Genomic DNA, 53,012 nt, shown 5'->3' on the forward strand with positions numbered 1-53,012 from the left:
TTACATAGGCTCATTAAATATCTCTCTGTCCCTCTCTCTCTCTCTCTCTCTCTCTCTCTCTCTCTCTCTCTATATATATATATATATATATATATATATATATATATATATATATATATATGTGTGTGTGTGTGTGTGTGTGTGTGTGTGTGTGTGAAAGATTGCCAGTAGATTCCCGTCAGACGGCGTTTCTTAACAGGGTTTTTCCTGGGTTCTTCCTCTCCTCTACCGGTTTTAATGACTGCCATTTATAGCCTAAAGAAAATGTTGTTGAACCAACAATAACAACAAATAACACGTACTCTTGACTGCTCCAATGATGACACGAGATGGTAAATGAAAGGAATAAGTTGTAGAAAACCTATGAAGGAGGGACAACTACTTTGTAGTGTAGTAAATTTAGAGTATGTGCACTTGGTTAGAGCGCCCCGTTTTAAGCAATTCTTAGATTTGTGTGATTGCTTGTTTGATTATTGGAATTCGGCACCATGGAAATATTCCTGGCCCGAACTAATGAGCTAATTATTAGGAGCAAACGTCACGGAGTGAAGTGTTAGTGTGTTTCCATGATGTCCTGGTTCACTAGTAGTGAATTCCGACCAAAACCGAATGAATGTCCCTGTCGTAAAATAGTCCATATTAAAATCTAGTGGTATACATTGGTAGCTTGACTGCAAGGACAGTACTTACGGTATTAAACCGGCAAATTACACAAGGGCATAAATAAAAAGGGACTTGGCAGACATCGTTTATATCGCCATGTGGGCGAATATGGTGCAATTATATCGGCGAAATGTGCATGGAAAGCATAGAATGACTAGCCCAAGGTGGCAGAGTTAAAATAGTTCCCATTGTTGGTGGTACGGAAACATAATGAAGCCAAAACACGCAGATGTACGGTTGATAGATAGTTGGCAGTTTGGTTTATCTGTGGTCTTGCATTAATTAGAGGAAAATTTAGTTTTAGAATGGACACGTCGGGCTTTCTAATTTACAACTGAGGTTGTATGGAAGTCTTTGGAAAGTCGGGGTAAACTTATGACTTCTAGCGAGAATCGCGCCAGGGTTTGACAACTGCTCGGTCAAGTAAATACCCGTGTGCGTGTAACAGTATATTTATGATGTAGTACTTATAGATATTGGAGTTAAGAGTTCAAATTATGAAAAGGCAATTATGCAAACAAAGTGTATTAATTCTGTGCTTAATAATTGTTTCAAATTACATTAATTCAGTAATTTTGCAAACCATTACAAATGGATTGTTTTATTTTAATTGTTCAAGAATCTCTCAACAAGCTACACATTTGCTTAACGTTTAGTACGTGCACCTTTGATTTACCAAGACTTCATTTTGCCCTACCTTTTTGTGCATTAGGTATCGTTACATTTATTTTCTGATACATTTTAAAATTAATACTTGTCGTATAACGTGTTGTTATAATGTTTTGTTTTATTGTTTTTCTCTGTGCTAGTCTTCAATAATGTCATTGAAATCAATTGCTTTAACCATGATTGATTCTTAATGTATTACACAGAAAAAAACTATATTTGTATATCATTTCAGAGCTTGCAAAGCATAAAGTAAGAGTAAATTCTGTCAAGTAAGTATTATTAAACGATTAATTCATTAAGAACATAATGCATAGACTTTAAATGCAAGGTGTCTCAGTGAGTCAATTTGGCAACCGTATACTTGTATGTGCATCATTCCGTACTTCCTTACATCCTCTGGTGTGTGTGTGTGTGTGTGTGTGTGTGTGTGTGTGTGTGTGTTTTAGATTTTTAACGTAACTTTAACAATTTTTCAGCCATATCGCTACGATGTCTGTAGTGTTACAGTTTATAGTGATGTCTAGCACTGGGGCATCATGCCGCGGACATGTAGCATGATGTCCCACCCAGTCACATTATCCTGACAACAGGCCGACCAGTCCTAACACTAACCTCTTAATGTTGAGTGTCAAGCGAGGCAGCTGTTAGTACCATTTTTGTAAGTCTTTGGTATGACTCGGCCGGGGTTCATACCTGCCCTCTGGATTCTTAATATAGATTACATGCGGCTGCAGTATGCAGGACACGTACAACTTATTGTCTGCGCGTGTGTGTGTTTGTGTCTGTGTGTATATGTGTGTGTGTGTTTGTGTCTGTGTGTATATATGTGTGTGTATATGTGTGTGTGTTTGTGTATGTGTGTTTGTGTCTGTATGTATGTAATGTTTTTCACGAGTTATACTTTATATTTTAAATTATACCCATAAAAAATGAATCGATTTAAATTTCGTTGATCTTTTCATTTAACTTTGTAACAATGGACAAAACTTGGTCGGTCGTGCCAATTATTTTTTATCAATCCCTAATATTTGTACGGTATTCAGTTTGCAAAATAGCTATATATAAAGCTAGAAATGTGCATACTTTGTAATTCGTTCTGAGGGTGTGGTTAAGGATATCACCATCGTTACCCTTCAATCTCAATGTAGTATGGGAAAAGTACTGTTGAAACTTCACAAATATATAGCACTGGACAACAAATTTTTACAAAAGTCATGTTACTGAAATAAAATTAGTCAATTCTTATCAATTTTTATGTGCTGAACACGAATATGACAGTCAAATTGCAAAATTGGCTCTAGTTTTTTTGTAATCTGCAAGAAATTAATGTTTACATAACGAAATGCATTCCAATAGTAAAAGGTCAACTGTAATAGCCTACCTATAAAAAATCAAGTCATTGACTACATCTTAGATTTCTTCGCCTGTCTCTTGTACAGCTGTTCGGGAGCATCTCTGAGGAGTGTCCAGCAGTAGTCAGCCAGCATTGTAGTGGACCATTTTCCCTGGTATCTTTGTTCCATTGTTGCGATATCTTGATGAAAACGTTCGCCGTGTTCATCACTAACAATACCACAGTTGCTAGGAAAGAAATCCAAATGGGAATGAAGGAAGTGAATCTTTAGAGACATATTGCAGCCAAGTTTCTTATACTTCATCAACATGTCTTCTACTAGTTCCTTATAGTTTTCTGCCCTAACATTTCCGAGGAAGTTTGTAGAAACTAGGCGAAAAGCATTCCATGCTTGTTTCGCGTCACCTTCCAGCAAGTTGTTGAACCGGTCATCTTTGAAAAGCTCTCGAATCTGAGGACCCACAAAAACTCCCTCTTTAATCTTTGCTTCGCTGAGTCGAGGGAATTTTTCATGCAGGTATCGGAATGCTGGCAAAGTCCGGTCAATGGCTTTCACGAAGTTCTTCATCAAAACTAGTTTGATGTGAAGGGGTGGTAGCAAGATTTTCTGAGCCTCAACCAGAGCTGGGTGTTGGATATTCTTCTCTCCAATGGCTACATTCTGCCTGTGAGTCCATTCCTTCCTCATGTAGTGCATTTCCCTTGCTCGGCTATCCCACTCGCATAAGAAACACATGTATTTTGTATATCCTTGCTGCAGTCCCATTAAAAGGGCAACTACCTTCAAATCACCACAGAGGTGCCAGCTGTACTTGTTATACTCAATGGAATTCAGTAGCTGCCTTAAGTTATCGTATGTCTCTTTCATGTGGACAGCATACGCTACTGGAATAGATGGAAGAATGTTTCCATTGTGCAAAGGCACAGCCTTGAGACTCAGTTTCGAAGAGTCCACAAATAGTCTCCATTCTTGTGGGTCATGAGTGATTTTTAAAGCATTCATGAGGCCCTCAATATCGGAACAGAATATCAGATTACTTTCCTTTCTGAAGAAAGGCTCCAATTGCTGGTGGCGCTTTCGATATGCAGTAATTGTGACATCTTCTTCTAGAAGATTCCATTGTTGGAGTCTTGATCCTAGCAATTCTGCCTTGTTCTTTGATAAGTCCAAATCACAAATCAGGTCATTTAGTTCTTCCTGTGTTATTCTGTGTGGGGTTGATGATGCACCACAGTGAAAATCTGGATCACTGCATGCTGATGGACCAGGAGAAGAACAGGTCGACTCACCTTTGTCTTCGTCAGATGAATCAAGAGAATATTCTGCTGGAGGTTCTGGAATAGGAAGTCCCTCACCATGTGGAACTGGTCTCAATGCAGACGGAATGTTTGGGTAGACTATTCTCGACTTCTTTCGCTTCGTTATTCCGCCGGAAAGAGGAGGAACCAAGCAGAAGTAACAGTCATTTAGGTGGTTGCTTGGCTCTCTCCACACCATTGGGACTGCAAACGGCATTGATGACCTTTTGCAATTCAAACACTGTGAAAGCTGTGTTGTACATGTAGCACAGCATATATGCGGAGCCCAAGGCTTGTCTTGGTCACCAACCTTGCATCCGAAGTAAAGATGATATGCCTTCTTCACTTGAGAATTGATACTTTTCTTCTGGTTGGCAAATGTCACTTCCCCACAAATATAGCAAAAATTGTCCGCGGTATTAACACACTTTCGAGGCATTACTGTTCTTTATTGTACGTAAATGGATAAAATAATAAGTTTTATGTAACAGTAGCTTGAACTGTCTCGCACAACGTCTAAAATATTTTAAATGCTGAACCTATCTGATTGGGCTTTATATAGTACACTGCTTACGTCAGCTTCAGCAGCCGCCTGGCATTAGTATAATAGGCCTACACATGTATAGTACACTGCTGACGTCAACTTACTTCAGCAGCCGCATGGCATTAGTATTGCATTGCATCAGAAAATGATGCAATCAACTGTGGATGATGTGAGCATGATGGTATTATGCAATGTTACATCATTATTCCGGATGTTGCTGCAGTCCTACTGGAGAAATTTACACAGTGAAACATAGAAAATGAGGTATATGAATATCTTCAAAACGAGAGCCAATACAAATTTTTCACGGTTATATTCGTGTTCGGCACACCAAAATACTACAGATTAGGGCCTTTTCAAGTCAGTAATGATTTCACTGTTGACCAGTGTAGTAGGCAACATACAATGGGTGACACATGTCTATTGTATACCTACACGTACAGCACAATAATACAACAATATTTACAATATAATTCAATACAATACATTGTTCTGCAGTGCAGCACAGAGAAATATATTATAAACATGCATTCGTTAAGCTGAAAAAGTATATTTCCATAATTTTATCTTACTTTTATTTACAGTCCGGGAGTTATTGTAACACCATTCCAAATGAGAGCCGGAATGACCCCGGACACGTATAAGCAGGTATGTTTGCTATAATAAATCGCTGATTCTAGTCTTCTGGCATTTAAAATTTTTTTTTTCAACGATAATCTAAATTTCCTTATTCGTGATTGCCTACATTACAATAGCATACACTTGTGAATTCATAAATATTTGTTTGAATTTATAATATTCGTCTGCGAAAATGGAGTAGCTGTTAGGATTTGGGATACATAGTAAACTTGACTTTGGAGAAAATAATGGTGAAAGTTATGAAGGTATTGTAACTTTATCATATGAAAAGTATATTTTTTATTTTTAGTTTTTGCTACAAAAATGAAAAGAAAGAATTTGTGTTTACGTAGGCGCTTGTAACCTTTTTGGCAATAGTTTTAATTGATTATTTATTGTTTTCAAAATACATTCTTTTATTCCAACGCCTTATTTCGAAAGAATGTATGGATATTATGTCTTTGTAAATTAATATGTATTGAAACATTACACTTGAACTTTTCGTTCTCATCAAAGTACCTAGAGGCGCAAGCTGAAAAGCAACCGTTAGGTGGTGCTGGCGATCCTGTAGAGGTTGCCAAAGCAATTAAGTTCCTTGCTTCAGACGAATCTTCCTTCATCACAGGAGAGCTTCTATTTGTTGACGGAGGGAGACACACCAAGCCTGTCTGAGGAAAGGATGTGCAAGCCAGACTTGGCTTAGGATACCTGTACAACGGCATTTAGATTTACAGCTATATGTAGAAATTGAAAGAGCATGATGTAAGGCTAAACGATGAACAGCTCAGTGATATATATATATATATATATATATATATATATATATATATATATATATATATATATATATATATATATATATATATAATGTATGCGCAGGCAATCGGATATTTTCCATGTCTTATGTACGTTCATTTTGGCATTAGAATAAAATATATTGACTGCATTACACTAGTCCATTTTATATTTTGTAATGTCAAAACGTTTCTATTTAAAAAAAACAAAAACGAAACGGGTTTTTATCTATGCTGCATATTTATATCTCTTAGCGACAACAGTTCGTAGAAGGCGTACACAAAATTACCATCTATATCGTTTGCAAGTTTGTGATCTGGACATAAACTAATAGGCATGTCCTCAAAGTCATCAAGATATTTAATGTCAACAAGACAAGCTGAAAATTCGTACGATTTCCGAGGAGGTATTTTTCGCTTTGAAAACGTAATGGAACGCAAGATTATTTATTGTTGTTTCTTCTTAAGCGCCATAGCGACCTCACGCGAGATAATAATCTCCACCTACCGAACTACGTCACATGATGACATATTAACTTCTGACAAATTTTAGTGACATGTTTATTAAAAGTGATTCTTTTATTCTTGAAAATGTAAAAGTACAGCGATGCATAAATTATACTCCGGTAGATAATATTTATAGTTGTATGTCAAGTTCGTATAATAATAACCTTAGTGTTTAATTTAAGTAAATAATACAAATCAATTTTAAAGTGGTTTGAGAACATGTTCATATAAAAGAAAAATCACTTTGAAGGATTTTAACGTATTTAGTACATAGCCTTCTCTTTATTAACTTAAAATGACTTTTATGTTGCTTTAGAGGTAAATAAATTAAAAATATATAAGAAAATCGTAGATAATTACTGTTTAGAATTCTACTGTCGTACAAAATAGTTATAAAGTTCTCTGCTCGCGAGATGGACTTTTGATTAGTGATGCATGTTGATTTAACCATGTAATTACATGCATAATACATTAGAAGACGAATATATAAAACCATTGTTTTTGTATTTTATTTTTAAATTATGAATTTAAATTTTCATTCTCTATCCCTCATTCAGCTCAGTCACTGAAAGTAAAGATTCAATCAAGTGTTTGAAAGATCAAGATTATAAAGCAATAATTTTGGGAAAAACCAAATATAAATTGTAAATTTGCGAACTTTGAAATATGCAATATCGGACTCAACGTTTCCTATAGAAGACAAACAGATATACATGAATGACCAAAAATTAGGTTTTCCAACTGTTACGCGTTTAGGCTCGAGAAAACAATAACACAAGAAAGAGTTAAAAAAAACTTTGAAAAATGTAACAAATAATTTATTTCCTTGTAAAAATATTGTAAAAACGAAGAAAGATAAAAATAACTTACGGTTTTAAGAATCAAATCCAAAAATAATCCAAGAACAATCCACGATTAAAATTTTCGAAGTCCTAATAATGAAATTTTCTAATGAATCCAAGTTCGATTCCTGACGGAAGAATCCAAGATGGAAGACGATGACGTACGCTGTATCATGTACAGTGTTGTTGTCTACAGTTCCTTGTAGAAACACAAAAATAACACTCCGGTAATGGAAATCCGAATACAATTTTTAAGAAATGTTTTCTTCAAGAATTCTGTATGAGCACACAAATATTTCCAGAGAAACGAATTAATCTTCTAGAATCCAAATAATCTGAAGAATAATTAACATATAACTCGAAAACTTGATACAACAGAAGAAAACGACTTCACATCAAGTGTTTTAAGCCTAGACTGACTAAATTCTCTATAAACATCGGTATAAAACCTGAATACACCGCAAAACATGCCCGGATGAGAGTCACGTGATCATATTTACATCACGTACTCTCAATCGGCCCTGATAATATCCAATCATTTTGCTCTAAGAATAAAATAGAAAAAGTTGTTTACTTCACTAAAAACTATTTACAAGTCGAAGGTCATGTATCCAATACAGCTTAGATCTCACCTTTATTATTCCCACAATAAAAATAAATATAAAAAAGAACTTGTTCACGTGGCTGTTAGTAATTTTGAATTACGGTCGGGAGCTAGGTCAGCTTTAAGTGTTTACAAATGAACAGTCAAGGTAAAAATATTTTCTGAAGAGAATTCCAAAACACGTAAACAAGATAATATTATAATAGAATGTAATAGAATATAAAAAAAATTATAACTGACAACAGACAATAAAATTAAAATACAAAAAAACCCCAACTAAATCAGAATTATGTAACACCAACCATATTCTAGAAACGTTCATTTTTTACAATTCTGTCTCAGTTTATATTTATTTTGTTTCCTTCAATAAAGTTTAAACATATTTTATTTCATACATTTATTGTTGTAGATTATGAACGGTACAGTATAGGAGGCAAGGGATTAGAACGAAACCGAATGGCTTATAATGTTCTCCTTTTACAATACAAGTGTTGTAATTATATATGAATATATGGCAGATGAAATTAAAATTTAATGACAAAATAACTATTTTTAATAACCAAAGTGAGGAGTTTATTGGTTAAATATTACATTACAGAATGTACGGGCGACTACAAGTATTTATGCATTCAAGTTTCGTCTAAGTTTCGGATATCGACTGTTAAATGTGCAAAGTCCGATGTGATTGCTCTTCACCATTATTGATCGAAAAGTCGAGGAACCATTGCAAAGTTTGCAAATATTTATCACATCCATTTCATTATTCCGTCATTCAGCTTGTCGGAGGGAAATGGCGAACATAAGCGTTGCCTGGAGGTGTGTCTAATTTCCGCATTCTGATTGGTTAATCGAACATCATGACTGACAAGCGGCGATAGGTGAATTATATGTGTACATTAGAGATTTCGATTAGTTTGCTTTCGTGATTGGAAAATGTATTCTGCCAAGAACGTAGTTAGATGTTGACTGTGCTCTTTGCATTACTGTTTCTCCAGTAAGCTATTTCAAAATCAATATTAATAATTTATTGGACTCCACTATATGTAAAAGAATAAACAATGGATACATAATTTTTAAAATTGACCTTACCACTTCAAAAATGGAGTTGCAGTGACCTGCTTTTGACTCTTAGATTTTTTTTTTTTTATTTTTTTTTTGTACCACATCGTTGACACTGTTGTACCTGCCGCTTGATGATGAACTATTCAACACCTGGCTTTCAGCATAATTTTTATTTATTGGAGTAGCTGTATTCAGCTCTGGACTTTTCGTCATTCAAACCTTTGATATCGTTCATTACGTAGAAGAGCATGGCAGTGAACAAAATAAGACCTGTACATTTGTCCATTTTGTATAACACGCTAAGGTGTTTTATCTCAGTGCCAGTCATTACACTCCAAACATGAGAAGACATTAATTGACATGACTGAGTTGTCCTCTTTGGAAGTCCCTTCGTAAGAATCGGTAAAGATATTGAATAGATGGTGAAATATAAAGCTTGATAATTATAGAGCTTTGTCAATGCCAGAATTATCGACGTCATCATTATCAGTAACATATCATCATCATCATCATCATCATCATCAATTCCACGGAAATTATATATGAATTTTTCGTTTAATTTATTAAACCTTTTCAATGCCATTGCAAGTACGATAATTGATTCATTTGAATTGATTCATTTGTTATTATTATTATTATTATTACGCAATTTCATCAATATGTCAGCCAGAAAGGAACTTAAACTGGGCCCATACATATTTGTAAACAGTGCATAACATTTTACAAGATTGTGATGATAAAAAAATATATACTAATATTGGGAGATGTTCATGATGGCGATAAGGATGATATACTCAATTTCTCCTCGTCAGCCCGGTCCTCCTCCTCCTCACTATTATCACTCTCTGCACGAAAATTTTGATTTTGACGTTGCATAGCCTCAGAGAATGATGATATAATTATTTCTCCTTCCAAAGCAATGGTTTCCAAGCGCATGAGATCAACATTGATAAACGTTTGACGTGCATCAGTTATACATAGCCTATGCCTTGCTGTTGGTCCGGAACATGTTGCACCGGAAATAACTTAATCTTTATTTATTTTTTATACAGGTACTTGATGTAAGCTTGATACTAAAATGAGTGAATATAAAGAAGACACTATGTACAGCTGCACACTGATCCCTCGAGTACTTAATGGTGTTAGCTTTTACAAATGCCCTTTTTATTATAATTTGCGCCATTGTTATGTGGTGAAGAAATCCCATTGAATAAGCAAGCTATCAAGCATCTTTGTGAGTCAGATCTCTAAAACATTATGAGGCAAAAATTGCAAAAATTTGTGTCAATTTTTCCTTTGATAAGGTAATATTACAGTTGCCCCTTGTCAACGGTGTTTTCAGGACTGAATCTTTATTAATACATTGTCAATTTAAAAGGAAGGTGGAAGCAGACATCTCTATAAGCATACAACTGGTTTTGTACAAGAAAAACGCTGCAAGCGTACATTCCAAATCTGTCTCGGCCGATTCTTACCAACTTTCACACAATTCCCTGTGTTATTATCCATTTATAAAGCATATAATATTGAGACAATATCCGATTATTCGAAATCTAGTTAAGGTAACGACTCAGAACTGTGCTAGTTCTTTTGGTCCATTGACAATTGTCCTTTTATAGCGCCTGTATGTAGTTCTCAAAAATGAAAGTTTGACGAAAAAATGGACCATTTGGTAAAAATGTTGGTGGAGACCGTTGGATTTCTTCTTTCAAATGCAAGGTACCGACATTTTTCTTGTGAAAAGTTATTACATGTTTATATATTTCGTCGTCTTTATCTTGGCGTGAGAATGTATTAATAAAGTGGCACAGGCCTGAAAATACGGATGATCCGAGGAAAGCGTAATAATGTCTGAACAGAAGAAAATCATAAAATGTTGACATTTTCTCATAATTTCTGTCCTATCCAATTCACAAAGACACGCGATACTCATTGAAAAGGAACAAAATCTCTCAGCTGATTGTCAGGCTGCACAAATGAGAGGAAGTTTAAGGTGACATTGTTCAAAATAGCTATTGATAATTACAGAAGTGTTATACAATCAGTCTAAAATATTTGGCTTGAGAAGATCTATTTTATACACCATTTTGAAAGTGAATCCAACTACTTATCTATCTATCTATCTATCTATCTATCTGTCTGTCTGTCTGTCTGTCCTTCCGTTCGTCCGTCCATCCATCCATCCATCCATCCATCCGACAGCTCCGGTGGCTTAAGTGGTTAAAGCGTCCGCCTTGGATGCGGGAGTTCGCGGGTTCGAACCCCGGCCGAGGCATGCCAAAGATATATAACAATAGTATTAGCAGCTGCCTCGCTTGACGTTCAGCAATAATCAGTTAGTGTTAGGACTGGTCGGCCTGTTGTCAGGATAATGATTGAACAGAGGTAAATAACACAATGTTGAAATTCTCTCTGTCTCATAATTTCTGCCATATCCAACTCATGCCGACATTGAAAAGTAACATAATGACATCTAGGCGCATTTCTAGTAAAGGAGTATTTAACTCACCCACACCATCACATCCATTAGAAAAAAAAGTTAAAGGTAGAGTGATATCATGATTGAGAACATTCACTATGCTTTAAAGAGTTACCTCCCTTACACTATTATGTACGCGCAAACGAGAAGACTAAGTGTTACTCTATACATGCATGTCGAAAACGGGGTGGTGCATACGTGCCAGCTCTTTGATAGATAACAAGACATGGCGTCACTAAAAGAAAAGGTCATTATTATAACAGGTGGGTAATATATTTGACATATTATATTTAGTGATGCACATGAACTGAAGGCAACGTTTTAACTGTTTGTGTATTCTGTGCATTCGACCCCTTTCCGTCGAAGGGTTATTTGTATGGTTTTGATAAGGGTCATTATCTGGAACAGGCTACCCCGTCTATCACCTTGGTGTATTAAATGTAATAGAGATTAAAATTATATTGCGTCGCTAATACACGATTACATGCTTAGTCCGTCATTACAAACAATGCTGCTGTTTTATATTTCAGAGCTACAAAGGTCTTTCGGGGTAATACATTATCAGTTTAGAAGAAATTTCGAGAATTACACGCATATATATGTGGATCTTATGTATGTTAATTAAATATTTATATCTTCTGTAAACAGAGACTAAACTTATGCTTCATTTTGTGCTTGAATATCTTCATAGACAAATTTGAATGCTAACTTTAGAACTGAGTATGACGTATATATAACCCAAATGACCCCTGACTGTGCAAAGGGGTGTCACTCTTACCTTGACTAGAGAGAGTTGCAGTTGATGTATACTATTAAGTGTATATATTGTTGTCTAAACTTAAGTAAAATAGTAATGCAGTTTCTCGATTTTTGGAGTTATGCAAATTGTACATATCATGCAAGCTCTGTCAGACGTGGGACAAAGGTAGTTCAACGAAACGAACCTCACTATCCTTTATAGCTATGTAACAGAAAGAAACGAATCAAACAAGTTTGAGTAAAATTTAAAAGAATGTTTGTTTCTCTATAATACAACGCGAAAAATAAAAAACACTTACAGTGTTGTGAATTAAATCACAAATAATCCAAAATGTCCTATCACAAGTCAACAAATATAGAATGACCCAAATGAATACCATACCAATAACCTTGAATGTCTTGATGTGACACAATGATGTAATCCATAATATCTTTGAATAAATTCTCAATATTCCCAAAGTAGTGTTTCAGTCCAAAATGTAAATGAGCACATTTTAATTCAGATTAATAATTTATAATGATTCTTCCAACGCTATATCTGAGCAAAATTAAATATGATGATACAGGTTGGTCTTGAAACATGATTGTTGTTGTTGTTGTCGTTGTTGTTGATGTAGGGTTTAACGCCATTTTAACAGGATAGGCTATACATGGCGGCCAATATTAATGGTAGAGGAAGAACCCGGAAAGAACCACCGACCCACGAGAAGCTACTGGCAAGCTTTCTCACATACCCACATTGGCTGAATCCGCGACTCGAACCCACGCAGACAGAGGTGAGATAATGAGATAATAATAATGATAATAATAATAATAATAATGAGGACTTTGTATAGCGCCTAATCTTTAGAAGCTCTAAGCGCTTTACAACATTAGACAACACCTATAAGATAAAAAACATATAATAATATTATTACAAAAACAAACACCCTGAAATTAAAAAAACATTAAAAAATAAAAAACATTCTGAGAATATTTCAGGTAGGAAACATTATTACGTCTTTAAGTTTGTTCTTGCAGTCGAAATAAGTGAGTTTTGAGAGCACTTTTGAATGGGATCACTGTGTCTTTGTGTCTAAGTTCAGTGGGCAATTCATTCCACGTTGCTGGGCCTTGGTATGCAAAAGAACGCTGTCCATATGACTTTGTTTTCATAGTGGGAATAATGAGTATACGATTGTCAGAAGAGGAGCGTAAGTATCTTGCTGGTGTGTACACATGGGTGAGATCGGATAGGTATGTTGGACTAGAGTCCGACAGTGAAACGTAGCACAGAGAACAAATTTTGTGTTTGATTCTGGATTGAATAGATAGCCATTATAGGGTACAGAGCATCGGGGAGGTGTGCTCTGATCGTGGTACTCTAAATATGATCCGAGCAGCTGTGTTTTGAACTTTTTGAAGTTTCTGGAGTAGATATTGAGATGAACCAGCATAATTGAGTTACAATAGTCCAGTCTTGAAAGTACTAATGAACACACAAGTGGTTTGTGAATTTAATGTTGGCGTTGCTGATATTTATTGTTGGAGATAAAGGATGTGAATGAGAAAGTATTTGTGTTGTGATCAGAATGGCCTCAGTTTTATCATCATTCATCTGCAGCTTGTTACATGTCATCCATGATTTCACATCAGAAATGCACCACTCTACACCTTGGATGGTAGCATCAACTTCAGTTGGGTGGCTAGATTTGTATATTTGGGTGTCATCAGCGTACAGTTGGTGAGACACTGGATGATGATCTATGACACTTGAGAGCGGCTGAGTGTACAGAATGAAGAGAACAGGTCCAAGAACAGACCCCTGTGGAACACCACAACATAGATCAACTGGGCTGGAGTGTGGTGTATTCCATTTGCAGATACAATGTGTGTCCTGTTGACCAAGTAGGATTTGAACCACAGTAAGGCTGTATCATGAATGCCAAATACATGCTGGAGACGGTGAAATAATATATCATGGTCTACTGTGTCAAACGCTGCAGACAAATCAAGGAGGGTGAATACTGTAATCTTTCCGCTATCCAACGCAGACAGAATGTCATTAACTACTTTTAGAAGAGTAGTTTCAGTACTGTGGCAAGGGCGATATGCAGATTGTACATTGCTTAAAAGACTGTTTGAATTTAGATGAGATACAAGCTGGGATAGAACAACATTTTCTAAGATTTTTGAAATGAATGGGAGATTAGAAACTGGGCGGTAGTTCTTTAAATCGTTATGGTCTAGTGTTGGTGTCTTCAACAGAGGCTTTACAATGAAAGTTTTGAAAAATGATGGGAATTCCCCGGATGAGAGAGGTATTAATAGCATCAGTTAGTGAAGGCAATACTGGATCTAAGCACTCAAGCAGTAGTGATGTTGGAATTGGATCAAGTTCACATGACTTTGGTGCACTCTTCATCACGATTGTACGTACAAAATCCATAGAGACAGGTTCAAATGCTGCTAATGGTTGCCGCTCAAATTCTGTATCCCAACTGTATGGTGACGACGAGTCAATTGAAATTGTGGTGTCAAGCTTGCAGTGATGGCAGTGATCCATAACGGAGAGCACTTTAGACAACTCGGCCACTCGGGGCCCCCATAAAACATGAATGAATTGCAGTACTGTTTCACTTGACCTAAAAAAATATATATATAAAAAATAGACTTCCCTGAGGAAAAAATCGCCCGGTCTTTAAACTTAAAATCCAGTTAGTAAGCTTGCTTACTTCTTAGAATCGCGACAAGAGTTATAAATAAATGATCTTAAATAAGGACGAAGATCAAGCACACAATGCAAGTTAAATATACTTAATACGTTATTGAATTTATATATGGATTTGTAATTCGGATCCTCCGGCGTAGCACTGTACTAATTATACTAGAAATGTCTATTAGTGTCACATAATTTAAATAGCACTGTTTTATAGTGAATACGCAAGGCTATTTTATTTCTCCAACATATGTAAAACTTAAACTTGATTTTAAACACAAAGCTTCCCATTATTAGAGAATTAGAGGTGTAAGCATTAATGCAAAAAAATATATCATTTATAATCAGCGGGGAAGAAACAATGTTAATTCAGTAGGGACCACATGTTGTCCAAATATGATTTGTTCAGTTTCTTTATTAAGAAAACCACCAGGCTGTTTTATTGTTAGGAAACTTCGGACACCTTCGTTAAAATTAAAATTATATACCAAGTAATAAGAGGCAAAGATGTACATTATATCCACTAGTTTTCAAATGTCAACTTAACACTACTGTATTTGCGAGTTCTCTGTTCTATACAGTCACTATCCTGTACATGTCTATCAGTTCGACATTCTTGCATCCTTCATAAAATGATTTCTGCAAAAGAATGTATTAAATTTCCATGATGTGTTCATTGTGTGGATGCATATTTATCAGTAGCGAATTCAGATTCATTTTATGGTTCTAGGTGCAAGCTCAGGAATAGGGGAGGCAACAGCAGTGCACCTTGCCGAACTACAGCCTTTCCTGGCACTTACTGGTCGCAATGAAGACAACCTCGGAAAGGTTGCAAAACAATGCGAAGAAGTTGGTCTCCCAGCAGAAAGGGTAGCAAATCCATTTTTATATGCTGGATCAAAGACTACTGATATGATAAATAACTTTTAACATTCAGATAAATGTGTACAAGTTATTGGTTGTTCTTCGTTTGGGAACTTTATCTCAATAAATTCACTATTTAACTATGTTGACGCAAGATGTTGAACCAACATTTTTTGTTTCTGGGTGCTTAGTTTACAGTGTATCCCCCCAGGGATGTAAAACTGAGGGTAAAAAAATCCCTTGGTGTCAGAACTGGGGGTCAAATAAAAAATTTGGGGGTCAAAAATATACTGACAAATTTTCATCCGACTGGTACTTTTTCAGCTTGAAATAGGATATTGCAACTTGCACAACATACTCTCTCTCTCTCTCTCTCTCTCTCTCTCTCTCAATATACAAATAAACCAACATGCACAATTAACAAACAAATGCATTGTCCATTCAAAGAATAATTTTATTAGTTCATTTTTCTTTAAAAATCGTACTTTTAGCAGTCTCCTTATAATCTTTTTGAAGCAGTATTATAGACCAACATATTACATACAAGCCAACACAAAAAGCCTAATAAATCTTTTTAACCGAATGGCAGTCACTTTACTGCCTGTCATAAAATGTGTACTATCATCGGTTGCATTGTACTTCGTCCTAGAACAAATTTATCCAGAAATCAAGGAGGCTAATGATTCATCTTGTTTCTAATAAGTTACACTTGAACTTTAAGGACGCTCGATGTTTAACCAACATTTTTTGTTTCTGGCTGCTTAGTTTGGTTCATGAGTGAGCATTTTCGAAACATTCTTCAATTTGCGGCGGGGTTGATTTCCATTCCAACCCAATGATATCTGAATTGCATTTCTTTTTTTATATTTATTACATTTGTAATTTTTTATAGTTTTACTTTTAGCGATTTTTTTTCTTCAAACTCCCATCCTTGGCATTATTGGGGTATGTTGACTTCATGTTACCCATTTCAGTTGTTGACTTCTCTTGTTTGCTTGAACATATTTGACACGTTTGACACATACAAATCATATTACAGATTTTGCTAATAAAAGCTGACCTGAATATCGAGGAGGATATAAAACGAATCGTCGAAACAACGGTTAAACAGTTCGGTCGAATTGATGTGTTGGTAAGTAATTTCAGATCACTAACCAAATCCAGTACAGTGATATTAAGGTCTTGTCGTTCCTGCTTTCACTTTCCGTAGCAAATACATGTTCTGCAAAACGATGTTTGTAACTTGGCAAACTACAATACAATATTTAAATTTATATTCGAATAGAAATAACATTGAAAGTCATTAAAAATATTGTTCATCAGAAGTAAAGTAGTCACTTAAGTGGTCTAGCGTTTCAAGCTTGACCACTCATACCATGGCAGACGAATTGCATAAAATGTGTGTATGGATCGTTACCAATACGATTTGTTAGCTATCAGAACAGCTAGTCACTCAATATTTTCTAACTAGGAATTAGTACACATTCCCGCCGCGAAAATGGTGAGCTATGTGCCCTGTTGTCATCTTTTTGACAATACACATATGATGGAGAATCCCGACACCTGCAGGGTCCATGCCAGGGGGGTGATTAGGGCGAAATTGATCATTTCACCCGAACAGGCGAAGTTGCGTAGCTTTGCATTGATCCCACAATACTTTCACCTTCAATTTAGAACAATCCAATAATAATCAAAATAAAACGTCAACTTGTTTTCTCAGATTTTCATTCAGATACGAAGATGTAAAGATAGAGGGGGAAGTCTTGTGTTCTGTAAACAATTTTGCTGCCAATATGATAATAATAAATGATATAAATTACATTTTTATATTGGCCATATACGGAATTCCTGCCGAAATTTCAGTCCCGATTCTAAAAATAAAAATAAACAAAACGAGCGGAAAATTTCATTTTGGAGCCTAATTGGAAAAAAATAAGGATTCGGTAGACATATTTATGTCCATTATGAACAAACGTATTCATGTTCTCGAACATTTCATGATATATTGGTATGAAATATCATATAATAGTATGACAAGAGGATTTCTGCTATGAAGGATGTTGTCGATTTCCGACTGTACCCATTTTGAGGCTGTCGTTTTATGTCATACGCCACATCTGGTTAAGCAAAATACGAAATGCTTGAATATTGTTAGAAACGTTTGGTGATATTTCATAAGCTATTTAATAATCCGACTTGAAAATATGCACAAACATTAGTTTAAAGTGACTTTTCGCCAACTTCGCCTATTCTGGCCAGAAAGATGTAATTTCGCCCAAATATTATGGTCCAGCTTGGGCCATAACGTATCATGATTAAATGCAATGAAATGCCAAGTTTTGTTATTATTTAGATGACTTTGTGGGAAGGTAAAATGTAAAGGCCTTGTTCCGATCTAATAATATAATATAACATCTATATGAATGGGATGGCAACAAAGTATTCCGGATGCCGCCAGTTCTCTCTCTCTCTCTCTCTCTCTCTCTCTCTCTCTCTCTCTGTTTATTTTAGGTTTGAAGATGATCATTAGCGGTCCAGCAATGAAATCTGTCTTATCTGTGAAATCAGACTCACCAGGTCGGAGGGACGTAATGTCCAGCAGAATCTGTCGAATCTGCGAAATAAGACTTCAGTACCATTCATCATCAATTCATGGCTACACCACTTAAATCGTCCTCAAACTTAAAAAAATGACAGACAGAGACGGACAGACAAACATACATACAGACAGAGATTTGAAGAAGGTTTTGTTTGTTGTAGGAGTAATATGTTCTTTACCTACTTGCATCAATTAACGCCAAGAGAAGATTCGGACCATCAGAAATTATGCGAGAAGAAAATGGACTGCATGTTGATCATTAAATGGCGAGGCTGTTAAAATATAAAAATATCAAAGAATATATTTAATCAAGATTAGTTTTCTAATTTGACACAAAGCTCTTTCGCATAGTTAAAACTCGGATGTAACGATTTAGTGTACCAACAGAAGTGATATAAACGAGCAGGTGATCATAAGATAAATACGTTTTGATTTGTGTTTGAAAAGGACCCATGCAACGTAGTATTTGTATGTATTCGAGACTTATATACAGATGGTCACTATTGCAGATCTTATGTATTTTCAAAGTCGCCTTTTGTTATTTCCACCTTGTACTTGAACCCGTTGAAAGTGTATGTCCGATTTCTCTATATTCCAGCATATTCAATCGTAACCCACAACCATATATCCTTACTATGTATATATGTATATGTATGTGTGTATATATATATATATATATATATATATATATATATATATATATATATATATATATATATATATATATATATATATATATATATATATATCTGTAACACATATTTGACTGTTTCTTTCAGATAAACAATGCTGGATATGGAGACTTTACTAATTTTGCAGACAGTAAACTAGACTTGTTTGATCAAATGATGAGGGTGAATCTTCGGGCCCCCTTTTACCTATGCCAGCTTTGTGCACCGTATCTAATTCAGACAAAAGGTAATTATTATTTTCTTTGATTTTCTCATTTATTCATATCTACATAGTATTCCATTTCCTAAAATTAATTCCACATGCATTGCAATTTGCCGTCTTGTCTCTGATATCATGACATTAATTTTAGAGATTTCTCTACGTAAATGGTTCTAAGTTGATTTTTTTATATTGTATATGGGTATCACATGAGCTTCAAGTGTCTTATGGGATTGATTTTTGAAGGCACGATCTTTGGCATAAACCAATAATTTTAAGAAATGGTTGAACCAGATTAAGTTGTCGCTCATACGTTTCTCAATGTACAACATTACAACATGATCAGTAATTCTTCCTTCTCACATTTTGCACACAAGGATATTACAAACCTAATCGAGAGAGAGAGGGAGAGGAGGGCGTGCGCCCTAGAAACGTCTTCTTCATATATAAGACGCAGCAATTAATCGTACAAAGCAAACGTGGAGAGAAAACATAGGTTTACATCAATTTTTTAAAATTATTTTCGAATATCGTACTTCAATAACAACCCGCTGGGGTTTCTTTACGTTGACTATTAGCTATTACATTGCGTAGCTTGGAAGAAAATTCCTTAATCAGCATATATATATATATATATATATATATATATATATATATATATATATATATATATATATATATATATATATATATATATATATATATATATATATATATATATATATAATCAATCTCACCTACCTGTATCACGGTTGTTTGAATCACATTTGATTTTTCTGCTTTAGGTTTAATTCTCTCCCAGTTGAAATAATTTATGTAAGTGTTCGAAATAATTTATTTCAGTGTTAGAAATAATTTATGTAAGTGTTTGAAATAATTTATGTAAGTGTTAGAAATTGGTTATGTATGTGTTAGAAATAATTTATGTAAGTGTTAGAATTAATTTATGTAGTGTTTGAAATTTTTATGTAAGTGTTAGAAATAATTTTTGTAAGTGTTAAAAATTATTTATGTAAGTGTTAGAAATAATTTATGTAAGTGTTAAAAATTATTTATGTAAGTATTAGAAATCAGTTATGTAAGTTTTAGAAACAATTTATGTAAGTGTTAGAAATAATTTATGTAAGTGCTAGAAGTTATTTATGTAAGTGTTAGAAATAATTTATGTAAGAGTTAGAAATAATTTATGTAAGTGTTAGAAATTAATTATGTAAGTGTTAAAAATAATTTTTGTAAGTGTTAGAAATTATTTATGTAAGTGTTAGGAATTATTTATGTAAGTGTTAGAAATAATTTATGTAAGTGTTGGAAATAATTTATGTAAGTGTTAGAAATAAGTTATGTACGTGTTAGAAATTATTTATGTAACTGTTAGAAATTATTTATGTAAGTGTTAGAAATAATTTATGTAAGTGTTAGAAATAATTTTTGTAAGTGTTAGAAATTATTTATGTAAGTGTTAGAAATAATTTATCTAAGTATTAGAAATTATTTATGTAAGTGTTGGAAATAATGTATGTAAGTGTTAGGAATAATTTATGTAAGTGTTAAAAATATTCAGAGCTGTTCAGACTAGAAAACCTCGAACAAAACACGATTGTATTACGCACGCTTTTTATGCAGAAGAGCAAGGTTGACTACTTAATTTGTTCAATTTGATCCACATACGTCTGAGATCGTCTTCCATGTTAGATGCACGTATATTGTTTGAATTTCAGGCACGATTGTGAATGTCTCGAGCCAAGCCGGTCAGCGGGCGGTAATTACTTATCTATCTATCTATCTATCTATCTATCTGTCGTCCGTCCGCCCGCACGCCTGTCCGTCCGTCCGTCCATACATCCATCCATCCATCCATCTCGCTAACTAATCCATCTATTTAGTATTGATTAATACAGCCAATTCAGGTCAGTAAAAACGACCTATTTTGTGCCTCTTTTAATTATAGTTTTGTTTTGCCGAGGTCATTATTCAATTTCAAATCATCGGTAACCATTTTCTTGTAAAATTTCCTTCAGTGGCGGTATGTACAGAATATGTCTCTTTATTTTTATTCTAGTTTCCAAATGCGATGATTTATGCAATGACGAAAGCAGGATTGGATAACTTCACAAAAAGTCTTGCCATGGGTAAACAACTTTTGTTGCTCTTTTTGTTACAACATTTCTGCGATATTGTTACACAAAGGAGTAAATATCGGTAATAAATTAATATTTTTTGAAAATGTTTAATAATTTATTATGCATCATACAATGCCAGTACACACTTTAGTCTCTGCAGCAAGTACGTTAAACATTATTATTATTATTATTATTATTATTATTATTATTATTATTATTATTATTATTAATGCCACAGATCATGCTGCAGATATTGTTACATGTTATTTGTTTTTGCTGAGTAACCAGTCAGATATTCAACAATAAGTTTGGTTGTTCACGTTTTTAATAATAACAATAATAATAATAATAATAATAATGATTATGATGTAACGTTATGTCAGGCTTTGGCAAGAAGAGCTAAATGTCTTGTCCAAAGGTACGGACGTTTCAGTGGTTGGCAATGTATTGGCTTACAGAATTCCAGCATGTCTCTGTCTTGCATTGAGTCCAGAAATCTTACTACTAAATTACCCTGGCGTCATGGAGTTTGCAGAGTATGCGTACTGTCACAATTTACTATTCTGAGCCTGACGTTTATGCTTACTACTTTACTTTAGCGACAAAGTTTCAGGGGGTAAATTGTAAAACAAAACAGGTCAAATCCATGGCACGTTAGCACTGTGGCTAGTGTTTGGATTAGCAATCAGTGAGTTGTAAGTCCGAATCATTAATAGACCACTCTCTCTCTCTCTCTCTCTCTCTCTCTCTCTCTCTCTCTCTCTCTCTCTGTGCAAGGCATTTTATTTCCAATGCCAAGACACTAAATAGCCTCTAATCTGCTGTTTTGCCGTTCACCATCAACCAGTGACAACTAAGGAACAGTTTTGAATCTAATTTCGCTTAACTGAATTGCTTTTCTTAACATGAATTGTTTCAAGTCTTTTCTAAATTATATTAAGATGTTCAGCTCATTTAATGCTTTATGCGTTAGACGAGTGAGTTGCTTCCTAGAATTGCATTTCGAATTCTTTACCAAGTTACATACAGATGCTTTTCTATTTCCAGAACTAGCAAAACACAAAGTCAGGGTGAACTCTGTGCTGTAAGTGTGATGAATTTTCCCAGTTTTCCTGATGATAATTCGTTTTTCTAATTTATTTTTGGTCGCATATTAGTTGATTATACTAAGCACGTGATTGCAACCGACTAATTCTAATTAGGCTTAGATAAGACGTACATTTATTTTCGATTTTCGATTACAAAAAGGGTAATATATGATTTTAACTGCTCCTGTGTCCGTGTGCTGAAAAATGTTTGTTCGTATTGGTGCAGTTCCTTTCACACTGTCTCGGGCAAAAACTTAAATACTACATATGATTATTATATTTTGAGATGTGTTAAAATCCCCAGGCATGTTGTTTCATCCCTCAGGGCGGGGGATTTGGGGATATAAGGGTCGGAAGGAATAAGGTAATATAAATATCGCGAGAGATATCCTGCTTATGTGCTTGAAAATCGCTTGTATTTAAAATCCTGAAGTGAAAGTTATTCCTTTCTCGTCTTCTAAAGGAACACGTCAAAGCTAGTGAAATAAACATTATTCGAAAGGAACCTATTTACTTCTTCTACACAAACACGAATACGAATATAAACGGACATACATATAAATGTACATATAAAAAGGAGAAATATGTGACACTAGCTACACACGGATATTTATCACTAAATACAAAATTTATGTTAATTTTAGACGATTTTATAAAAATGATATCATTTCCTTCCTTCTCTCATTCCTTCCTTCCTTCCTTTTCGATCTATTTATTTATTTATTTATTTCTCTTCTGCAGCCCAGGTATGACAAAAACCGCATTCCAACTAAGAGCAGGAATGCCCCCTGATGCATATCAAAAGGTTTGTATATGGAATAAGATTTATCCATGTCTTAATTTTGTAGTTACACTCGATGGTAAAATGTTTAATTTATTTCCGCAGTACTAATAATTCTTGTATTTATCTTTACACTTTCTTACTTTGTATCTATATTCCTTCTTTTTTTTTACCTTCCTAATAGTCTTTTATGATTTGTATTACTTCTATTTCTTTCATTATTCTCTCTCTCTGTCACTCTGTCTGTCTGTCTGTCTGTCTTTCTCTCTCTCTCTCTCTCTGGATTTTCAGATGATGCAAAGAAATGTATACTACATTCAAACCTTTATTTTTTTTCGTTGTAAGGCAGTAAATTTAAAGCTCCTCAACTCATGTAACCCCACTGGCTTGTATGAGTGGAAAAAGTTTGTATAATACGTAGACATAATATATGCATAGTCAGCATGTACCCCATGTTTGATAATTGTAGGTTACTGCATTTGGATGGGAAAATATGAACGAGTATTTCGGATGGAAATACTGCACGACCTTGGGAGTGCAGTATATCCATCCGACAAAAGGAGTTCATACTTTCCCATATAAATGCAGTAAACTTTTTATCATATGCTCATTTTCTTATTCTACCTAAGGCTTAATTATATAAACAAAAATACGCTACAAAAAAATGTAACTGAATGCAGGCCGTATTCCAAACTAAATACACAACTGCAGATTGATCATTACACAACAACAACATCATTAATGCGCACATGACTCCACTCAGATAAATTTGAACTTAGTCACGCGCTAGACATAACTTTCGAAAGAAAATGGCGTGTCTAGTTAAAATTTAAATTTGGAATTATATTTTGAATGAACGTGCGTTGCAACAACTTTTCCAGTTGATCTGGAATGAATAGATTTTGGTATTTTTGTCCATTCTACGAAATTTCGTAATTATGGTCTGGATTTAAATGTGACAATTCCACATGAAATACATCGGATTGAAGAAGCAAGGGAGAAGCGTGTTGACATCTGCAAATGTGTTTCTGTTTCTGTCATTGAATGTTTGAAATCATAATGTGGGAAAAATAAGTCTTTCAATTGCAATTATCAAAAAGACGCTTTGGAATTTAATGCTTATTTCATTTTAAGTGCAGTAAGGAGGATGTAATTGCACTTATATTAGAAATTACAGTACAATTTCGAAATGTGTAATCAAGATTGAGAACCTTTGACATGGCTCATGTAATTCGGATTTGCAAAACTAAGAAAGTACATTTTGAGGAAATTCAGGATGTAAGACTGCAAGTTTACTTTTTTGTGTTGCCATTCTGATTACCAGCTAAAGAAGACAAGTTTATACCTTGTCACTTGCATGTTATTTGTAAGGACCTTGTCTGGCGTCTACTGTATATCTAGCCTAAATTCAAAACATTGTCTCAAACAAGTTAACACTGAATGTGCCAAAGCAGCTGGAATGTGGCAGCCAACCAAACATCTGCCTTAGTTCATTCAGAAACAAATTTAATCAACCAAAACGTAAAGCGCGTACTACGCAAGTGTACAGGATATTTTTTACAAATCAAAAGTGCTGGCGTCTGCGTCCATTTTTGTTTACAAAAGAAAGTAGTTTCTTTATGCATGTGAATGCAATATAAATTGCTCGCGAGTTCAGTATCGTAAAATATTGCACGATTCTGACAATGTATAGTTAACGGAGAAAATAATGGGCATATAATAAAAATGCATATTTTGTACTGGGTGAGAACACACAGAACTAACTATGCAGTGGAGGTGAATATCATCTGATTCGGATCACTCGAATCACAAGTACAGGCCCCAGATAAAACTTGTTGCTTATTGTAACCCTTTGTAATGTTCTTTGTCCCCGTTTAAGTTATTAGGTAAGTAGGTTATTCTAAATATAATTAATAACGAATGGCGTTTTTTTAATAAAAAAAAATCAGATCAAAACCTTGCCGTTTCTACCTTCTAACAAACTCAATTTCATGATAGGTTTTCTCAGTAGCCCTGTCATTACTTACTGCAACCATCCCACATCATCGGTATAAGCTAACGGCTGCCAGCTCCCGTCATTTTGTACATCAATTTCGTTGTTATATACAGAAAGCCACAAGCAATCTCATGAAGCCCTACAAGTCTGCTAAATAATATTACACCCACACCGCATCTGGATGTTTGCTCCCTCAACACAAATGTACCACATGACGTGTTGTTTGGCTGGTGTCTGATGGATGTTTTGACATGATGAGAGCTTGCTTAGAAGCGTGGAACACCTGTCAAATCTCTTCATTCCACACTAAATACCCGGTACCTTGTGGAGCTTCTGAACCATGTTTTGAGGATAATTTATTTATTGCATTTGACCAGCATAATCCTTACGTGAATCACTCGGCGCAAAAAGTTACCTTATGGCAGCATATTAATCGAAAGACTATCACAAACACTTCTGTATCAAGCATTCCACAAAACCTTAGGTTTATTGATGAGGCGAAGAACAAATGGGTTGGAATAAATGAACAACTCAAACGTGGAGACGCTCCACAAATGACAACGCTATATTAATCGATGAAAAAATCTAAGGTTTCGACCGAAAGGTCGCCTTCGATACAAAGCTATGATTGCCAAGAACCGCATCACTTTCGTTATCACATGCCACCAATATGCCGCCAAAAACAGGAAATATACTGGCAGAGTACGTCGTTCAAAGAGGTCATCTAAGAACAGGTACGTGTCGCTAAAACATAAACGACAACCTTGTGCGTGCCAGTTTAAATTCAAGTCATAGTACGGAAGTAGGAACTTACAGCTGTCAAAATTGGCGCTGTCTTATATGTAGACTAGGGTTTTCAAGAGTGCGCCAAGAGGAGTTACTCACAATATCAATCCAAGGATAGGACGTAGTAGTCAATACGTCATTATGTCAAGAAATGCAAGATCCGTGCCACTCAGTATGCTGACGGAGCAATCGCATTTAGGGCAAGCAAGAACAGCCACAAAGAACCAAGGTTAACAGAAACATCGCCCACAATTGCAACTCATCCGCACAGACTCTAATCTCTCTCCACCATTGCAACTCATCCGTACAGACTCTAGTCTCTCGATATGATATTTACTGAGTCAAATCACAAATGGACTGATAATGAACGTGCAAAGAAAAGAAAGATATTATATATCTATCAATTTTCTATTCAAATATGAGTCAGCATTTTGCTGTTAAATCCCAAAGTAAGTAAAAGATACTTTCGTTTTCTGATTATGTATTACAGTACTCTCAAAATAGGCCGTGGCTAGTGTTTTCGTTGTTTTCTGGTTACAACTGAATAAGTGTGAATAACTATGCCTGAGACACACTTAACACGCAAATGAAAATGAGTAGCATTCTCTTTAACAAATCGGTTTCATCAAGTTCCATCACTTTTTTTCAATGCCGCTGTAAATAAATGCTAGAAAATGCTGTCATTCCCATGCCAAAACCCAATGGAGTCTTTCACAATGTCCCTTCAGAAACAATTCAAACGATACCGGCCGGACGAAGAATCCAAGATGGAAGACAATAACGTATGCTGCAATCTGTTGTGTTTAAGTCTACAGTTCCTTGTAGAAATACAAATTATCAATCCGGTTTCTGATAGCTGAATAAATTTTTTTTAATAAAACTTCTTGTTCCAAAATATTGCATGAACACATGCATTTTCCAGAAAAATAACAATTAATCCTATTGAATCCAAATAATTTAAAATAACTCCAAACCAAGTAATTTGAAATAACTCCAAACAGCACAACATAAAACTAACAGTTTAGCAGCTCTACTTCTACTTATTAATTCTTCAAAACATGGGTTATATGGGCTTTCTAAACCGTAAACAAGGGTCACTTGATCATCTTCTGGAAGTTTATAGAAGCAAATACATACTACAGATCACGTTTACCCAGTGTGACCCTGACGAAAACCAATCATTTTCACTCTAATAAAAAAAATAAAATATGTTTATATCTTAAAGACAAGGTCACACCATGACCTTGGAAACAACCAATCATTTTAAAATAAAATATAACTTGTTTACGAAGGTTGCTACAAATTCTGAAACAAGGTCAGGATTTAGATCATCACCTGGTGTTTATAAACTAACAGTCAAGGTCAAATTATTTTCTAATAAAAGTATCATCTCTAGTGAATACATTTACACTACAATATTATGTAATGAAAACTACAATTTTTTTAAAAACTGACAAAGAATTAAATTGAAATAAATATAGATTAAATCAGTTGTAATTTAATCAAATATACTTAACAGGTGTAAATTTTCATCATCCTACGTTTTCCTGCATTCGCATGTACTTCAACTCTGAGACTGTTTAAAGATTGATGTATAAGTTATAGACTTTGAATCAGCCCACAGCGTTCTGGATGTCAGAGTGTGTGGGTGTAGGATGGAAGGGTAGGGGAATTTCAAATGAGGGATATTAGTGCAATTGCTGCATAAGTGAAGACTACTCTTTGTTTATGCAATATTAGTGATCTTTAACTGATGTTGTCCTTACAGTATCTGGAATCACAGGAGGAGAAACAGCCACTGGGTGGAGCTGTGGCCCCTATTGATGTCGCCAAGGCTATCAAGTTTATGGCGTCAGACGAATCGTCTTTCATCACAGGAGAGCTTCTGTTTGTGGATGGAGGAAGGCACACTAAGCCAGTCTAAAAAGGCTATTATGGATTAAGACACTTGAACGTTACTTCAAAGCAAGATTTACTCTGTATATTCCAGACATTTATCAGAAGCTGACAAACTGAACTGTAAATAGCTAATCAGCACAAAGTTTACATAAACACCTTTCTGCATGTAAGTAAAAGCAAACTCGCCCTATTGGTAGTGGCATATGAATACTTACTGTTTTCTTACATCCAGCAAGGAGTAAGTAGACTATAACCTTGAACTACGTTTCCAATCTGTATTATATGAGCAGCTAACATTTTGCATCATATTTTACGTACGGATGGTTAGATGCTGACGAGTCCACGAGGACAAAGTGCTAAATTCTCACTCCATGTCGCTACACTTTGTGATGAAATTATGCATTTGACGAACACATTTGTTTCTGTTATACAGTTACGTTGTGTTCTCCTAAAAATTTTTCAGATTGCAAACACTAGATAACAGCACCTACCAATAATCAGGGCTTTTCTTGTTTTAAATAAAATATTTAAAATAATACCGCTTTATTAAAGAAGACTTTCGATTGCATGTGCAATGTCATGAAATGTCTATGCAAGATAGCAAAATTTTAACAGTTTGAAGTTTTGTATGTTACATAGAGAGGGTGAACAGACCACTTTTTAGAAGGGTCAAAATGGCAAAATAAGCCTTCCTAAAAAAATTTTTAAAAAATAGCGTAAATGACCTTAAAATCAAAATAATTAACCACACTGAGGATTCCCTCTTGGGTCTTTTTTTCCTCTGACTGAAAACTCATCAAGATGGGCGCGAATATATTACGAAATTGAACCAATTTGAGGTCGCACCCTCTCTGCAGCTGTAATTAAATCATTATTTGTTATATCATAATATGGTTCATCCAGAATCTCACACAGCTAGGTTAACCCGAGAGCGACTAGAAGCAATTAAAAAATTTCTTCCTGTTAGAGATTCATTCAGAAAAAAACCTACAGGCGCGGCAAGAAGCTCAAGTTGAATACGCAGAAGGCACCGAACAGTTATTTAAACCCGTCACAACAGCTACTGAAAAAGTCGTAACGGCTATTAAGGAGGATCTTCTTTCAGCATCAAAACAGACTGCTGAATAAACTGAATAAATAGCAAGAAGAACCAAGAAAACAAAAAAAGCTTTTACGAGATCTTTCAACTGAAATAGCTGCAGCTCAGCCTCCACATGTTGATGAAGAAATACTTGAAGGTATCCTCCACCTGTTGATGAAGAAATACTTGAAGGTATTGGTAAAGTTCGAGCTGAAATCTCGACGTGAAAAAAAAATTGCACCTAAACCTAAAGTAGGAATAGTAAACATTGATATGGTTAAAATATTTAGGGAAGGTTTTGTCAAAGATAATATAAATATCAAAAGTGAAGAACTACCTAAAAATATTAATTGGTATGTTTAATAAATCCAGTATTTTAAATCCTGGTTATGAAAACGTAAGTGATACTAATCTTATTAAATGGATATACCGCGTATATAAAAACATAAAAAAGTCATATATGATGATTTAGAATATATAGGTTTTGTTAAAGAAGTACAGAGACTTTAGGAAGAGACACTGGGACAAATGAAACAACAACACTCTTTTCCACCGCGGCGAGAAATAGAACGACATAAACCTTCTCCACCACAGCAAGAGCCTTCATATCGACTTCCTCCACCTCTGCAACAAATAGAAAAAACAAAAATCTTCTTCATCGAGGCGGGAGTCTGAAGAGCTTAAAAAAGAACTGGAACAAGAAAAAGGAAAAGCGAGACAAAGGGAAGAACTGAGTAGGAGAGAGACTGAGGAAGATTATGATCTTATGTTCTTCCCTCCAACACGAAGTGGTTTCCTGACTACATCAGGAGGAAGTGGTCTTACTGCTTGTCCTGATAATATTCTCTCCGACATAGAACGACTAGAAGTTCTCATAGGAGGAAAACGTGCTGGTAATAATTCTCCGGAAATAGTTAATGAAGCAGCTGATATTTGTCGGCGATTATTTCAAGGTGGTATCATGGGTATTAGCGTTTACAGGGAACTTATTGATGAACTTGTTGACGATTACAGTGACTAGGTGTCACAGCGATTAGATAAATGGCAAGTAAAATAAGAAGATCATACGCAATAGTCATTATCTACCTGTAATGGTCAGAGCAATAAACTCACGATTACCAGCCTACACAGCGATTTACGGAGATGGGCATGGTGATGTTGTTCAGGGATTATTCAGAAGGTTAGCTCCAAAAGTAGCGCCTGTTGCAAAACAATTATCAATGAAAGCTATTGACGTTGCTCGTGAAAACGCTCCTGGTGCAATCGTCAATATTGATGGTAAAGCATTTACAGCGACTAAAGAAAGACTAGCACGACTAATAAGACAAAACTTGCAGCCAGTGAAATTACCAAGCACTGAACTTATGCCTGAAAATGTCAATAAAATAATAAATCAAGCTGCAAGTCAGAGAATGGCATCGCTAGCAGATCAAGGACTCAGTGAAGCAGGGAATAATATTTCAAGTTTACTGTCAGGAAGCGGAGTTTTCCGAAGGCGGTAATCCTCGTGTTAGACGAAAACATTTATAATAAAATGTTTCAGCGCATATCCGACACAGCATTTGACATGGAAGCACCTGTCCTTAAAGATGAGTCTGTGCGTGAATATGAGTTTTATTCTTATTAAGCACGATTACCAGATCAACGTGGAAGAATTGAACTTCAAGTCCATGATACAAGTAAATACTTTTTACCCGCTGAGGCTTTTATTGAGGCAGAAGGTGAAATCATAAAAAAAACATATAATACTGTATGCGCAAATGAAGTACGAGTTGGTTTTGTCAACAACGGCATCATGGCACTGTTTGATAACGCCACCTATATGATCGATGGAAAAAATATCGAGACAATTCAGAAAGATGTCGACGTTGCTATAACAATAATAGGATTGGCAAGATACTCTGATGATTATACAAGATCAGCCGGTCCTACAATGATGTTTTACAAATAGAATAATGATTCCCCCGACGATAATCAGCATTAAAAAAGACGACCAAGAAACAATGCCAATAACGCTGACGCTGATGTGTGGCTGGTGGTTCATGGTGCTAATGAAAATTTCAACTTGTGATTTTCAACACACCGAGCAATGTTGGAAGGGCCTCGTAGAAAGTTTTCATGCGCGATTCCACTATCACATATCTTTGGATTTTGCAGAAATGTTATAAAAGTTATCTTTGGAGCTAAACACACGGTTGCTCTTGTGAGAAAGGTAACCGACGACGACACTATACGGAAACCTGTTGGTGATCCTGGTAAAGTAATGCTAACAAAACTTTCGTTGTGGATGCCAGTAATGACTCCAACGATCGCAGAAGAACAGCGACTATTATCTTTCATGGATACAGGTGGTAAGTCCCTGTTGTCATGGTTGACAACAACCACGGACAGTGTTCAAACTGATATTAATGGTCAATTTACATGGCACATAGCATCACAGCAAAGTGTTTCTGCACCGCGACACATATTTGATGTTTTTCAGAATTATAATCGAATAAATTCACAAACTCACTACCATATGATATTTGACAGACTGGGTGTTACCTAGGTTTCTTTACGGATAAACGGACAACAAAAAGCAACAGAAAACATACTACTAAATTATGAAAAAAATTGTATAGCACGTGTGTACCATCGGTTAATGACGTTTATGGGACGTGATCAAAATGTAGATACCGGTTTACAGATCTCACAATATGATTTTAAAACTCGATATCCGATCTATTACTTTTCGCTGGACCATCTTGATTTATGAAAACAATCTGTCGTTGATATATACTTCAGAGCCAGCGTGAATACAGGTGGTGGTGTTAATTACAGAGCAATCGCGGTTATACAAAGCGATGTTACATGAAGGTGGTAGTGGTCGAATGAGGGTCGTTGATGATGCACCAGTGGAAGATCGTTAATCCACGTTATTTAAAAACACTAGTATTATCACAAAATGTCATATCATCACGTTAGTGTTAGTCTGACTCCTGGTCAGATTAAAAAACTTCAATCAAATTCAGCAAAGAACTGCGGAATGAAAATATCACTAAAGCGAGATCAGATCACGGGTGGTCAAAATAAATTATCATTATCAAAACGTCATCTTAAACATTTCAACAGCGCTAAACAATCAAAAACCGGCGGCAAACTTAACCTCTACGCGGGTGTGATTAAAGATTAAATTAAAACACTTCTTGCAGCTATTGCAGCGTTAATTGTCGCAGCCGCACCTGCCGTAGCGAAAGCAGCCGCGTTAGGTTTGTTGTTGTTGAGTTTAATTATAGTAGCGTGCGCACAATTGTGCATGTGCCACTTTTTTTCTGACTGCACCGCAGCCTGCTAGTTGTTCCTGGGGAAGGGAATAGTGCCACCTCCCCCAGGCTTTTATGGGTTCAAGGAACCTTGATAGTTTGGCCTCAATCTGTGGGTCCATAAAGATCCCTTACAGTTGAATGGCTGGCTGTCATTAGTGGGGAGAGCTCGGGAACGGTCCTGGTTGCTCTACATAGATGGTTTTTTGTTGCATTTACCTGGTGTTTCTTGCGTTTTTTTTTTGTTGATTTTTTTTTCTTCAAAATGTTCTAAAAAAAGGGGGGGGGGATATTCTATGCTGTTTATAGAGGCTGTTAGTAGAAATCATGTATGAAGAGAGATTTTCAAGGTTATTATGGTATTACTAGTCGAGGTGTTTAGGATGTGCTTCCTAAATTATGATATTTATAAGTTTTTAGATATTACCTCTTTAAGTGATTTATTTATTAATGTTTTTAGAGATTGAATGTTATTTATACTTTATTTAGCAAGAGACCGGAGTCCTGGCCTATTACACGGTTCGTTAAGGACATCTAGGACCGGAGTCCTAGCTGATTACTCGGTTCATTAAGGACATCTAGGATATCCGATTTTGCGGTTTCCTTAGTTTTTGATAGATGCTTCGTAAGTGAATTATTTATTAATATTTTTATAAAATTGAATGATATGTTACGGGTTTTTATGTGGTGGCTTCTAAATTTATTTAGCTAGTTACTGGGTCTTTTGGTTAGGTGCTGTTGGAACCGCTGATGGAATGGCATTAAAGAAAGCAACAATAAAAGGATTTTTAAAAAAGAGTGCGGTCCACTCGTGGAGTGGGTATAAGATTACCAGCACCTCATCGAGGAAATGGTCTGGGGCTTTCAGGAACACTTCGTTAATTATTTTGATATGCTTGATGCTGCTAAACAACTAAAATAAAAAACTTCAGAGGTGTTTTTATGCGAGATCAAATACCATAACGACCAAACAATATTGAAACGGGTATTATTAATCTTGAAGAAAATTCAGGACCCGGTACTCATTGGGTACCTTACGCAAATGATCCACGTGGAATCTTTTATTTCGATTCGTACGGGTTAGCTCCACCGCGTGAGTTTATCAGGTATGTCGCGCCACTTCACGCAAAAGTTTGGTATTCAACATTACCAACACAAGCAATGACAGATTCGCCAACATGCGGCCGTGAAGTAATTTATGTACTTAACGCTATATCAAAGTCTTCCAATGCACCTCATAAAGTCGTGCATGATTATACAAGTAACCGCTTCGTTTTAAACAGATCTTAAATTATAATGGTTGATATTTACGGAAGATCTTCTTCCACCAGTGTTAAGAAGAAAAAAAGATGATATTGATCTGTCAAATTACGCGACTAAAGATGAACTTGCTGATAGTATGAACCTTACTGGAGTTGACCAAGATGAAGTTGTTGTTTTTCAGGATAAATATGGTGTTTTAAAAACGAGCAACATCAAATGGAATGATATAGTTCTACGAGTACTCGGTGAGGTCACGGATAACATTCCAGTATTTACCGACGGCGGTAGAATCAGAGACTCAGTTATATCGTTTGCAACCATCAGAGATGAAATTGCAAGAAGCGTTGCCAATTGTTTGAAGAATACCGGTGACACAATGACGGGCGAACTCAGCATGAACGGGAATAAGATAGTGGTTTTGAGAGATCCAACAACCGACGAAGATGCTGCAACAAAAAATATGTAGCCTTTAACTACAGCACCGTAGATGGTAAATTATCCACGTTGCGGGCCGAGTACGATGTTCATGTAAGTGCGTTTGCAAATCTTCGCAGAAATTTTAGAAAACTTAATGAAATCGCAGATGAATTCTTTGATGATCCGTTGACGGTTGACGCAAAACTCTCTGATATTAAAACAAATATTGACACGATTTTAAAAAACACAAGAAGACATCGTAAGTGGGATTCCTGAGATCGTTAACAAAGTTAATCTGATTAAAATCCCCCACAAGCAGATCACCAACATAGTATACATAGTATCATCTGGATTCTCAACATGGTCACAGCAAAATAAAACTCTCAAGCATACTACATAGGTTACTGGTGTGTACAGGCTGTCTGTGTTCAGTGCTGCAAAATTCGAGATATTTACAACGTATCCACGGCGTCATTCAACCGATAAGTTTTCTGGAGTTGTGTCTATCATACTAAATAAAGGAAACGAAGAAATATTTATTCTGGAAGAAGCTGATAAGAAATTAACCGCAACATCTTACTGGTGGTGTCTAGAATTTTTGCTGAAACACTTAAATTGGTTACTGTATAAAATATAATGTGTACCTCAATCGACGTTCAAAACTTTAGGTACAATCAAGCACCTGAATGGCAAACAAAATTCAAAGATACCGTCGAACAATAAACAATAATAATAAAGAAATATCGCAGACATGTAGTTATTGTTGATGTAATTGTTTATTCAGCGTCTGCTGTTGTTGCTGGAACCGGCGTGTTATTATCAACGATAACAATGATGGCGCCAGTAGCTATAACAATCTGCATTTCAACTACAACAACAATTGCCGGTGTTCTCAATATCATTGCAAAAACGATATATACCTGCATGAATGAAAAATTAAATGATCATATGATAAAGTTACACACAGCGACAACAGCAAACTCCAAATTATCATTATTATCAAAGAGCCTTAATGATGGAATAATTTCTGATTTTGAGTTTTCAGAATGATTAAAATATATCACGATGGCGCTGATATTAAAGGTTCAAATATATCCAATAATGACGTCGTTAGAACTACTTCAACAAATTGTAACGAACACAACTCCGTTGAAAACAACGATGATCTCGGTAAATTCGACTAATCCTGAATTTAACATCAGTTTTCCAACTGCGATTCCAGTAAAAGAAATCGCACTAGCACAATTATGAGTATATTACACCTGGTCAAACGTCAGATCGAAATCATTTAATGGATTGCCAGCAAATAATTCGCTTGTATTTGCTAATTAGAACAAACCTGATGGAACACCTGACAGGCAAGTTGTTGGGATACCCACTGCCAGTTATGAGATTGAACAAATCAATGATGAATTTCAGCACAGAATAAAATCAATAACCGGAAGAGAATCAAAAGTATCAATTAATGTTCATGAGCCAACCTTATCTGCCACGATTTAAATAAATTCTCCTGATTACGTCGTTGATCTTTATCAATCGTCAATAAGATCCGTACTAGGTTGGCCCGATGTTCCACCTGTGCAGGAAGGACCACCACGACCGAAGTTAGATGAATTTCTCACGGACGAAAAGAGATTCATGGTAACTCCAAAATATCGAAGCAAATACCCATGGGTTAAATCAGACAGATATATTATAATTGACGAAACAAAATATCCCTCGATACCTTTTCGAATTATCGATCATGATCCAAAAATGTCTGCTGATATCGTCTATGAAAATGATTTTATAAACCTTTCTGATAATATCAAAACCGAGTACATGAACATGTATTCAATATTCCTACAATCGTTCATAAAATATATTAAAGAGTATCCTAATGATGATCTAAAGGAGCAGATTATTGATTCGATAAAACATCTGAATCAGGTTGTATCGGACCTTGAATTCGCTAATCGGACCATCACCGAGGCGATGCATGGTAGTACGTATAATAGAGGAACAGCAAAATCTGTCAGACAAATTTACCTCGATCATTATGGAATAATCGAGGCGGATTTATTGATCTCTGCATTGATGCGATTTGCTACTAACGGGCTAAATAAAGGCGTTCAACGATTACGTCCATGAAAACTTTCCTAAAATTGTTGGGTCATGGAGAAAAATAGCTCCACCTCCGGTTATTCTCAGACAGGACAATGATCCATATGGAGGAGGTCGTCATGTTTCACCAGGAATAGTCAATATCACATCAACGATCGCGGTTAATCTTGTTTGTGATGTAATCGATGGCAGCTATCAAATAGATCTTGGAAAGTCAAATCAGGCTCAACAAGGACATATTTTATACACATGCACTCCGCAAGTACCTCCTGGAGATTTGATCGTGCAAGAACCAATCTATCCTGTTTATATACGGTGTCATAATAATCTATTATCACGAATAAATTTCAAACTCATTGATCATTTGGGACACTTAATTGACCTGCGTGGGGAAGAATTTATCATAAATCTGGATGTAAGATCTTCGATATAAGATTTTTAACTTTGTTAGGATCGTAGATTTTTGATCTTAATGATTAGCCTGAACATCAGAAATGAAATATTCAGAAAAATAATAAAATATTTCTGATGATAATTCGGAATAATAATAAAATATTTCTTATCATTATATTTCTGATGATAATATCTCCGATGATAATAATTCATAATAATACTCCAATATTTCTGATGATGATAAAATATTTCTTATGATAATAAAATATATTTCTGATAATAAATAATTCGCAGTAATAATGACATATTTCTGTTGATGATGATTCAGAATAATAATACAATATTTCTTATGATGATTAAATATTTCTGATAATAAATAATTCAGAATAATAATAAAATATTTCTGATAATAAATAATTCAGAATAATAACAAAATATTTCTGATGATACTATTTCTGACGATAATGATATATTTCTGATAATAAATAATTCAGAATAATAACAAAATATTTCTGATGATAATATTTCTTATGATGATAAAATATTTCTGATAATAAATAATTCAAATAATAATAAGAAAATATTTCTGATATTTCTGACGATAATAAAATATTCCTGATAATAAATAATTCAGAATAATAATAAAATATTTCTGATGATATTTCTGACGATAATAAAATATTTCTGATAACAAATAATTCAAAATAATAATGAAATATTTCTGATAATAAATAATTGAGAATAATAATAAAATATTTCTGATGATAATAAATATCTCAGATATAATAAAATATTTCTGAATAATAATAAAATATTTATGATGATAAAATATTTCAGAATAATAAAATATTTCTGAATAATAATAAAATATTTCTTATGATGATATTTCAGAATAATAATAAAATATTTCTTATGATAATATTTCTGATGATAAAAATATTTCTGATGATAAATATTTCAGAATAGTAATAAAATATTTCTTATGATAATATTTCTGATGATAAAAATATTTCTGATAATAAATAATTCAGAATAATAATAAAATATTTCTTATGATAATATTTCTGATGATCATAAAAATATTTCTGATAATAAATAATTCAGAATAATAACAAAATATTTCCGATGATGATATTTCTTATGATAATAAATATTTCAGAGAAAATAAAATATTACTGATGATGATAATTCAGAATATTAAAATATTTCTGATGATATTTATTATGATGATAAAATATTTCTTATGATGATAAAATATTTTTGATAATAATTAAGAATAATAATAAAATATTTCTGATAATAAATGTTTCAGAATAATACTAAAATATTTCTGATAATAATATTTCTGATGATATTTCTTATCATAATAAATAATTCAGAATAATACAATAATTATGATAATAAATTTTTCAGAATAATAATAAAATATTTCTTATGATAAATAATTCAGAATCCAAATAAAATATTTCTTATGATGATAAAATATTTCTCATAATAATTCATAATAATAATAAAATATTTCTGATGATAAATAATTCAGAATAATAATAAAATATTTCTGATGATAATAAATATCTCAGATATAATAAAATATTTCTGAATAATAATAAAAAAATTATGATGATAAAATATTTCAGAATAATAAAATATTTCTGAATAATAATAACATATTTCTTATGATGATATTTCAGAATAATAATAAAATATTTCTTATGATAATATTTCTGATGATAAAAATATTTCTGATGATAAATATTTCAGAATAGTAATAAAATATTTCTTATGATAATATTTCTGATGATAAAAATATTTCTGATAATAAATAATTCAGAATAATAATAAAATATTTCTTATGATAATATTTCTGATGATCATAAAAATATTTCTGATAATAAATAATTCAGAATAATAACAAAATATTTCCGATGATGATATTTCTTATGATAATAAATATTTCAGAGAAAATAAAATATTACTGATGATGATAATTCAGAATATTAAAATATTTCTGATGATATTTATTATGATGATAAAATATTTCTTATGATGATAAAATATTTTTGATAATAATTAAGAATAATAATAAAATATTTCTGATAATAAATATTTCATAATAATAGTAAAATATTTCTGATAATAATATTTCTGATGATGATATTTCTTATGATAATAAAAAATTCAGAATAATACAATATTTCTGATAATAAATGTTTCAGAATAATAATAAAATATTTCTGATGATATTTCTTATGATAATAAATAATTCAGAATAATACAATATTTATGATAATAAATTTTTCAGAATAGTAATAAAATATTTCTTATGATAAATAATTCAGAATCCAAATAAAATATTTCTTATGATGATAAAATATTTCTCATAATAATTCATAATAATAATAAAATATTTCTGATGATAAATAATTCAGAATAATAATACAATATTTCTTACGATGATATTCCTGATGATCATACAATATTTCTCATTATAATATATTCTGATTATAATACATTATTTCTTATGATAATAAAATAATTAATAATAAATTATTTCTTATGATGGTATTTCTGATGATGATAAAATATTTCAGGATAATAATAAAATATATCTGATAATAAATGTTTCTGAATAATAATACGATATTTCTGATAATAAATAATTCAGAATGATAATAAAATGTTTCTGATAATAAGTAATTCATAATAATTAAAACCTATTTCTAATAATAAATCATTCAGAATAAAAATAAAATATATCTGATAATAAATAATTCATAATATAAATAAAAATATTTATGATGATGATATTTCTGATCATAATGAAATAATAATAAAATATTTCTGATGATATTTCTGATAATAACAAATTATATAATTATAAAATATTTCAGATGATAATAAATAATTCAGAATAACAATAAAATATTTCTTATGATGATATTTCTGATGATAATAAAATATTTCTTATGATGATAAAATATTTCAGATGATAAATAATTCGGAATAATATAAAAATATTTCTGATGATAATAAATTTTTCAAAATAAAAATACAATATTTCTGACGATTATAAAATATTTCGAGAAAAAATCTGAATGATTACACGTGCTCAGCGAAAGTCAATATTTTTCACTTTCACCACTAACGAAGTTACTTTGGATGGTATCGCCAGTAACGAAGTTATATGCTGACGTAATTTTTTTAATTGTCTTATACGAGTATTACTTGCTTTCTTTGATTCGTATTCACGGGATAATTCTGATCTATTTTTTTCTACTGCAGTAGAGAGAGGGGCGAATTCACTTACCACGTTATCTTTTATTGCAGCTAGTGATTGAAACATCTCCGTTTGAATTCGATTTATGAACTTGTATTCAGATGGTAGCGTGTATCCACCTTCATGTTAATGTTCTTGCAATATTTCAAAATCAGAAATAATTTTTCAGGATGCAGTTCATCAGATATATTAATGCTGTCTTTTTCTAATTTTTTAATGGCAGAAATAATATCGTTAACATTTTCATAGTTCATTATATACTAAATATATATTTAAAAAATTAAAATAACATTTTACACAACATAATCCCACGTGTAAGCCCCTAACCTGTCAAACAACAGTCTAGCAGGCTCAAGAGGGCGTGTTTAGTGAATGACGACACAGTACATAAAACTTAATTAACTTAATTATAAGGACGGCACAACACACAAATCTAAATTAACTTAATTCTAAGGACAGAACATACAATAGGGACAGCACAACATGTACGGGAGCCATTCGCTACGCTCAACAGATTTATGCACCCCCCATACCAAACCCGTGGGTGATGCAAAATAAATACCCATTACGTTGCCTGACGTGGAAAAGAGGTGTTTTTTCTTCTAATGATGTTCGAGGCTGGGCTGGAGCCCCAAATCATATATAAAAATCATGAAATAAAAGCATCCACCGACAGTTGTCAGTCATGGAACTCGATCGCCGGACCTGAAGCGTCAGAATAATACCCGCTAGCAATGAGCTATGGAAGCGTCGGACAGATACACGTTTTAGAAATCATTATAAAGAAACATTGCTACAATTTATTTCTGTTTTGTATATAATATTCTGCCTTGACAAAAATGGATTAATTGTTTCAGAACAAAATTAATAACGCTGCTCAGAATTACATAAGAACTGTCATTGACTTAAGATGGGGAGATAACTGTTGAAATTATTTTCCAAAGAGAATGGATTTATCTCCCTTGGAGTATAAGGAACTAATCGACAGTTGTATAATTTACTGAACAATAACAAAAAAAATAGTTAATGAGTATAAGCGGCATAACTACTTAATACCTACTGGAGATAGTTTAGTTTGACAGTTATCTCTAACAATAATGAAAGGTGATTCTTTGTTTATAATTTTTTGAACATGCAGATTTGTATATTTTATATGCTACAAATTGTACCGATTTCGGTATAATATCAAAATATATGCCAGCAGCATTCATTGATTGAAAATTATCTCTTCGCCAGTATCTGTATTTGTTGATTTAACTGATATTGCACTTTTCGAATATTTACCAGTCCCTCCACATGCAGAATTCTCTCTATGCATGATAGCTCTGAGATTCGATAAAGTATTATTCTGAGGATTTGAGTCAATATGATTGACCACAAGACCATCTTTGATCAATCCGTTGAAACACTCGAATATGAACCGGTGACAGTAATTTATTTTTATTTATTTTCCCTGATACCGAACACGAGATAACCATGATTATTAACATGACCAACTGGTTTTTTAGTCGACAGTGCCTAATTACACCATCACGATTAGCTTCGTAATTTTTTATTACATGATGCTTTACAAACTCTTGGTTTGAGGGGTTAGCAATATTTTGCTGCATTTTATTTAATAATATCATTTGTTTAAATCATAATTTGCCTAAACCATCACTTTGAGAACTTAGTTAGATAATCCTCTGCACACTTTATAGCCCTGTCACTGTCATTATTTTTTTGATCATAATATCTTTTGAGCTCTCTGTATCTTTCACCACCACATTGTGCACACAACTGTGTTTTTCTCTAACTCCATCACCACATCGCAGACACGGTATTGGTCCTAAGTTTCCATTAAGAACTCTTTACAAGGAGTCAAGGAGCATATCATCAGCTACTTGCATTTATCTCTTGCTTGAGACATTGTATATATACTATTTCAATTTAAATATTTGTCTTGATTATAATATGAACGAATTCGAGAGGTTATCCAAGATTAAGCCTTCTAAAGATAAATTTAATCTTGACAGAATGTTTCCTGACTTGCCAAGAAAAGCTCGGGTTGATCCGAAAAATAAAAGTTTGATTAATAAAATTCACGAAGCCAAGAAAGAATTTCGCACAGATGGCGCATCTCACGTGTGGTCAACGTTCAAAATTATACGCAACGGCGTCATCGATGCTACGATGAATGACAAACGAGCATCAACTATCATTAACTACACTGACAATCGAAATTATTTGTTCAGAATAAAATGTGTTGTGCTAACAGAACATATAATTGGATTATCCGTTACAAATACGATCCTGTCCTTCATAATGAAAAAATTGCCATACTGAGTAAAAATTCCAAACCAGGAATGTTGACTGGTTTTTGACAAACCGTATTATGAGCGAGCGTATCCTGTAACAGCAGTCACTTATGGAATTTATCCGATAAATGTAAAACCTAGCGTTGATAATATGAAGCCAATGAAATTTTCAAAAATAAATTGTGTAGCCGAACAAGTAATAAAACATTTTACAAATGCGATGCGTGGAAACGAGTTAACGAATCTACGACGTGAAAAAGTAAACAAATGGGCTGAATCCATTAAGGATAAAGGAGCTACAATAAACGATGTTGCTTAGTTAGAACAAACACTAAAATTCCCGATAAGAGTAAAACAATAATAGGAGAAGTATTGTACGAATCGAAATATAAATCGAATGGAACTCCGATAAATATCATTGATCATAATGCTCACGCCTGGACCATTGATGTCGCAATGTTTCCACGAGATCGAACTGTAAGATTTTACCCAGAGAAAGACTCTGAGAGAAACATGTTTAATTTTATTCACGAAACAAGTAAAAACGATCATATGTCAGTGTGGCTCTTTAGGAGTTCAGATGATGAAAAATAAAATCTATTTGTACGACCTAACGGCGAAATATATAGTAAAGAATCTCTTCATGAAGAAATGAAAAATCTTGCGCAGAAATTATCAACAAATATTGAGTAATTAGCAAATAATTGCTACACCGTTCCGTCGGTTGCAGCTCACTTCGCAAGAGAGAAAAATTCGTGGAAGTAAACACGATTTGAACTTCTCGAAGACGTACAATTAGGTTGCTCTGAATACGGACACGGTGGAATGTGGAATACCAAGTATAATTACAGTCACGTTGTTTCCGCTGATATGGTTGCATGTTATCGAGGAAGTTTTCTTGGACTTGGGGAGTGTTCGTGATATTTTAAAAGATTTGGACACCCTACAAGCGAGATGACAAGAGTATCAGTAAATGGACAACTACCTGATTTTCATCTAACCGGATTCGAATTTGCTAAGGGTCTTCATCCTATTTGTTATGTTTGGTTTGGTAGACACTTTGCAGAAAAATGCTGGGCACCAATAGTGCTGTTACTATATAGGCTTGATTGTAACATATTAATATCGTTGATTGTAAGCGAGGCAATTATATCATATCAGAAGCGGACCGAAGTTTGGTTACCAACACCTGAGGATGATAAAACCGCAAAAGATCTTGGCAGAAGAATTATCGGTAAATTCACTCAAGGTGGGGCATATGATCATAAACGATACTATGCACAATTGATCATAGACGATGTTGAATATGATTTTGTAATCGCCGATTCAACAAAGAGAGATATATTTGTAAGTCGAGAAAACGCTTATTTATCTGACAGAACACGGTTAGGTACAATTGGTGGTTATAGTGATGGCGAGTCACCTCAGTTCACTCATTTTAGATCTTCAATGCTAGCGTATGTTTCTATAAATTTATTATCGATGATAAATAGATTCTCTGACACTGCAGTTAGAGTTGCAACGGATTCATTTTATATCGAGAAATAAAATACTCAAAAATAATGGCTGGTTTTACAAGTACTGATGCATCATGGGTCAAATGGAAAATAAAAGAAGAAATGTTATATGATTATTCCGAATCCGCAGACGTTCAGATCAAGGATATTAATTACTGAAATAATCAGATATCAGAATTACCGTCTGCGGCATCTGTGTATGATCCAATAATCCAGACACAAGACTGTTTATCTAAACGGACCGAGAGGTTCTGGTATAAACCGAATAAAATTCAAGGTGAAGTAATGCGTGAAATAATTTCAGAAACTTCCATGAACAAATGTCTGCAAATGTGGAGACCAAATGATTTGATAGTGGCAAGTAGAAAGATAGTTCGTGATACACTTCAACAACACTTATTAATACTTATTAATGTTACATAAAGAAAAGTTTCTGGAATTACCAGTGCCGCTGTGTTATCGACCAGCAGATACGCGACGACAGAATATCGACGTTGATATACCAGGACAGACCGAAAACACAATCTTGTATTAAATGATATTGTTTTAGTTGATGTCAATATTGTTGAAGATGCGCTAAAAATGAACAAATCTCAGTGGACGTTAGGATTCGCGATGACAATTCACTCATATCAAGGGTTATCTATTTCTGATACGCGAGTTTGGATCGTATCGAATGGTCAAATTTAGTTTATCTTGCAGTGTCTCGAGTCAGAAGAATATCTCAGCTGCGAAAAATTGTCACAGACGTCACAGAATCCATCGATGATGTCCTCGATAAATGTCGAGGTGACAATGATAAAATAAGAAAAATATTAGTTTGTTATGAACAGTGTGACAAAATAAAAATAAACGCGACTTTGATCTTGATGATGAATTTATCATGGCGCTGAAACAACAGCAGAATAATCACTGTACGAGCTGTAATTGTATAATGTTGTGGCAGTACTCGAGCAATAATCTAAGACAATATACGGCAGATAGAAAAGATAGCAGTCGCAGTCATACACGCGAAAACACGATGCTGACCTGTCTTGAGTGTAATCGGCGTAGAGGTGCTAGTTAATTGATCGCGGTGGTAATTGTGTATCTTCAGGAATCACCTGTAATTGTTCACGTGTAAATCCACACTGAGGAGCAGTTGAATCTATTCTGTAGATTGAGGGTATACCTGTAGATCTTGTTATACTAGATATATTGTGCGTCGTAATTCTCCAGATAGGATCAGTTGCTCTTTTTTACCACCTTCAAGTTCACCGGGTTCATATAAATATCTTACAGTAACATTACCTAATACTGGCTGCGCTGAAAAATCACGTCGTTGTATTGGTATATGTTATTTTTTGTAATTGCATTAATGGGTTTCATGTTGGTTGCTCGATTAATTTCATTATTTAACGCAGTTATCACACTTGGTAATCTTGCAACCTATTCGCGAGATCTCGTATCCTGGATTATTTCCTTCGCGTATTGATATCCAAATAACCGCTCAGCAGGTGTTCGGTTAAATCGATTAACAATAACCTGATCACGATGAATTGCAGTATGTCCTCGTCTAATTTTGAATTTATGTTGCTTCATCAACGATGATACTGCACCAAGAAATTCCTTGCCAGGATCAACCTGTAATAATTGAGGCCATCGTAGACCACCTTGTGATCCAGATCCTCGTTGATAAATTCGTTCAAAATCAGAAGAAACTTCAGTTGCTGTTTTAGTTGATAATGGTTCTGCCTCTATACCTACTTGCAACATCAACGACAGTCAACGCGTATTTGTATGTTAATTGACGTCTTCCAATTTTAATAGTATCATGTGGTAAAAATAAAATATCCGCCTGATGAACTTCATTAGGAACACTGACATGGAAATGTGCAAACTGAATTCGTTTCCGTGGTGGTTGATAAATTTGCCATATTGCCTGTCGTGCTAACCACGCTGCGGCGGCAGAACGTGTAATATTTGCTGCATCAGCGAATTTACTAATAGATGCTCTACCTCTCCAGTATCCCCTTGGACTATAATAAATTGATTCCATTATACTAATTGATTAATTAATTACCAGCCCCTAACGCTAGTTTACTTTACATCGCGGGTATTACTAAACAATTACCTATTGATTCTCTGATATTTTTATTTTTTTATAGAATTTAATGAATGAATTGATTTTACATCTGCAATATGTCTACCCTGTAGGTTTTTACTTTTATATGCTACATCATGAACGTGACATGCTTTATCAATATCGTTTATGGGATATTCACCTGGTTTTGGTTGATCTTGATTGTCAAGCCTGATATCAAGTCGAGTACTAGGACCACACTAATTATATCCTTGAAGATGTTTTTCACTAGGGTATTTAGCCCGTGGGGTTCCTGGAAACTTTGACATTAATATAGCAATATCACCACCATCTTTACGTTGAATTCTGGGTAAAAACAAAAATTTCTTTCTGTTACATATTGCACATCTTCCACCGTATGCTATTTTTTATTTTCTGTTGTAACAGTGGATAAATCAGTGGTCGGGGTTTTAACTTTACATGGCAAACAATATAAATTCATATTATTTATAATATGGATATAATTGAATTCTCAGCGACACGAAGGCAAGAGCCAGTTAAACATCATCCAGCGCTACCAAATTCTATCAGAATGATAATAATGGGGCCATCTGGATCGGATAAGACGCAATTGCTACTTAATTTGACAATGAGATGGTTAAAGTAGGATAAGTTGTATTTAGTAGCTCAGTCAGTTGATGATCAGAGATGTTATGTACCTAAAGATTTTAATGAAAATACAAAATTACTGGACGAAGATAACAATGGCATTATTAATTTTATAACTAATATTGATGAAGCGCCGAGTGTTGATGATTTAGGCGAATTTATTAATAATTTAGTTGTATACGATGACGTGATGCTGGACAAGCAATCCAATCCAGCTAGAATATTTTCTCGAGGAAGACATAAAAACACTGACGTGATTTATGTTACTCAGCGATATACACAAATACCAAAAGTGATAAGAGATAACTGTAATGTTATAGTTGTGTTTAATGGAGTCGATACGCATACGTTGCGAAATATTTATCAGACCTTTTGTGGCGGTGACATGGATATAATTAAATTTAAAAACTTCTTTTCGCAAGCACAGTAAACCCCACGCGGATTTATAACAATAAATTTACATGATCCCAGAACAAGATATCGTGTGGGTCTTGATAAAATATTTGGTTAATAGCAGCAAAGTGGGTGCGACCTCATGTTGGTTCAATTTCGTAATATGTTCGCGCCCATCTTGATGAGTTTTCAGTCCGAGAAAAAAAAAATAAACTAACCACCAAGAGGGAATCCTCAGTGTGGTCAGTTATTTTGATTTTTAAGGTCATTTACGCCATTTTAATCTTTTTCTAGGAAGGCTTATTTCGGCATTTGGACCCTTCTAAAAAGTGGTCTGTTCACCCTCTCTGCTGCTCATAGTGAAGCTACACCATTTTGAAGTTGTACATTTTGCACAGTGAAGTTCTAGCAGTTTGAACGTTTACTGTGAATTTGTATATGATATACTGTGAAGTAACATTTTGAAGTTGTACATGTTACACAGTGAAGTTTTAGCAGTTTGAATTTGTATGTTGCACTATGTAGATGGAACAATGAAAACTGGTACATGTTACACAGCGAATTTCTACCAGTTTGGATTTGTATTTTGCACTGTGAATCTGTAACAGTGTAAATTTGTATATGTTACACTGTGAAGTTGTAACAATTTGAGTTTGACCATTTTGTTTATATTTGACAGTTGATTCTAACAGTTGGAATTTATTGGGTAGTGAAATGGTAACAGTTTGACATTTTTGTGTTTCACAGAGAAGTAAACTTTATCTTGACTAATATGCTGAAGATTCATCAAACATTCGTGTGTGAATTGCATAAGACTGCGAAAGCCTTTTCGATCCATTAAACTATGATTTGTCAATGATTTTTCTGCCAGACACAACCTTTATTAAAACCAGCACTAAGTGTCGTTGCCATTATAACGAATACAGTTATGACAAGCTTTCATGTTTTCAGTTTATGTATCCATCTATCTATCCGCATGTCTGTCCGACTGTCTGTGAATATGCGTCTATGTCTATCTATCCGTCCAAGTGTTTGTACGTTAGACTGTCTGTGTTATGTCTATATTTATATATTTACTAATTATTCAAGGCAGTGATAACTCCTGATCACGGATGTGTGGCTTTGTATCTTGTATTTAAATAACCAAATTAATCTTCAGTTTTCTGTTTATAGTTATTATAATTATTTCCTGTCATTTTGTGTATTATCTTTTTCCAATATATAATGTCTTTGGCATTGCAAGATCATTCATTTCTGAGAAAAGTTTGCTATAAGAGAAAATATTAATGAAAATATATACAATAATTTAAGTTCTATAATCTGAATAAAGACGATGCATTGCAGCACTCTCATGCAAATTTCTTTTAGTGCCTTGCAAATGACACTCACAACCACGCGAACACGACTCACGTTTTGCGTCGTGCAAAAGACACTCACGAACCAGTCTTACAAATAACTGTCACAAACCAAGTGGATATAGCTGATGTTTTATGCCTTGCAAATGACACTCACAAACCAAGTGGATATAGCTGATGTTTTATGCCTTGCAAATTACGTTCACAAACCAAGTGGATATAGCTGATGTTTTATGCCTTGCAAATGACACTCACAAACCAAGTGGATGTAGCTGATATTTTATGCCATGCAAATAACACTCACAAACCAACCGGATGTAGCTGATGCTTTAGGCTTTGCTAATGACACTCACAGACTAAGTGGATGTTGCTGTTTTATGCCTTGCAAATGACACTCACAAACCAAGTGGATGTAGCTGATGTTCTGTGCCTTGCTAATAACACTGGTCAACAGTGAAATCATTACTGACTTGAAAAGGCCCTAATCTGTAGTATTTTGGTGTGCCGAACACGAATATAACCGTGAAAAATTTGTATTGGCTCTCGTTTTGAAGATATTCATATACCTCATTTTCTATGTTTCACTGTGTAAATTTCTCCAGTAGGACTGCAGCAACATCCGGAATAATGATGTAACATTGCATAATACCATCATGCTCACATCATCCACAGTTGATTGCATCATTTTCTGATGCAGTGCAATACTAATGCCATGCGGCTGCTGAAGTAAGTTGACGTCAGCAGTGTACTATACATGTGTAGGCCTATTATACTAATGCCAGGCGGCTGCTGAAGCTGACGTAAGCAGTGTACTATATAAAGCCCAATCAGATAGGTTCAGCATTTAAAATATTTTAGACGTTGTGCGAGACAGTTCAAGCTACTGTTACATAAAACTTATTATTTTATCCATTTACGTACAATAAAGAACAGTAATGCCTCGAAAGTGTGTTAATACCGCGGACAATTTTTGCTATATTTGTGGGGAAGTGACATTTGCCAACCAGAAGAAAAGTATCAATTCTCAAGTGAAGAAGGCATATCATCTTTACTTCGGATGCAAGGTTGGTGACCAAGACAAGCCTTGGGCTCCGCATATATGCTGTGCTACATGTACAACACAGCTTTCACAGTGGTTGAATTGCAAAAGGTCATCAATGCCGTTTGCAGTCCCAATGGTGTGGAGAGAGCCAAGCAACCACCTAAATGACTGTTACTTCTGCTTGGTTCCTCCTCTTTCCGGCGGAATAACGAAGCGAAAGAAGTCGAGAATAGTCTACCCAAACATTCCGTCTGCATTGAGACCAGTTCCACATGGTGAGGGACTTCCTATTCCAGAACCTCCAGCAGAATATTCTCTTGATTCATCTGACGAAGACAAAGGTGAGTCGACCTGTTCTTCTCCTGGTCCATCAGCATGCAGTGATCCAGATTTTCACTGTGGTGCATCATCAACCCCACATAGAATAACACAGGAAGAACTAAATGACCTGATTCGCGATTTGGACTTATCAAAGAACAAGGCAGAATTGCTAGGATCAAGACTCCAACAATGGAATCTTCTAGAAGAAGATGTCACAATTACTGCATATCGAAAGCGCCACCAGCAATTGGAGCCTTTCTTCAGAAAGGAAAGTAATCTGATATTCTGTTCCGATATTGAGGGCCTCATGAATGCTTTAAAAATCACTCATGACCCACAAGAATGGAGACTATTTGTGGACTCTTCGAAACTGAGTCTCAAGGCTGTGCTTTTGCACAATGGAAACATTCTTCCATCTATTCCAGTAGCGTATGCTGTCCACATGAAAGAGACATACGATAACTTAAGGCAGCTACTGAATTCCATTGAGTATAACAAGTACAGCTGGCACCTCTGTGGTGATTTGAAGGTAGTTGCCCTTTTAATGGGACTGCAGCAAGGATATACAAAATACATGTGTTTCTTATGCGAGTGGGATAGCCGAGCAAGGGAAATGCACTACATGAGGAAGGAATGGACTCACAGGCAGAATGTAGCCATTGGAGAGAAGAATATCCAACACCCAGCTCTGGTTGAGGCTCAGAAAATCTTGCTACCACCCCTTCACATCAAACTAGGTTTGATGAAGAACTTCGTGAAAGCCATTGACCGGACTTTGCCAGCATTCCGATACCTGCATGAAAAATTCCCTCGACTCAGCGAAGCAAAGATTAAAGAGGGAGTTTTTGTGGGTCCTCAGATTCGAGAGCTTTTCAAAGATGACCAGTTCAACAACTTGCTGGAAGGTGACGCGAAACAAGCATGGAATGCTTTTCGCCTAGTTTCTACAAACTTCCTCGGAAATGTTAGGGCAGAAAACTATAAGGAACTAGTAGAAGACATGTTGATGAAGTATAAGAAACTTGGCTGCAATATGTCTCTAAAGATTCACTTCCTTCATTCCCATTTGGATTTCTTTCCTAGCAACTGTGGTATTGTTAGTGATGAACACGGCGAACGTTTTCATCAAGATATCGCAACAATGGAACAAAGATACCAGGGAAAATGGTCCACTACAATGCTGGCTGACTACTGCTGGACACTCCTCAGAGATGCTCCCGAACAGCTGTACAAGAGACAGGCGAAGAAATCTAAGATGTAGTCAATGACTTGATTTTTTATAGGTAGGCTATTACAGTTGACCTTTTACTATTGGAATGCATTTCGTTATGTAAACATTAATTTCTTGCAGATTACAAAAAAACTAGAGCCAATTTTGCAATTTGACTGTCATATTCGTGTTCAGCACATAAAAATTGATAAGAATTGACTAATTTTATTTCGGTAACATGACTTTTGTAAAAATTTGTTGTCCAGTGTAACACTCACAAGCAACACTGATTCGTATGATATACCATGCCCTGGAAATGACACTCAGAAGCCACGTTGATACATCTGCTATAACATACCCTGGAAATGACAACCGCAAAGCAAGCCTCAAGTTGCATCCAGCTTATAACCAAATATTTAGGTTAATGTCTATTTTTACAAGTTATTCTTTTAAACCTATTTTATTGTCGTTTTATTAAAAAATATATTGGATTGAATATAGAGTTTGCTAACTGATCTAGGTCTCTTCTTTGTTGTCCATTGCATTTCTTTTATAGATTTAGTACTTAGAATATAATTGCAAGTACTGATATGAACGAATAGTTTTGCGGATTTATTTCTGGACATTTAGGAATAATGCAGTTTTTTAATTCCATAGATCTATGTCACCTTTAAATAACAAAATCTAGAGTTTCACAAAGAGTATATAGCCGTTAATAGCATAAATACCTATGATATTTCAAATGTTGGAGAAAACATAAGTTTACACCAGATTTAATTGAAGCATGATACAAACTGTTTGGTTTTATGGTAACTATCTTTTGGATACTTGTGTGCGAAAATGATTACATCAGAAAATTGCTTTCGTATACCATAATGTAATTATAATATCCCCTGATTAAATTAGATGAATGGCTAGTATTTTGTGTATAAGAAAAGAAATTATTTGTGTTTTATCGATGAGTGTACGATTCCAGAATATGTCAAATAAAATTAAAAACAAGGAAATTGAAAAGTTGGTATCATGTCATAAATATTATTAAACATTTATAAGGATAATATTAAACGTTGGTACTTCTGCCGTAAATGATGTTCTTGAAAATGGAAGGATTTTAAAAAATCTTTAACTAAAAGTATACAAATCTTTTGAAAACACCTTTAATGAAAATGATAAAGTACCAACAGCTATTGTAGATGAAATAGTTAAGACGTTGAAAGATAACTAAATATATATTATTTGCAATCTCCATTTGATTGCAATGTTGTAGGAGATTGACTAGATTCACCTGTATAATCTAATGCTTTTCTTCGTAGTCTTCCACAAGAAAATCCTATCTAACTTGGGCAATTCTGTAGTCATAATTGAAGAAAAAATCCATTAAGATCTCAACATTGTGCATGGTGATGCGCATGCTCAAGCCTAATCATTTTCCGCCATCGTGCCCTTGCTATGGAGATATACTTCAACTTCCGTGTTTGCAGTCCAATATTTTCAAAGGAACGTTTCAGTTTTCTTCAGGCATAGCTCTTGTATGACTAAAGGCGTCCTCGCATATGTTTTTTCTCACATACCCCCAAACCGGTTTTAACTTCTGTGCGTTGTTATGAAATCCTGTAAAAGGAGCTCACCAAACACCGTTGACTTATTATTTTGTATACTCCAAAAAGCTTGTCTTACTACGGTTTGTTATCTCATACACTCTAAACGGGGCATGAACATGAGACCTCGGGATCCAAAGGCCAGTAGGCCACCACCTCCGTGTGAAGATGCATTGCGTTATCTGCATGGCTGCAAGAAGCTTTGTCTCAGGTTTCGGTTTTTGTATTATAAATTATTTTATTGATCAAGATAAGAGGTTAGTAAGCACATTTGTCTTATTTTCAACACACACAGACACACACACACACACACACTTTTTTCTTTTCATTTCATTTTAAGAAGAGGTTAAATATCACATATTTAAGCGTACAGATGCACGCAAGAATTTCTTTTAGAGCTCGTTGTTATATCATTTGAGAACATTTTATCTTGCTGATTAAGTGATCTAATAAAGTAGGAACGGAATGACTTTTGATCAAATGTATTTTTTCTGATATGTTTGCTTCTTTCTAAAAAGTTCTTAATCTTGCATTACTCAGTGGTTATCGTATTTGGCTTTCGTAACATAGCGTATAATTTCCATTGTGTATTTTGTATAACATAGTGATATGTACTGACCTTGTCTAAAGTCAATATACATTGCATTCGGCGTATCTGGTATTGAAGTTATTATTTAAATTTATTACAGAGATACCGACAGGCTTGGCAATAAGTAACATCGAAATCCATAACATGTTTTGCATATATATATATATATACAGTTATATATTCTCCTCTGTATAAATAACTGTTTTA

The 53,012-nt window shown here is 34.4% G+C and overlaps 1 protein-coding gene across 2 annotated transcripts; it reads left to right on the forward strand.

Moving 5' to 3' along the window:
* Positions 1–11,586: 11,586 nt before the first annotated feature.
* On the forward strand, positions 11,587–28,530 carry LOC149807914 (uncharacterized). Of its 2 annotated transcripts, XM_089948069.1 has the most exons (9): positions 11,587–11,698; positions 15,623–15,762; positions 16,796–16,888; positions 19,135–19,273; positions 20,965–21,005; positions 21,306–21,375; positions 22,414–22,450; positions 23,196–23,259; positions 27,786–28,530. In XM_089948069.1, exons 1-9 carry the CDS (start codon positions 11,662–11,664, stop codon positions 27,939–27,941), a joined length of 777 nt encoding a protein of 258 aa, XP_089804195.1. In that variant the 5' UTR covers positions 11,587–11,661; the 3' UTR covers positions 27,942–28,530. The 2 variants fall into 2 exon arrangements, with proteins under 2 accessions (XP_089804195.1, XP_089804234.1); XM_089948108.1 differs by lacking the exon at positions 23,196–23,259.
* Positions 28,531–53,012: the final 24,482 nt, after the last annotated feature.

The sequence above is a fragment of the Sinohyriopsis cumingii genome, chromosome 1 (assembly GCF_028554795.1).
Source record: "Sinohyriopsis cumingii isolate HCF-2022 chromosome 1, ASM2855479v2, whole genome shotgun sequence".
Lineage (NCBI taxonomy): Eukaryota > Metazoa > Mollusca > Bivalvia > Unionida > Unionidae > Sinohyriopsis > Sinohyriopsis cumingii.

What these genes read in the sequence shown, in the direction of transcription:
- LOC149807914 (XM_089948069.1), top strand. Translation starts at nt 11,662, where the DNA reads ATGGCGTCACTAAAAGAAAAGGTCATTATTATAACAG. An exon ending in GCCAAGCCGGTCAGCGGGCG is followed by an intron (nt 21,006 to 21,305) that starts GTAATTACTTAT and finishes TTTTTATTCTAG; the next exon opens with TTTCCAAATGCGATGATTTA. An exon ending in GTCAGGGTGAACTCTGTGCT is followed by an intron (nt 22,451 to 23,195) that starts GTAAGTGTGATG and finishes TCTCTTCTGCAG; the next exon opens with CCCAGGTATGACAAAAACCG.